The sequence below is a fragment of the Pyrgilauda ruficollis genome, unplaced genomic scaffold (genome assembly GCF_017590135.1).
Source record: "Pyrgilauda ruficollis isolate IOZ18807 unplaced genomic scaffold, ASM1759013v1 scaffold12, whole genome shotgun sequence".
Classification (NCBI taxonomy): Eukaryota; Metazoa; Chordata; class Aves; order Passeriformes; family Passeridae; genus Pyrgilauda; species Pyrgilauda ruficollis.
Genome location: NW_024510321.1, coordinates 168,498 through 223,765, shown reverse-complemented (window position 1 = coordinate 223,765; position 55,268 = coordinate 168,498). Strand labels below are relative to the sequence as shown.

The 55,268-nt window shown below is 50.3% G+C and overlaps 4 protein-coding genes across 10 annotated transcripts; 2 read left to right on the top strand and 2 right to left on the bottom strand.

Annotated features, from left to right (window-relative positions):
* Positions 1 to 9,819: 9,819 nt before the first annotated feature.
* On the bottom strand, positions 9,820 to 22,232 carry GUK1 (guanylate kinase 1). 5 transcript variants are annotated; one of them, XM_041489408.1, is made up of 8 exons: positions 22,104 to 22,232; positions 14,392 to 14,505; positions 13,614 to 13,655; positions 12,794 to 12,890; positions 11,798 to 11,936; positions 10,920 to 11,004; positions 10,528 to 10,613; positions 9,820 to 9,986 (listed from the first exon to the last, which is right to left on the bottom strand). In XM_041489408.1, exons 2-8 carry the CDS (start codon positions 14,501 to 14,503, stop codon positions 9,951 to 9,953), a joined length of 597 nt encoding a protein of 198 aa, XP_041345342.1. In that variant the 5' UTR covers positions 14,504 to 14,505; positions 22,104 to 22,232; the 3' UTR covers positions 9,820 to 9,950. The 5 variants fall into 5 exon arrangements, 4 of the variants coding, with proteins under 4 accessions (XP_041345342.1, XP_041345315.1, XP_041345334.1 ...); XM_041489381.1 differs by lacking the exon at positions 22,104 to 22,232 and adding an exon at positions 18,876 to 18,990; XM_041489400.1 differs by lacking the exon at positions 22,104 to 22,232 and adding an exon at positions 16,631 to 17,420.
* MRPL55 (mitochondrial ribosomal protein L55) lies at positions 18,910 to 21,245 on the top strand. Of its 2 annotated transcripts, none has more exons than XM_041489434.1 (4): positions 18,910 to 19,027; positions 19,524 to 19,599; positions 19,717 to 19,900; positions 21,054 to 21,245. In XM_041489434.1, exons 1-4 carry the CDS (start codon positions 18,925 to 18,927, stop codon positions 21,195 to 21,197), a joined length of 507 nt encoding a protein of 168 aa, XP_041345368.1. In that variant the 5' UTR covers positions 18,910 to 18,924; the 3' UTR covers positions 21,198 to 21,245. The 2 variants fall into 2 exon arrangements, with proteins under 2 accessions (XP_041345368.1, XP_041345374.1); XM_041489440.1 differs by having other exon boundaries at positions 18,983 to 19,027; positions 19,496 to 19,599.
* CUNH1orf35 (chromosome unknown C1orf35 homolog) lies at positions 21,248 to 24,382 on the top strand. Of its 2 annotated transcripts, none has more exons than XM_041489355.1 (9): positions 21,248 to 21,382; positions 22,202 to 22,335; positions 22,432 to 22,585; positions 22,665 to 22,710; positions 22,797 to 22,879; positions 22,968 to 23,040; positions 23,368 to 23,447; positions 23,711 to 23,869; positions 24,025 to 24,382. In XM_041489355.1, the coding sequence occupies exons 2-9, from the start codon at positions 22,242 to 22,244 to the stop codon at positions 24,269 to 24,271; spliced, it is 936 nt and encodes a 311-aa protein (XP_041345289.1). In that variant the 5' UTR covers positions 21,248 to 21,382; positions 22,202 to 22,241; the 3' UTR covers positions 24,272 to 24,382. The 2 variants fall into 2 exon arrangements, with proteins under 2 accessions (XP_041345289.1, XP_041345301.1); XM_041489367.1 differs by lacking the exon at positions 21,248 to 21,382 and adding an exon at positions 21,396 to 21,602.
* A 2,440-nt stretch (positions 24,383 to 26,822) lies between these two features.
* ARF1 (ADP ribosylation factor 1) lies at positions 26,823 to 41,074 on the bottom strand. Its single transcript, XM_041489424.1, has 5 exons — positions 40,918 to 41,074; positions 31,294 to 31,473; positions 30,066 to 30,176; positions 29,383 to 29,507; positions 26,823 to 28,417 (listed from the first exon to the last, which is right to left on the bottom strand). Exons 2-5 carry the CDS (start codon positions 31,439 to 31,441, stop codon positions 28,256 to 28,258), a joined length of 546 nt encoding a protein of 181 aa, XP_041345358.1. The 5' UTR covers positions 31,442 to 31,473; positions 40,918 to 41,074; the 3' UTR covers positions 26,823 to 28,255.
* Between the last annotated feature and the right edge of the window lie 14,194 nt (positions 41,075 to 55,268).

Here is a 55,268-nt window from a genome sequence, read left to right as displayed (position 1 = left end):
ATATTATGTCAAAATAACAAATTATGTTATGCTATATTATAATAAATTATGTTATGTTATAGTAACAAATTATGTTGTGCTATGCCATAATAACAAATTATTGTGTTATGCTATCTCATAATAACAAATTGTTACATCATAATAACGAATTATTATGTTATGCCATAACAAATTATTATGTTATGTTATAATAACATAACATAATAATAATAACATAGATTTCTATGTTATATCACAACACCAAATTATTATGTTATGTTATAATAGCAGATTATGTTATATCACAACACCAAATGATTATGTTATAATAACAGATTGCTATATCACAATACCATATTATTATGTTATGTTATAATAGCAGATTGCTATGTTATATCACAATACCATATTATTATGTTAGGTTATAATAGCAGATTGCTATGTTCTATCACAATACCAAGTTATTATGTTATGTTATATCACAATACCACATTACTATGCTATATCACAACACCAAATTATTACATTATGTTATATCACAATACCACATTATGTTATGTTATAATAGCAGATTGCTACATTATATCACAATACCATATTATTATGTTATGTTATGTTATAATAGCAGATTGCTATGTTATATCACAATACCAAACGATGATGTTCTATCACAGTACCACATTACTAAGCTATATCCCAACACCAAATTATGTTATATCACAATACCACATTACTATGCTGTATCCCAGCACCAAATGATGATGTTATATTAAAATACCACATTACTATGCTATATCACAGCACCAAATGATGATGTTGTATCACAGTACCACATTACTATGCTATATCCCAATACCACATTACTATGCTGTATCCCAACACCAAATTATTATGTTATATCACAATACCACATTACTATCCTGTATCCCAACACCAAATTATTATGTTATATCACAATACCACATTACTGTGCTGTATCCCAGCACCAAATGATGATGCTGTATCACAGTACCACATTACTAAGCTATATCCCAATACCACATTACTGTGCTATATCCCAACACCAAATGATGACGTTATATCACAATACCATATTATTATGCTATGTCACAGCACCAAACGCCGTTCTGTCACAAGCAGCAGCGCTCATGCCCCCCGAGCCGTACCTGTCCCAGGCAGGAATCGGAGCCGGCGGAGCCGCGGGCGCTCAGCGCATTCCCGGAGCGCGGGCTGGGCACGGAGAGCCCCGGGCAGCCCCAGCTCAGCCCTGCAACAAAGCCAAGGAGGAGCCATCAGCTCTCGCCGGGCATCTCTGCCAGGCACAATACGGCAGCAGTGTCACTGTGCCCTCAATGGCACCATTGTCCCCTCCCGGCCACGCTCCTGCGGCTGGTGGCACTGGGAGAAGCTGCTGCTCCTCGGACAGTGCTGGATTAAGGGGGGGTTTTTGACTTAGAGTAATTGAGAAGTGTTTTTAAAACTTTTATTTTAGTCTTAGAGCAATTGAGAAGTGCTTTAAAAAATATTATTTTTAGTTTTAGGTGAAGAGTAAGATAATGCAGATGTTATAATTTATTATAATCAGAAACTGTTTTTAATTACAAGTGTTTCTCTGCTTTTAACACACTATACTATAAATCATTTAAAACTAATCATCTAAAATTACTTCCTATGAGTTCTCCTATATGTAGATTTTATAGCTCTATTTCTCTAAAATATCTAGTCTCATTTACAAAACCATCCTTTAAAACTTGTTTCTAATTCCAGTTCTCTCTCAACAATATCTATCCTATTCTATAATGTTTCTAAATTGACATTTCTTGTCTCAAAATTTACATACAAATATATACTATGTAAACCTTCTATCAAACTTTAAAAATTTCCTACAAATTCCTACAAAAGAGCTCCTGAAAGGCTTCATGCCACCGCTGGAGAAGAGCAGGAGGCTTGGTTTTGAATCCCAGTTTTGCCTTGACAGCAGCACTGGGGTGAGGTTCCTCCAGGAGAGGAAGGAAATGGGATCTTGGGGGAAATAAATCGGAATTGGGAGGATTGGGGTGAGAACAGGAGGTCACAGCTCACTGATCAAACAGTGGGATGCTCCCAGGGGGATCCTGTTGGGATCCTTGCAGGAGTTTGCATCTGGATGCTGCCTCCAGGGGAAGAGGAGCTGGAGGAATCTTAGAATCCCAGATGGTTTGGGTTGGAAATTACCTAAAAGCTCACCCAGAGCCACCCCTGCCATGGCAGGGACACCTCCCACTGCCCCAGGGTGCTCCCAGCCCTGTCCAGCCTGGCCTGGGACACTGCCAGGGATGGAGCAGCCACAGCTGCTCTGGGAAGTGCAGGGAGCATGGTCAGGGCTGGAGGATGGGGGCACAAGGGGAGGCTCAGCAGGGAGACTTCACTGATAAACACAAGTTTTAAATGGGAAAGTGGTGGGAAAACAGAGCCAAAACATCCTCAGAGGCACCCAGGGCCCAGAGGGGCAGCACATCTGTGGCAGCCACGGTGGTGAGGATGCACAAGGGAAGGTCCTGCCTGCCTCTGGAAACACCAGGAGCTGCTGCAAGACCAGTGAAATGCCTTCCCTGCAGGATAAAAGGGATCAGGCTGGGTTTCAGACAAAAAAAAAACCCTGTAAAGATCCCAGAGATGCCACCACAGCAACGCTGTGGGGTGAGACTGCAGCGGGATGACCCCAAGGAGCAGCAGCATCCGTGCTTGGGAAGACAAAGGGTGAATAAAATATTATATATTTAAAAATATATATGGAAAGGCAAATGAAAGCGAGAAATGGTGCTGTGCTGGAGGCAGGCTGCTCCTGGGGATGCTGGCAGGGCCAGGGAGTGCAGGCAGCCCCTGCAGGAGGGAGCAGAGGGATGTTCCCAGCTGGGACGGGGCATGGCCGGGCTGCAGCAGGACGGAGCAGCCGGACCCCAAAGGATGGAGGGTGTGGGATCACCCTCCCTGCTCAGGGCACAGCCTGACAGGCACCCACCCTGCCAGGGAGGGAGGTGATCCCTCTGCTCCGGGCTGTGGCACCAGTTTCTCCTCCCCAGCCAAACTGGGGTGCTTTTTTTCTCCCTCCAGTCCATGCCCCCACATCCAGGAGGCATCCCAGGATTTCAAGCATGTTCAAAGCAAGGGATGCATCTCACATATCCTGCACTTCCAGCTAGGAAAAATAATAAATCTCCTCTATTTTCTCATCCTATACCCAGGTCAGCACATTGGGGGTGACTGGAGCATTGCTTTTGGCTTTTTGAGGTTTTTTTTCCATCTCCTCCATGCTGACCCCACGTCAGGGAGCCAGGCCATCCCAAAAGTTCAATGCCCACCACACAGACCCTTTGTTTTCCATCAAGAACTGATACAAACAGGAGCAGCAGCCCCTGTTTCTTCAGAGAATATCTGCAAATTAATGCTGGGCTGATGACTTGGGCACCTTCCCTGTGCCCACTGGACCCAGCTCCCAGGGGTCTTATTTCCCACATGGCTTCAATAAAATAAACCCCAATAAAAATAAACCAAATAAAATTTTATAAATATAAATTTTTATATTTATAAAAATAATATAATCATGTTATTTATTTTATAATAAATATATTTATTATAAAATAAATAATATGTGGAAATTGAGGAATATAAATCTATATATGCCCAGCTCTGCCCGGAACTATGTAAACCTTCTATCAAACTTTAAAAATTCTCTACAAATTCCTACAAAAGAGCTCCTGAAAGGCTTCATGCCACCGCTGGAGAAGAGCAGGAGGCTTGGTTTTGAATCCCAGTTTTGCCTTGACAGCAGCACTGGGGTGAGGTTCCTCCAGGAGAGGAAGGAAATGGGATCTTGGGGGAAATAAATCGGAATTGGGAGGATTGGGGTGAGAACAGGAGGTCACAGCTCACTGATCAAACAGAGGGATGCTCCCAGGGGGATCCTGTTGGGATCCTTGCAGGAGTTTGCATCTGGATGCTGCTTCCAGGGGAAGAGCACGCTGAGGAGCTGGAGGAATCTTAGAATCCCAGATGGTTTGGGTTGGAAATTACCTAAAAGCTCACCCAGAGCCACCCCTGCCATGGCAGGGACACCTCCCACTGCCCCAGGGTGCTCCCAGCCCTGTCCAGCCTGGCCTGGGACACTGCCAGGGATGGAGCAGCCACAGCTGCTCTGGGAAGTGCAGGGAGCATGGTCAGGGCTGGAGGATGGGGGCACAAGGGGAGGCTCAGCAGGGAGACTTCACTGATAAACACAAGTTTTAAATGGGAAAGTGGTGGGAAAACAGAGCCAAAACATCCTCAGAGGCACCCAGGGCCCAGAGGGGCAGCACATCTGTGGCAGCCACGGTGGTGAGGATGCACAAGGGAAGGTCCTGCCTGCCTCTGGAAACACCAGGAGCTGCTGCAAGACCAGTGAAATGCCTTCCCTGCAGGATAAAAGGGATCAGGCTGGGTTTCAGACAAAAAAAAAACCCTGTAAAGATCCCAGAGATGCCACCACAGCAACGCTGTGGGGTGAGACTGCAGCGGGATGACCCCAAGGAGCAGCAGCATCCGTGCTTGGGAAGACAAAGGGTGAATAAAATATTATATATTTAAAAATAAATATATGGAAAGGCAAATGAAAGCGAGAAATGGTGCTGTGCTGGAGGCAGGCTGCTCCTGGGGATGCTGGCAGGGCCAGGGAGTGCAGGCAGCCCCTGCAGGAGGGAGCAGAGGGATGTTCCCAGCTGGGACGGGGCATGGCCGGGCTGCAGCAGGACGGAGCAGCCGGACCCCAAAGGATGGAGGGTGTGGGATCACCCTCCCTGCTCAGGGCACAGCCTGACAGGCACCCACCCTGCCAGGGAGGGAGGTGATCCCTCTGCTCCGGGCTGTGGCACCAGTTTCTCCTCCCCAGCCAAACTGGGGTGCTTTTTTTCTCCCTCCAGTCCATGCCCCCACATCCAGGAGGCATCCCAGGATTTCAAGCATGTTCAAAGCAAGGGATGCATCTCACATATCCTGCACTTCCAGCTAGGAAAAATAATAAATCTCCTCTATTTTCTCATCCTATACCCAGCACATCCAGGTCAGCACATTGGTGGTGACTGGAGCATTGCTTTTGGCTTTTTGAGGTTTTTTTTCCATCTCCTCCATGCTGACCCCACGTCAGGGAGCCAGGCCATCCCAAAAGTTCAATGCCCACCACACAGACCCTTTGTTTTCCATCAAGAACTGATACAAACAGGAGCAGCAGCCCCTGTTTCTTCAGGGAATATCTGCAAATTAATGCTGGGCTGATGACTTGGGCACCTTCCCTGTGCCCACTGGACCCAGCTCCCAGGGGTCTTATTTCCCACATGGCTTCAATAAAATAAACCCCAATAAAAATAAACCAAATAAAATTTTATAAATATAAATTTTTATATTTATAAAAATAATATAATCATGTTATTTATTTTATAATAAATATATTTATTATAAAATAAATAATATGTGGAAATTGAGGAATATAAATCTATATATGCCCAGCTCTGCCCGGATACTGAAATTTTGCCTTTTCTGCCTCCCTTCTTTTTATCCCCTCTTTGCATCTGCGGAGATAGGGAAAGTAAAATCCAGAAAAACATTCTGTTTTCCTTCCTTTTTGTGGCTGGACAGAGAGGAATCAGGCATCAGGAGGGGGATGCATCCCCGACTCCACAAGCATCCGGTCGCTGGGGTGGCTGTACCAGTTGCCACGGCACAATGGGAATTGCAGATGGCTTCTGCTTATTTACAGGGCTGGAGTCATGTCCGGGACAAGCAGACTCACAGCTGCTGCTGCTGGAAAAAGCCGAGCCTGTACTGGATTCCTGAGTTTTGGAGGCTGGGAGCAGGGCTGGGCAGGCTGGGCAGGGGGAGGATGCCAGGCTGTGCGTGCCATCCCGGCCGGAGCCGGCCGCGGGTATGGATCGGCGTCCCGCGCTCTCCAGGGATGACACAGTTGCACGTCCAGTCGATGTGGCTGACCCAAATACAGCACCCAGCAAGGCAGGCACAGCCTCCTGAGCCGGCTGCCAGAGCCACTCTCAGCCTCGTGGAGCTGATGGGCACGGCAGGACTCCTACGAGCAGCCTGGAGCATCCTGAGCCACAGGATGCTCGGAAGAAAATTCCGTCCTCCCACTCAACTTCCTTCCCAGAGGCAGCACAGGCAGAGAAAAGCCCTGCAGGAGCAAATTTGGCTTTGGCCAAAAGCCCTGGAGGAGCAATGCCATGGCCAAGGAACACTGGCATGGATCCATTTGAGTCCCACCCAGATCAGTTATCCCAGGGAGGGATTTTGGCTGCTGTGGGATAACAGGACCTACCTGTGGTCGGTGTTGGTGGTGCTGCAGTCTCAGTGTGAGGTGGCAGCAGCTGGAGCGTGGCGGGCACCTCCCTGTCCTGTGGGAGAGCACAAGGGACATCAGGACACCCTGGCATGGATCACACCACCCAGCCCAGCTGTAGCCTCCTGAAAAAAGCCCTGGACCCACATGGCTGGGGAAATCCATCCCAAGCCCACCTCCCCCTGCTCTCAGCAATTCCACTGCTCTTTATCCATTTCGGAGCAGCTGGGAGCTGCCAGAGGTTTTTGCACCCTGGGGGATTGGGGAACACGGGCAGGTGGCTCCACTGAGGATGAGGATGAGACCCCCAATTCCCTGCTCTCCTGTTTGAAGCCATGCAGGCAGCTGGAGGATTTCCTAGAAGATATTTCCCTCATGGATAGAGCAGGAAACCAGTCTTTGCCAAAAAAGGTGGCAATTCACAGCCTCCCCCACTGAACAGCCTCTCCAGAAGATCCCAGGAGTTTTTCCTCACAGGATAACTTCTGGCAGCACTCAGACACCCACAGCACACCCTCCCCCTGCCCCACATCCCCTCACACTTCCATACCTGGCTGCTCAATCCCGGCGCTGCCGTGGGAGACGCACACGGAGCCAGCCGGATGCTGATGGACAGGCAGGAAAATCAGGATTATTCCTGCTCCTTCTTCCCCTCCTTGCTCATTTTCTACGCCGGCTGCCCAATTATCTGCCAGGCCAGCTCTGCCCCGCGGTGCCTTTCTGCAGTGGAATGGAAGGAAGCCTGAAAAATCAGAGCTGCCTCCAACGGCACTGAGATGCCAAGGAAAACCACGGCAAGGACGAGTCTCTGGGCTCATCAGGACTGGGGAAAATGGGCTTTGGGCTAGTGTTGGCTGCTTCAAGGTGTCCTGGAGTGTGGCTCCAGCTTTTCTTGGGTGGTTTATGCTTTGGGGAATGCCTGCCCTCCTGAATCCCTGCACAACATCCTTCCCAGGCAGGGGCTGGTGCTGCTGGGTCAGGGCAGAGGTGACCTCGGAGTTCAAATGCCACGTTCGCTCCTTGAAGAGCTTGGGTAGGCATGAAAATTGAAAAATAGGGGAAAGTAATCAGCTCCTGCCCCAAAAGCAGCATGTCAGCCTGGATTCAGCAAAAAAACAATGCAATGACTGCAAAGCAACAGCTTTGAAGCAAAAGTGCTACAGGGCGTTGTTATTTTCTTGGCATCGGCTCCAAAATATCCTCAGCCACAGACAAGAGAGCTCTCAGGGCAGGTTTTATCCCAGCTTTTATCATCCCCTGCCCTCCTCTTCCTCCCCCAGCATCCCTCTCCTGCAGGGATGTAGGTGCTGCCACGTTTCCTAAAGCATCTCAGCTGAAAAAAGCTGAAGTCTGTCCAAATTTATCTCAGTCTGACAGAACAGTGAATATTTAGTTATATAAAAACCCTATTTCTGACATTTCTGGAAGCAGCCCAGGAGCAGGCCTGCTCCTTTACTCGGGTGTACCCCGAGAGGGGAACAGCACCTTCCTGCCTGGGACATCTAGGTGGGAAAATGTTCCTCCAGGAGGAGCATCTTTAATCACAGACAGACTCTGGGCTGGGAGGCTCCTGTATCCTCACTTTTCCAGTCTGATCCCTCAATCCCAGCCCCACATGGAGCACTGGGAGCAGATGTTTGCAGCTGTGGAGAACCTCAGCATGGTCCTTGCCTGACCCAGGGATGTGGGAATGGAATACCCCAATGAGCACCAAACCCACAGAGCCAGAGAGGCATTTATGGCTGCAAACTCAATTAACAAAACAGACATCCCCTTTTTGAGGGTGCAGGAATTAAACTCACTTCAACAAGTGCCTTCATACCCACCCAGCTTCGGGATTCCATGCACGGCACGGCCCCTCCAAAGCACCAAACCTGGAGAGGGGCACCCAAAATGACTCTCTGGAGCTTCTCCACAGCTGTGCCACCTGCCTGGGGACCAGCGTGGCTCCACCACTCCGTTTCCCACTGCCATCCCATCATCCCGATGGCCATCCTGTCACCTCGTGTTAGCTCTGGCGTTCCAGGCGTTCTCCATCTGCTCCGTCACACACAGCAGCTACAGCAGGGCTCCCCACCAGGCTGGGACATTTCAGGCTTCCCCCTCCCTCCCCTTCACCAGGGAAGGGGGACACAAACCATCCGAAGGGTTGGTTGTTCCCGTTTCCCCAGAGCTGCCGCGGCTCCCGTTCCGCGCTGCGCTCACCTGTCCCGCAGGGATGAGCCGAGGCCGGGCTGGGGGCGCGGGCAGGAGGGATGGGCAGGAGCAGCTGGGCACTTCCATCTGGTGACAGCCCCGCAGGTGCCACGCGGTGGCCGCAGAGCCCCGGAGCGAGGCGGGCGCCGTGTCCTGCGCCTGCTGCTCCGCTGCTCCAGCGCGTTCCCGCTGCCGTCCCTGCCATCTAGAGGGGACCTTTTCCCACTGCAAGCGCGTCCCTCAAATTGTAAATCCCACGATTCAGAAGGAAAAATCATCAGAGGCCAATAATCAGAGCCCATCGCCTGATGGCACAGGAAAAGCCTGCGTGGTTCACATCACGAATCCACACAGGATTCTCCTCCTTGTTTAGCCAGTTCCAGAACCAAGCAGTGGGAAACCCACGACAGGAAGCAATATTTTCTAGGAAATCTAGGAAAAATGTATCAAACCAGTCCAAGAAAGGTAAACGAGCAAAATAATAATCAAAACATGGCTGTGAATGCAAGGCACTACAAGGGTGGCCCAAGGGGGGTTTCTGCTTGTTGTCCATAAGGTGGATGGAGGTTTGGAGATGATCTGGACCAAGAGGTACTGCAGAGCAGCTGGATAAACTGGAGGGATGGGATGTGAAGAGGATGAAACCCAAAGATGGAGTGTTTAGGTGCAAACCTGCTCTGGTAAGATGGGGTTTGGGTGAGAAAATATCCCAGCCTGGCACTGCAGGGCCCATGGGCTGTGTGGTCTGGGGGGAAAGCAGCTGAAGTCACCCCCTGTGGGACAGGAGCTCTGACAGACAGGTCATCCCATGGAATGGAATCACACAAGGGTTTGGGTTGGAAGGCACATCAAAGCTCTGAGCTCTCCCTGGAGCCTTCTCCTCTCCAGGTGAACATTCCCAGCTCTCCCAGCTTGTCCCCACGGTTTTCACAGCGTGAGAAACCAAACCAAGGACATTCAGGATATGTCCTGCTGGAGGGATCAAAGGGCTTGGAAGTTTCACGAAAACATCAATGTTAAAGCTGAAGAAAACTTGGGAAATGAAGTGCAAAGCTCTCTAGGTGTCAGAACAGAGACCTGTACAAGCAACAGTTACTGGATGCAGAGGATTCCCCCCAGGAAAAGGGATTTATTGGCTTGCCTTAAAGCCCAACAGCTTCTGTACAACCTTCCAGAAGGGCTCAGCCCTTTGGCAGCTCCCAAAGAACCCAGAGGTACAAACCTGGGGGAGCACGTGCTGAGCATGCAGTGAACAGAAGCACAAGCATGACCAGGTTTCCTTTTCTTTCCTTTTAATATAAACATCCTAGGGTGAGTTGGGGGTAGGAGCAGCCTAAAGGGAATGTCTTGTGGAATAAAACGCTGCAACGTGCTTCGGGAATGATGTGCAAAATTGAAACGCCCAAGCAGGGCCAGCTCAGGACTTCCTGGATTCTTCGGTCTTCTTGATTTCCTGCAAGGAGATCAGGGAAGAGACTGAGAATCTGCCACTCTTTGGGAAACAGCTCTTGGTTTCACAGTGTGGGACACCAGGAGTGACCAACAACTCAGATCAGGACCAAGCCCTGAGCTCACCTTTAGAGACAAGACAAGAGACTGAGAATCTGCCACTCTTTGGGAAACAGCTCTTGGTTTCACAGTGTGGGACACCAGGAGTGACCAACAACTCAGACCAGTTCCACAGCATCACAGGATCAAGCCCTGAGTTCACCTTTAGGAACAAAGCAAGGTTTGACTCAAAAGCTCCAGAAAAAGGAATCCCCTTCTCTGCTACACAGAGATGAAAGTCTATTTTATCCCAACCCAGGATTGTGTTGGATTCATTTCCCACCCTCAGGCCACTGATCCATCATCACTTGTACTCAATCTGACCCTCAGCAGCTCAAAGCAGACCGAGTGTGGGATGAGGTGACATTTCTGTGTCTGCCTGAGAACAGACCCTCACCTACCTGGCCCAGGAAGGAGGTGGGGCTCAAAAATCCCCAAGGACTCACCTCCAGCAGCAGCTCCTTCAATTCAGAATAGGCCTTTTCTAAATCATCATTGATGATGACCAGGTCGAACAGCCCAGGCTCTTTACCTGGGGAAGGAGATGAGGACAGAGTTAGAGGACAATTTTTCTTCCCTGTGCCAGCTCTCATGCATGAAGTCCCATGGCATTTTAATAAGATTTTTTAGTATTATTATTAGAACAGCTGCTGCTAATGAACTGCTCTGCCAGCCTCCCCCAAGGAACTGCAGTGGGAAATGCAGCAGTGATCCAACTCGGCTCATGGCAAGCCCTGCCAGCACTGCTGGAGAGCACAAATCAGATGTTGCCCCCAAAACCAGCTCCCAAATCAGCCAGGCATCCCCCCTCCCTGCACACACCACTCCAAGGACTCACTGAGCTCCAGGTCCACGCGGGCTGCAGTCAAACGCTTCTGTAAACTCTCCTCTGTCTCAGTCTTTCGGTCCCGTAGTCGTTTCTCCTAAACCCAGGGACAGAGACATGAAGGAAATGAGGGTTCTGAAAGCTGCAGGCACAATCCACCCCCACCCTCAGGCCGGTGCTGTCTGTGACCACGGGCACGTGAGAACACCCTGCAAAGGGTGAGGGGCCTCACTTACAGCCCAGTGCAAACCAGTGGCCAAACTGGGCTTGAGATCTCCTACCCACAGTTCAGGGTCCCAGGTTTCTTTTACCTCCCTCTCATTTATTTATTTTTCCAGGTACTGCTGGAAATGAGATCTCTCTGCTGGGCTCTGGCATCTGGTGCTGCTGGCTTCCTCCTCCACAAACTCAACGAGAAACAGAGCCTGCCTGATGTACTGAGAGCAAGAGGGGAGAGTCAGGAGTTGTCCTCGTGTGTCCTCATCCCTCTCTGAACCACGACAGTGATTCCACTGCTTGCAAGAGTCCCACTGCAATCACTTACATAGGGTAAGACCAGAGGGGCACAGAATTTAAGGTGCTGCACAGAACCAGCCTCCCTGGGTTTAATTTTAACTGTGGAGGCAAATCTCAGCACAGCATGAAGCACAATTAATGCATTTAAAGACTGGTGGAGTCCATAACCAAGGCGTGAAAAACATTGAGGAAGGACTCAAAAAACAAAACACAGGAAGATTTATCCCTGAGAGCCAGCAGCTGGGGAGCTGGGCTGGGTGGAGCTATGCCTGGGAATGTCCTCCCCACCTAGAGCAGGGCCCTGCTGAGGGAAGGGGGAGCCGTGGCTGCTGATTACCTCTAACTGCTAACGGCAAAGCAAGGCGGGCGCTCACCAGGATCTCAATGGACGGCGGCTGCACCGAGATGTAGATGGGGTTCAGCTCCGTCTTCTTGATGTTCTTCACGCCCTGGATGTCGATGTCGAGGACACAGATCTGGTTCTGGGCCTGCACGGCCTGCACAGCTCCTTTACTGGGGACACAGCACACAGGGAAGGGGTCAGAGCCCAGGGGGTTGGGGTGTCCCCCTCCAGCAGCGGGGGAACCTCACAGGGCTCCCCAGACTGTGGCAGGAGAGGACAGAGCCTGCCCTGCTCTTGATAAAGAGTTTCTCCAAGTGTCACTGCTCTGGGTGCAGCAGGGAGCTGCTGTCCCCTGCTAGAGAGGCTGGCAAAGCCATGCTGGAAGGTGTGGGGATGGATCATGTGTGACTATCCCACAGGACAGGTGGGATGTCCATGAACTCCTGCCTTGGCAGAGCTTCACCACCTGGAGGGAAGTTACCTGCTCATGGCAGGAGGTTGGAACTCGATGATCTTAAAGGTCCCTTCCAACCCAAACCATCCTGGGATTTTAAGGCAAACATGGAAACCACCTTCACCAAAGTGCAAAACCACTGAGAACTCCCCTTCTCCAGAGACCCACTGAGTCCACATGCTCTCCTGAAGGATGCTGGATGGACATGGATGCTCCATCTGGGTCACAAGATGCACTTAATTCTCCACTTAATTTTTCAAGTGGTGGCTTTTGTATGCTGTAGAGACAATTTCTCTTCCTCAATGTGGGGAATTGCCTCAAGATTACTATAATAATAATAATTTATTATAATCCACTGATGACTTAGGGAGCAGAAAGGATTGGTGAGAACTCCAACTCTTCTGCTAAGCATGAGGGACTCTGCATTTTCCCACATCTGGGCAGGAACATCCTCAGGGGCTTGAAGAGATTCTGTATTTATTTTCTGGCATCCCAGAATAGTCTGGATTGGGAAAGATCTTCAAGACCATCTAATTCCAGCTCCTGTGGCACAGGCAGGGACACCTGACCTACCTTGTCCCGTACATGTTCCCGGAGAACTCCGCGTGCTCGATAAATTCACCAGCATCAATTTCTTTCTGCATTTCCTCTCTGGACACAAAGTGATAATCTGGAGAAGGGAAAATGGGAAAAATGGACAGAAATTAGCATTCTGAAGGTAAAGTTCACGGTCAAAATGACACCCATGGGTTTTTGGGGGAGAAGACACTAAAAATCTGTTTTAGACAAGGATTCACTTCCTACTTCCACACCAGTTGTCCAAACACCTGCTCAAAACTTTCTGGAGTTTTCTGTGTGGCCAGAAATGCTGCTCTACCCCATTTTTCATACCCTTTCCCATTCCTGGTGCAGTGGGAACATCTCCCCACTTGCCTAAGGTGTGGGACACATTACATCAGGAATGGTAAGGCCTTTCATTTGAAAGGATTTTTAATTAAAGACCAGAATGGGACGAGAGAGAGGGAGATAAAAGGGAACATCAAAATCAAACTAACTAAAAAGGAATATTTCTCTATCTTCTGTGGAAATTCTGTTACTTCACAGGGAAAACTGCCATTGGAAATTAAGAACAAACCTCACTTGGTTGTTTCTTAAATATGCAAATACATGAGAAAACAGCTGGGCACAAGCAATTAATACAGCTAAAACCATCTCATTAAGCAGCTGCACTTCCCAAAGCTGTGGCCATTGGAGATCTCCTCAGAACTACCTGGAATTTTGGAAAATCAAAGCACCCAAGTTCAGAGCACAGTACCTAAAATAAGAGCCCAACTTTGAAAACCTGAGTTATTTGGAGAGTCCAGTGAGACAGACCTGACTGCAACAGGCTCACCTTTGCCATTCACTTCCCCAGGTCTCGGCTGCCTTGTGGTATCTGCAGGGAAAAAAAGGAAAAAAAAAAAGAACAAACAGCCTTGTAAATTCTGTACATCACTCACGGGTGTTGCAGGATCAAAGAAATTCCAAGGTCTAAGTGGCACATGGATCTCTAGGAAAAAAATCTCTACCAAGAGCCAATTTGGGAGGAAATGAGGTTTAGTTTGGAGTGAGATGAGAGATGCAGTTGAATAAGGAACAATAGGATGACACACACACACAAAATGGATAATTTTTTTTTCTCCTCCCATAGCATTAGATTTTTAAACATCCAGTATTTTGTTCTTTCATGGTGGAATGAATCCAGATCTCAAAGCACAGATTTCACTTGCAATACACAAAGTGTTGGGACATTAAAACACATTTTGGAAATGGACCTAAAAACACCTTACAAAGCTCCATGGAAAAAATCAAATGGCTTCTGAAGCAGAATTGTGGGGGGATTTTGTTACTTTCACAGTCAAGAACCACTCAGAAGAATCTTGTTTCCTCTCTGAGTTGTGTTTAGAGATGAGGGGAGTTACTAAACCTGGAAAGGTGCTACTTCAGACAAAGCTTAGACTCACCACTCAACACCAGGAGTAAAAGGTGCCCTGAATTATTTAAACATCCCCAAGAGCCCACAGGCAGACTGGGACACAGGCAAACCATGAAAAGCCATTATTTGGGGTATAAATAGAGGGAGGCTCTGAGCTGGCACTGCTGAGCTCCTCAGCCCAGCCCTGGATACTCACGGGAGACGCTGAAGCCGAAGATGTTCTCATAATCTTTGAGCAATTTCTTTAACAAAGTGCTTTTCCCTGCACCTGATGGGCCACTCAGAACCACTGGCCTTGGTCCCTGCATGACTGAGGAGAGACAGAAAAATGTGTCTGGTGAGAAACACCCATGGAAGCTCAGCTGTGGAATCCCAGGAGTGCTCAGCCCCTCAAAACAGCACCAATCCTTTACCCTTGGGTACAAATGTCTGCAGGAAAATCTGAAATGATGTCAAATCACAAGCCTAGAGCTGATAAAAAGTACTGGGAGTGCAGAAACATTTCTCAAGAGACTGAGGTTAAACTCATAGGATGTAACCCAAAGAAGGAGGAAACTGGGATGGCTGAAGCCAGCTGTTTTCCATCACAGCTGGGTCTCACTGGGACCAAAATCCCAAGGAAAACTCTCTAAAAGGAACAAAATCCTATTTGTGCCTGGTGGCATTTGGAATCATGGGACAGAGGAACAGTCCCAGCCCATTCCCTCTCACAGGGGGAAAGGAGCTTCAAGGAGAGTTTGCAGATAAAACTTTGCATCACCAACCCCCAAACCCTTGCAACAGCATCTGAACTCGGGTGCAATCACTGCCAGGAACATGCCCAGGTGTTCATTCCCACATTTCCTGAAGCACCAACTCCATCTGCAGGTGTTTCATGGCAAGAAAGAGAGATCCAGAGATCAGTTCCTGGTACAGGTGAAAAAAAGGCAGCCTGGGGCCACACAACTTGCTGCAGTTGTAGCTCCATGGAGAAAGGGAAAAAAATTAAAAAAAAAAAAAAAAGAAAAAGAAAAAAAAAAAGAAAAAAAAAAAAGTGGTGTCATGTTCCTGTGCCTCTGGAGAGAAGAAAGGTTAAATATCCACATGGGAAAAAGAAGAAATGCTGTGTAAAGGTGTGGGGCTACCACGGGGACCCTCATCCATCAGCAACTCCCAAACCAGAAGTGATGGTGAGAGTGAAACAAATTAAACAAGTTCTTCCTATTTAGAAAGTTACTTTCAGCAAGCAATAAAATCATTTCCTCAGTCTCCCGGGCTGGGTGTGGCCTGGGAGCCACCAGCCAAGAGGCAGCTAATGCCTTTCCATTTTAAATTAGCTCATAGCAATGTCACCCTGACCTTACACATCACTTTTCAAACAGCCCTAAGCCAAACGCTGTCTCACCGAGCGGCCGCGGGCTAATCCCGCCGGGCTGCCTCTCCCTGACCCCGCCTGCGGGAGCGGGACCCGTCCTCAGCCCTCAATCCCTCCTCCCTCGGGCACACGACAGCCCGACAATTACACAACTTTTCCCTCCGCTCCCCGAGGATCCTCGTCTGACCGCAGCTCGTCCCAGGCTGCGCCAAGGGACGGGCTTTAATGCACAGGCTGAGGAGGTGCCAACAGCGTGGGCGGTGAAAACACCCACGGTCCATAATCATCCGTAAGGAAATTCCTTTATTCCCTTTTTTTTTGTTCTTTTTTGCTTAGTGCCCTCCGAAGTGCTGCAGCCTTAGAGATCCAAGAGATGAAATCTTGGAAGGACCAATCTCATCACCACAGTGCCAGATTAGACTCCATCATCCCAAAACCAGAAGGCTGAACAAACTAGGAAGTCCTCTGGGGGCTTTCCTACCATTCCCTTGGTCCTCAAACTTTTGTGATTTCCAAAAGCACAGGTTTTGCCCAAATGTTCAATACCAGAAGAAAGCACCAGGGAAATGCTACTCAGTGGGAGCAGAGAAGTTACTCAAAGCATTTCCTTCTCTCTGTCCCTCACAGTTCTTCTCTCCCACATAATTCCATCAGGTGAGCTCTAAGCATTCCTTGGAAAACACTCCACACAAATTCCCCACCCTTCAGACATCCCAATGTGTTTCACAACACATCTGCCCCCAAACAATGCTGCTCCATCACACACCAGCTTCCACAAGCACCCCAAAAACCCCACAAGTGACACTGGGGTGCCAGCATGGATTTCCAGGTGTTCCAGGCTCCCTTCCAGGACCCAGCTGTGCCAACAAGAACCGTGCTGGATGCACAAATCCCAGTCCCAGATCCCAGCCAGAAGGAAAAGAGCTTTCCCCTCATCTCCCTCAACATTTCATCTGCCCCTAGCAAAGACCAGCAGAAATTTAAAGCTGCCCAAATCACTTCCAATCATTCCATTCAATCCCAGACAAACTGGGAAGGGGGCAGAGGAACGGGCTGGGAGCAGGCTCCAACACATCCTTACCTTCTCCTTGTGCTCCCTTCCAGCCAAGGAAAGCAGTGGCAGCAGCACAGGCTCCTGGGGACAGAGCTGGGCTATTTGTGAGCTCCTAAAGCCTTAATTAACAAGCTGCAATTTGAAGGTGGCCAATGAGAACAACCCTGCTGAGCTTTAATCTCCCCCTGGTTCCTCCTCCACTCCCTGCTCTCCTGGCTGGCAAAGCTGCAGCCAGCAACCCCAAAAGGCTGAGGGGTGCCAGCCCTTGCTGGGCTGGGATTATGGAAAACAGCAAAGCTGCTTCTGTCCCTGCAGTCACGAGGATTTTGTCTGTGTAGAATCCTGGAATGGTTTGGAAGGGACCTTCCAGAACATCTAATTGCACACCCCTGCCATGGGCAAGGACAATTTCCACTGGGCCAGGCTGCTCCAAGCTCCATCCAACCCGGAACACTTCCAGGCACTTTCCTTCTGCAGGAGCACTGCTCTTCCTTTGGACCAAATCCACACAGCTTCACGAGCACAAAGACAGGAAAACTCCTTCTCCTGCTCACAGATCAAACCACGCCCACAGTAGGACCCCCTCCTTCACTTCACTCCCTTTTCCTTCCCCAAAATACTCACAACTAAGAGAAAAGACACCTGGGCTGTGATCACACCTCACTTCTTTCAAAACAGCTAAAAATAAACCTAAAGACTTGCAGGTGTTTCCTGCTGCCTCCCTGGTGAATCCCTTCTCTTGCTGCAGATCTGCAGGGGAAAACTGAGAGGGAACAAAAGGCATTTCCACTCCCATGGAATCCCATCCTGGGGCTGGGGCCTCACAGGAGCAAAGATGGCAAACTGGGAATTTCACGGATTATAATCCCACCCCTATTTTTAGCAGGGTTGTTATAAAGGTGCCACCCCCACCTCTGTAAGATTTGGGACAGGTTCCAAAAAGGGAGAGACAGATAATTCCCTGCTGTGACAGACAAGGAATTATCTGCAGGGAGGTGCCAACCTTCCCGTGATTCCATGAGGAGCAGAGTGTCCCACAGCAGCACAGAGCTGGAGCTCAGCCACCTTTTTCCTGGAAATAATTACCTACAAAGCACTAATTAGCCTCTCCACTGGCTGCAGCCCTGGCTTGCAGGGAGTGGCGATGCTGCAGACAGAACACAAACCACTTGCTCCAGGTCACTGCAGAAATCAGGGAGGTCCAAGCCCATTATTCCCAGACCATGTCCTCCTGTAAACCAGGGCAGCTGAACCCACCAGGAGGATAAAACCAGTTAACCCACCTGGGAAAACCTCTAGAGAGGTGAAGCTCACACAGCTGTGGTTTTACCATCCACTTCCCCACACGTGTTTGTTTCAGGATTCCTGAGGGATGCTTATCCTCACCCAGCCCCACAGACTCCACAAGCACATCCCTGTCTGGATGATCCAACCAGGGACACCTCAGAGCCACCCTGGAGCAGCCATGGGGACCCGGTGTGGATGTTGGGAAGGGCACACAGCCAGCCCGGGGACAGCCCCGTGGGGCTGTGACCTGTCCCACCCCCTCAGCCATGCCACATGGATAACACAGATCAGGGGGAGCTCAGCCTCCCCGGGGTGTGGGGGATCAGCACCCCCAGGTCAGTACCTCAGTACCCTGGCATCCCCAGCTGAGAGACTGAGGACCCCCATGGGGCACTCAGCAGCTTGGGACCCCTCAGAGGGGCTGAGGGCCATCAGTCCAGGACCCTGTGAGCAGCTGAGCATCCTGGGGCCGGCTGGACACCCTCAGCCCAAGCCTTCGTGAGGGGCTGAGCACCCCAAGGCCAGCCAGGACTCCTCCATGCAGAGCCCCCAGGAGGGGCTGAGCACCCAAGGGCAGCCACGACTCCTCCATGCAGAGCCCCCAGGAGGGGCTGAGCACCCAAGGGCAGCCACGACTCCTCCATGCAGAGCCCCCAGGAGGGGCTGAGCACCCCAGGACCCCTCAGGAGAGGAGCCCCGCGAGGAGCTCGGCACCCCAGGGCAGGTTGGGCCCCCTCAGCCAAGGGCCCTTGTGAGGGGCTGAGAACCCCAGAGCCGGCCAGGACTCCTCGTTCCAAGCCCCCGTGAGGGGCTGAACGCCCCGAGGCCACTCAGCCGAGGACCCCTGGCAGTGACGGAGCTCCTCGGGCTGGTTAGACCCCCTCTGTCCACGGCCCCTGTGAAGGTCTCGGCGCCCCGTGGCCGGCCGTGCCCCTCAGCCTCCGGTCCCCGTGAGGATGCGAGCCCCGGCCCCATCCCCGCTCACCCGCCCGGGCGATCCCCGCCCCGCGCATCCGCCCGAGGATCATGAGGGGATGGGGGGGGCGGTCCCGGCAGCCCCCGCGCGCGCCCGCCGCCACCGCCGCGCGCCTGACGTCACCGCGGGGGCGGGGCCCGGGGGAGGTTGCGCGCCGTCACGTGAGTGCGGGACGGGCAGGGGGGGGAGGCGTGATGGGATTGAACCATGACGGGGAGAGGGGGGAGTTATCATGGAAGTGACCCATGGCTGCGCAGGGGGAGACGTGGTTGGGCTAAACCATGGCGGGAGTGGGGGGAACCATAGTGGGGCTGAACCAAGGTGGGTGTGGGGGGAGGCATGATGGGATTGAACCGTGGTGGGCTGAACCATGACGGGGAGAGGGGGAAGCTAGCATAGAGCTGACCCATGGCTGGAAGGGGGGAGACGTAATCGGGCTAAACCATTGCGGGAATGGGGGGAACCATAGTGAGGCTAAACCATGATGAGGGCGGGGGAGACGTGGAGCTGAACCATTGCGGGGGTGGGGGGAGCCATACCATGGCGGGAGCTGTCATGGGGCTGCTCCGTGCTGAGAAGCGGACGAGGGAGCTTCACAATGATGGCGGCACGGCGGTGTCACCCCACAGCCACCCCAGGCCCTTTCCTTGTCGCCAGGGTGTCCCCAGGCTGTGTCACCTACTCCGTGCGTCCCCCCCCGGCGGGCTGCGATGGCGGCGAGCCGGGCTCTGAGGTGAGCGCGGGCTCTCAGGTGACCCGCGGGGCAGCGGCGGCGGCTCTCCCGCTGAGGGAGCGGCCTGCCGGAGCTCCCTCACGGTGACACCGCCTCTCTCCCACCTTCCCCCGCCAGTGCCCTGCTCCTCCGGGCCGCCGCCCGGCCGCCGCTCGCTGCCAGCGCCCGCAGCAACTCCAACCGCGCCGCCATCGGGCACCTGCAGCGGCAGCGCTACGGGCGGCTCTACCCGCTGCTGCTCGTCGGCACCGACGGCTCCACCGTCCGCCTGCGCTACGGCGAGCCCAAGAGGATCCTCATGGTACGGGGACAGCGACAGGCTGGCAGCGTGGCTGTCACAAGGGGGCTCACACCCTGTCCCGGGGTCTGGGAGCTCGCAGCGTGTCCCTGGGATCGCAGCCTGTGGGCTGGGGGTGTCACAGCATGTCCCTGGGATCTCACCCCATGTCCCTGGGAGCTCACACCATGTCCCAGAGCTTCACAGCATGTCCCAGGGAGCTCACACCGTGTCCCTGGGATCTCACCCCATGTCCCAGGCAGCTCACACCGTGTGCCTAGGAGCTTATACCATGTCCCTGGGATCTCATCCTGTGTCCTGGGGGTGCCACAACCTGTCTCTGGGAGCTCACCCCATGTCCCTGGGAGCTCACACCGTGTCCCTGGGATCTCATCCTATGTCCTGGGGGTGCCACAACCTGTCCCTGGGATCTCACAACCTGTCCCTGGGATCTCACACCATGTCCCAGAGGTTTCGTGCCTGGTCCCAGAGCTCCACACCATGTCCCTGGGAGCTCACACCGTGTCCCTAGGAGCTTATACCATGTCCCTGGGATCTCATCCTGTGTCCTGGGGATCTCACAACCTGTCCCTGGGAGCTCACACCGTGTCCCAGAGGTTTCATGCCTGGTCCCAGAGCCCAACACCGTGTTCTGGGAGCTCACACTGTGTCCCTAGGAGCTTATACCATGTCCCTGGGATCTCATCCTGTGTCCTGGGGATCTCACAACCTGTCCCTGGGAGCTCACACCGTGTCCCAGAGGTTTCATGCCTGGTCCCAGAGCCCAACACCGTGTTCTGGGAGCTCACACTGTGTCCCTAGGAGCTTATACCATGTCCCTGGGATCTCATCCTGTGTCCTGGGTGTGCCACAACCTGTCCCTGGGATCTCACACCATGTCCCTGGGATCTCACACCGTGTCCCTGGGATCTCACACCATGTCCCAGAGGTTTCATGCCTGGTCCCAGAGCTCCACACCGTGTTCTGGGAGCTCACACCGTGTCCCCAGGAGCTCATACCGTGTCCCTGGGATCTCGCCCTGTGTCCTGGAGGTGTCACACCACATCCTGGGAGCTCATGCTTGTCTCTCGGGAATGTCACACTATGTCCCAGGGGTTTCATGCCGTGTCCTACGAGTGTCACACTGTGTCCCCGCGGTCTCATCCCGTGTCCCCAGATGCCCCTGGACAGCAACACGCTGCCCGAAGCCGAGCGCAAGGCTCGTCTGCGCCGCCACTTCCCCAGCAAACCTAAGGCCAAGGAGGAGGAAACCTTCGAGGGCATCGACCTGGACACCTACAAGAAGTTCTGGAAGAAGTGAAGCGCTGAAACCACAAGTGTTTCAACGTATAAATAAAAACATACATAAGTACAGCCGTGTGTGGGCGGTGCGGCTCTGCGGGGCTCCCCCCGCGCTGGGCGGCGCGGTGGTACCGCCCGTCTCTCCCCCCTCCGGCGGTGCCCGCGGTGGTAGCGGCGGGGCGGGCGCGCGCTCGGCGGCCGGAGGTGCGTGAGGGGAGCGGGGGCGGTTTAGGGATTTGGGGATTTTGGGATTTGGGGGCTCCGGGTGTGACCCCGCGGGTCCGGCCCGCCCGGTTCTCGCATTTCCCAACTCGGAGGGGTCCGGGCTACTTTCACACGCCTCGGGGACGGGCAAACTGCAACCTCAGGCCCTGCAGCTTCCCCCGGCCCTGAACCCCTTCCCAGACCTGAAAGTCTCCCCCAGGTAATGCCCCACCCCGGGCCGTGCAGCCTCTTCTGGGCTGTACAATCCCTGCCCAGCCCTTCTTGCAGCTCATCCCATCCAGGCTGTGAACCCCCTCCTGGACCCTCCATGAACCCTCCCCCTTGAAGCCCAGAACCCCCATGCGGGCTTTAAACCCTTCCATCAACGCTGCAATCTCCTCGCAGACCCAGAGCCTTCCCACTTCTAGTCCTGAACTCTCCCCCCACAGGCTGTGAGTCCCCCTCGCTCTGCAGCCCCTTCCCAGACCCTGAAAGCCCCAAGCTGTGACTGCCCCTCTGCTGACCCCAAACCCTGCTTGAGGCTCTGGACATCCCCCAAACTCTGAACCCCCCAAGGCTGTGAACACCCTTGGGACTGTCCTAACCCCCCCTCCTCACCCAGCAGCCTCCCCCCAGGCTGGGACCCCCTCCCACCTCCGGGTTACAAACCCCCCTTCCAGCCTGTACCACCCCCACAAAGGCCTTTGCTTACTCCACTCACCCCTGGGGAGCCAAACTTGCTTCCCTGCGCCTTCAGGAGCCCCCCCAGAGCTGGGGGAGGATCCGAAGTGGGTAAAGCCAGGGCCGATCTCTTTGCAGGTCACCAGAAGCCCCCGAATCCGCTGTGGGGTGCGGCGCCATGTTCGGCTCCTCCCGGGGCGGGGTCCGGGGGGGCCAGGACCAGTTCAGCTGGGAGGATGTCAAGACAGACAAACAGCGTGAGAATTACCTGGGTAAGGGCTGATCCTCCTCCAATCCCACCCTCCCTGTCCTCTCTTCCACGGTTTTGGGGTGTGATGATGTTGAGGGGGGGTCACTGTTCCCCACAGGGAACTCCCTGATGGCGCCGGTGGGGCGGTGGCAGAAGGGCAAGGACCTGACCTGGTATGCCAAGGGCAAGAAGGACACGGGCCCCCCGTTATCCCGGGAGGAAGAGCTGGCTGCAGTCCGCCTGGCCGAGCAGGAGGCCATGATGGCAGCACTGTGAGTCCCCACCCCACAAAAACCCCAAAAACCAGCAGCTGCATGTCCACACACGGATCACCTGCTCTTGTTTTTACAGGGGCTACAAGAGCTTGAAGAGGCAGCCCACGGGTCTCAGCAAAGAGGTAACAGGGGCACCACACGTCCCCGCAGTGTCCCCTGGGCTCTGATTTTGGGGACACACACAGGACACTGTCCCCCCTCCCCACAGGACCTGGCTGAGGTGTGCAAGAGGGACGGCGGTGAGCGGGACGAGAAGGACGTGGATCGGGTGGTGGGTTTGGGCAGCTCCAGGTAAGGAGAGGGAAGGATCCCACACCAATTTCAGAACAGTTTGTTTGATTTTAGTGGTTTTATGATTTTTTCTGTGGTCTCTCTGCAGTGGCAGCGCTGGCAGGTTGATGCTCTCCAAGGAGGACAGAGAGGCGGCCAAGATGGGGCTCTCAGTCTTCACGGTACGGTGCCAGTCACGCTGTCCTTGGAAGGTTCAAAAATAGATGGAAAAAGGCAAAAAGCAGTGCCCCTCACTTGGAATACTTTATCTAAAAAACCATTTGGGTATTGTAGCACAGAGACTGCAGGAGTTTCCTGTGTCCTGTTGGCACAGAGGTTGTTTGTGAGGCTTTAATTTGGAAGCAGCTGTTAAGGGTATTCTAATTTTCCCCCAAAAGTTAATTTAACTTTTTTTTTCTAAGTTTAATTTTTAAAGGGAGAAAAACCCTTTGTTTTGTAATTACAAGCTCATGGATTCACTCTGTATTTTTCCCCCTCTCCAACCCTAGCACCAGAAAGTCTCCAGCAGCCCAGAGACATCTGTCTCCAAGAAGAAGCAGGAAAAGGAGGAGAAGGTGGAAGAGAAACGGTGAGGATTTTTCCCACTTTGGTGGGAGACCACCAGAAACACCCTGGCTTTTATGGGAGATATTTTACAAAATGTTTCCACGGCTCTGTTTGGCACTGGGCTTGTTTTGCATCTCTGAATCATCCCCAAAAGCCTCCGTGGGCTTCTCTTTGGCAAAGGAGGGATGTGGTGGGATGTGCCTGGAAAAAGGGATGGGGATGAGTTTTTGGAGCCAGAGGGATGCACAGTGCAGGGATTCTCATTGCTTGATCTCTTCCCTGCAGACCTGAGAGCAGCAAAAAATCCAAAAAGGAGAAGAAGAAGGAGAAAAAGAACAAGAAAAAGAAGAAACATAAGAAGGAGAAGAAGAAGGACAAGGAGAAGCATTCCAAGAAGGATGCTGCCCCATCATCCTCTGATTCTTCCCCAGATCGGGATAAGAGGTAGCTGGGTTGGGATGGGGCATCAGCAGTGCAAAACGGGAGGAAGGATGCCCATTGGCATCTCCTGCCTTTCCAAAAGGGATGCTGGAAACCCCCAGAATCACCTTGTTGGCTTCCCCTCTATCACTGCTGTCACTTCCCCGCTGTCCCCGCAGGCACCACCGCAGGAAAGCGCAGCAGCGCTCGGAGGCGCCGCGGCACGGCAGCCGGCGGCGGCACGACACGGAATCCTCGGCGAGCAGCGGCAGCTGCGGCCGGAGCCCCGCTCGCCGGCGCAGCCGGAGCAGGGACGGCCGGGGCCGCCACCCGTCCCCGCGGAGGAAGGGCAGGAAGAGGAGCAGGTCCCGCTCCCCGCCGGCCCGCGGGGTCCGGCAGCGCCACGACACCGACTCGGAGGACTGAGAGGGAGCCTGGGGTTGTTTCAGGGACATCTTGCATAGATTTCTATTTTTTAAGTGATTAAATTAAAAAGGCCGCAGCCCCGCGGGTGCCGGGGCAGTGTGGCAAAGGGCATTAAGGCTGTGGTGCCAGCAGCCCCCTCCCTGCCCGCCCAGGGGCAGCAGGGCCTGGGCACCCTTCTCCTCACTCCCTGAAATCCATCCAGGCAGGATTGAGCATGGAGGATGCTGTGGGTGAGGGCTGGTGCTGGGGTGGTTCTGGCTGTGGTGCTGAAAATGCTGTGGATACCTCGTGTTTATGGGTAGAGACTTTGGAAGAGATTATTATTATTGTTATTATGATGGGGTTTTGTCTTCTTTCCCTGCCCACGAGTGCTTGCCAGTGCAGTGGCTGAAGAGTTTCTTTCTTTAAAGATTCCCTAAGTTCATCAGCTGCACGGATGGGAGTTTAAAGCTCATCTAGTCCAATCCCCCTGCCATGGGCAGTGACACCTTCCCCTGGGCCAGGCTGCTCCAAGCCCTGTCCAACCTGGCCTTGGACACCCAAATAATTCCTCAGCTTATGGGGAGAAAGTGGATGGGACCCGGTGTCTTCCACGGGCTTTTGCTCTGGCCACATCCCCCCACCCCAGGGAGCAGCAAACTCCATTCCCATCCAGGACTGAAACCCTCAGCACGTGATTATTTGTGTTCTTGGCATACTGAAAGAGGGGAATTTGACACCAATAAATAGAAATATTGATCCAAATGGAAAGGGGGTGTCCCCAGCAGCTCCGGAGCATCGCTGCCAAGCACAAGGGCCTCATTTGTGTAATTAATGATGCAATGGAAGACAGGGGGGGTTTGTGTGTCTTGGTGGACAAAAGCCCAGTGGCACCGTGCTCAGGAGCTCACAAAGCCCTTCTGTCCCAGCAGTGGGAGATGCTGCAGAGCTGTCACAGCCTTCGGTGATCCCCACCCCAGCACGATTTTTGGGGCTGACAGCCCCTTGGCACCAGGGCTGCTCCTCGTGGCCTGAGCAGCTGCAGCTCCTGATCCATCCCAGGGATCCCCAGGACACAGCTGGGGCACCCCAAGCCCGTGCACTCCCGGGCCAGGAGCTCTGCCCCTGCTGGTGCTCACCAGGCTGAGCTCGGGGTCACCTCCATGGGATTCTGGGATCCAAACTGTGGCTGGAGCCTGCTGGGAACACCCCAGAGGACTGTGCCTAATGGGAACTGGGCAACAGGCTGGAAAGGGAGCCATGGGAGAGTGGAAACAGCACAGCAAGCAAAGAAACCACAAAGCCCAGAGTCCTGCTCCCTCCGTGGGCTCCCACATCCCCCCTTCACCTCCCAAGCTTTGGGATGGGCTGGGCAGGGCCAGGGGCACCCGCAGCTCCCCGGCAAAGGGACAGGGTGTGCAGCGTGGCAGAGGGGCTGGGCACGGCGGGCCCAGCTCAGTTCAGCTCTCCTGGGCCTTCTCCTTTCCTGTTTCACACTCAAACCAAGATCACTGAAAAACACGGGAAGCCAAAACTGAGTGGGCAGAGCCCCATCCCTGCTCACCCCAAAGCCTCCCTGTCCAGCAGAGTTCCTGGGGCAGTGGGCAGGATCCTTTGCCCTGGGCTTGAGCCACCTCCTGCCCAGCTGCTGGGTGGCCAAAACTCCAGGCTGAGAGCCTGGGACAGAGCAAAGCCTGTGCTGCCCGGAGCAGAGGGCAGAGCACAGCTCCCACAGCATCACCACATTCCCTGTTTTCCACAGCAAATTCTGGATGCAGAGGAGCAGCATCCTAACCCAGCTGGCCCTTCAAGTTCAGTTCCCTCCCAGAACAGGAGTAAAGAGCTGTCCTGCTCTATTAGGGATGCAAATATCCTGATTCACAGCTTGAAATTCCAAGGTGGATTCCTGGCTTGCAGAGGGTTTGTGATCCCAGTTTGCCCAGTGCTATTTACCCTGTACTCCAGCCCCAGTCCCTGTTACCCACCCAGAGTCCCGGGTTTCCCCGCAGGGAATTTGCTCTCTCAGTTGCAGGACAGACCTTTCATCCTTCCCAGCCTGTGTACAGGGGGATCTGCTGCAGCTCCAGCCAGGAAAGCAGCCTGAGCTGGCAGGCAGCCCGAGCCGAGCACTGGGGAGGAGCAGCTGCAGCTGACACGGAAGGCAGGAGGATCACCCGGAGGAGGAGCTCTGTCCCAGATCCAGAGGGAACTGCAGAAAGGGAAAATGCAAAACAAAGCACTTAGGAAGGTGGAATTCCTATTTTTCCCCCACAAAACTGCTAATTCACAGATGCTGTAATTAACTGGGATCAGCAGGAGGAACAACCTGTTGGGAGAACTGATGGGGCTGCTCAAGCTCTGCTGCCCCAGAGGCAATAAAGTGACTCCAGCAGAACCCAACAAACCTAACCCACCATTTCACCTGCAGGGTTCCAACCAGGAATGATTCATTCCTTGGAAAATACAGGAGATATCCTCAAATTTTCATGCCAATCATGATGTGGCAAAAAAGCTGTCTGGATTTGGATCCCCTGCACAAAGATGACACAAACCAACACGATACCAGTGGAAGTTTCATGAAACTTTTTATTCAACAAGTATTTAATTATGATTCTGCCAAGATGATCGAATGAACAGCAAGGCATAAAAAACATGAAATAGTTAAGAGATTTTTATTCTAATAGCTTTAATTACAGTGCTTGTTTGTCGAAATGAAAACTGAAAACAAGTATACAAAACAGTTGATTACTAGTTGTGTATTGAAAGCAATAAAGGTTTCCACAACACTAAATAAACCAGTTCTGATAGTTCCTCGAGTTAAAGTTTAACAGCTCCAGCTTCTTCAGTGTTTATCAAAATACAAAAGAAAAGTAAAGAGGTCTTTTTTTTATTTTTCTGATGGCAAATCTGAACCTTGCAGTATGAGGGATGCCAAGGGTTTTCACACATATACAGATATGGGATTGTTCCAAAATGGGATTGAATACTTGTAGAGTGGAATGACTCTCCAAACTCTCATGCTTTTTGTTTTTTCCCTAGACACTATACATAGATGTTTGGTGTTTTTCATGGCAATTCTTACGTTGAGTACAGTACTTGCTGCCTATAGAGCTTAGGACTAGGACAGGCTGTGCTTCCTGTGGAAAGGTTTTGCCTCCTGGAGTGGTTTACGCACAAGAAAAGTACAAAACACTTTTTGACAAATATGACAGGCTAAAAATGTCGACTTCTGGAAATGATTCAAGTTCAATGGAAACGAGAAATCTCACCTGAACCAAAAGTCAGATGTTCAGCATGAGTCTGCAAAGCTCATCTAAACCAGGCCCAGCAAATCTTTGAACGGTTGTGAACGAAGATGAGCACAGACTACGAGCTACAGAAAGAGCCAGAGATCTACTACTTATGATCTGTTCGTTAAGCAGATGAAGCTAATTGGGTGTCAGTCATTGCTTCACCCTTTCAAAAGAATCAAGAGTCACCACGTTAGAGCTGGAGCAGCAGAAGCGATGTCAAACGTTTGTGTGTTTTAAGTGTTTTTACTTTTCCTTGTCTATTTAAAAAAATACAGAATTCAGGTTAAAAACCAACCACCAAAATGGATCTCACAGATCTCACAACCCAACCAGGATCGAATCCAGCTCTACTGCACAAGGACCACTGGCAACCCTTACGTTATTAACCCACTGAATTCCCTTCCAGGTACTAAACAGTGACTCGATTCTTTACAATAAAAAAGCTGAGTAATATTGCATAGGAGTACCAGAAACTGCCTCATTGGAAACAAAAACTATTTACATTAAATAAGAAACCTAACTGTTTTCAGGCTTGTATTTGCCACATTTACAGCATGATGCAATATATACTGTGACAAAAAGAAATGAAAACAGCTTCCGGCACTCAATACCACAAAGTAGCACAGTTTGCCACATTAGAGTAAAGCGAAGGGCGAGTAGGAGGAGATAAGAGGGAGGGGTGGAAAAAGAGGGAAGAGGAAGGTTTATGGTTTCATTTCTGGTTTCGGAGCTGATTGGACAACCAGTCCAGTCCTTCATAGAGACCGTCTCCACTAGTGGCACAGGTGGCCTGGATGTACCAGTTCCTGTGACGAAGAGAATGCAGTCCAAGTTTGTCTGTGATTTCTGCTGCATTCATGGCGTTCGGCAGGTCCTGAGGGAAGCAACAACAGTCATTCCCCACTCCATCACCAGCTTTAAAGGCATTACAACAAAGTTTAGAGCTCTCTGAACTTCTCTTTCAGAAAAGCCCAGTGCATTACTGTGACATTCAAGCTATTTCCCCAACACTGACAAAAGCCTCAAAGGTTTAACAACCCAACCTAAATCAGTATTATGGAATATTTCAGAGGGAAGCCTGACAGCTGATGCCTGGATCCAGCCATTCCCCAGTGCTGACACTGCTCACAGTCTGTTTCCACTCAGGAGCATCCTTTCTGTGACTGCAGGTATGATTTAAGATCAACTTTTATCACTCAGTACTGCTCTGCTGAGCACAGCTTCTTTAGAGCCCACCTTTCCTGCTCCTGGACATGACTTGTGGCACCTTCACCCTTCCCAGCTGAGGCTGTGCCATCAGTGGAGCAGGATGTTATTCCCTCTTTACATTTCCTGGTCACTTTTCAGGCCCTTGACATTTGGGGTTAAGCTGCCAAGTCCTCCACAAGCAATGAAAGGCAGAACTCTCAGCCAACTCTGAGGCCTGGCAGAGCCCAGCTCACAGACCAACACAAGCACATTAAAACTCCAGTGCCTCCACCAACTCCAGCAGTGCCCTCAAACAGCCTAAATGAGGAATTCAGGGAAGTTCTGGCATTCCAGCATTCCTCTCTGGAGGAAGTTTGGGCAGGTGCTGTAACTGGGCTATGTTAACCTTAAAAATCAAACTGGTTTTCACTAAAACTGAAAATCTCTTAGTCAAAACTGTTTAGAAGGATGCTCCTTTCAGATGAGACTTTAATCTATGGTTTTCTCCCTTCAACATACCTGAATGGCCATTTCCTCTGAGTTCTTTATCACTACACTGAAAATATGAATACCAAGGCCAAGATCTGGCACTCACAAGGATGTTGGAAGTTTTCAAGGGTTCAGACAGACAGACACCTTTCTTGGGCATACCTGTTTGTTAGCAAACACTAATAAAACAGCATCTCTGAGCTCATCTTCTGCCAACATTCTCATAAGCTCTTCTCTGGCCTCATTCACACGTTCTCTGTCATTGCTGTCAACCACAAAAATCAGACCTAGAAATAAGCAAACAAGAATAAACATAAACTTGAAGTCTCATGTCTGAGAGAAAGTCTGTTCTTGCTGAAAGTTGGTGAAAACTGCTGTTGGTTTGCATTTGTTTTTGCAACTTGGGTACTCTTTTTACAAAACCACTTGGCATTTTCCAGGGAGCAGCAGCTCCTGAGATGCTGTGACAGGGCTCAAAGACATGCACATGAAAAAGGCCCAGCAGTGACAGAAGTGACAAACTCCCAGTTCATGGGGCTGCAGAGCTTTAGGTAAAGACTCTGCTTTGAAGTGAGGGCAGAGCTGTGATGCTGACAGAACAAAAAACAAACTCCTGAACTCGCTCTGAGTCAGAAGGACAAGGAAGACTGGTTTCTGGAGTTCTTCCCATCCCTCTTTGAACCCGCAGTGGCTTAAGAGAAAAGCCAGAGCAGCACACAAACACACCTTTCATAATAACAAATATTTCCACTCCCCTCCAAGAAACTTGCAAAATTAACTTAGTGAAGACAGCCAAAAAGCTCCCTTAGACTCTGGGAAGTTGGGAACCAGGAGTGTGGACTCACCTTGTGTGTTCTGGAAGTAGTGGCGCCACAGGGGTCTGATCTTGTCCTGACCACCCACGTCCCACACTGTGAAGCTGATGTTCTTGTATTCTACTGTTTCCACATTGAAACCTGAACAAGAGATGGTGGCACAAATCTCACTTAAACACAACTGCTGTATTTAACAGGTCACACTCTCAGATTGTGATCATTTTAAAAAGTTTGGTTAAAATTGGAATTACTTTAAGCCAGCAGAACCCTGTGCTGAAGCTCTCAAAGCAAAAGCAGCCTGTCCTGCTCCCACCATCACCCCAATGAACAAATCTAATTGCTACCTGAGCACTTACAAAAAACAATGTTGCCTTAGAAAAAAACCCCTAACAAACAAAAAACCCCCAAACAAAACCCCAAACAACTTCCCAGCGAACAAACAACCTCCCAAACAAAAAAACCCAAATTAAAAAAATAAAAAACCAAAAGAAAATAACCCCAAAGAAGTGAAAAAATACCCCAAACAAAACCCCAAACAACTTCCCAGCGAACAAACAACCTCCCAAACAAAAAACCCAAATTAAAAAAAAAAAAGAAATAACCCCAAAGAAATTAAAAAATACCCCAAAGAAGTGAAAAAACCCCCAAAGAAACAAACAAAAAAACCCCCAAAGAAACAAAAAAAAAAACCCCCAAAGAAACAAACAAAAAAACCCCCAAAGAAACAAACAAAAAAACCCCAAAGAAACAAACAAAAAAACCCCAAAGAAACAAACAAAAAAACCCCCAAATAAACAAACAAACAAAAAAACCCCCAAACAAACAAAATACCCCCAAACAAACAAAAACCCCAAAGAAACAAACAAAAAAACTCCCAAAGAAACAAAAATACCCCCCAAAGAAACAAAAAACAAACCCCACCCTGCCCTGGGTTTTAAGAACTGCAAATCTCAATACCTTCCAATACAAAGAGAGAAAAAGAAAAAAAAAAAGGGTGAACCTTGGGCTAACTCAGTCTGACATGATGCCAGAACAGCTGGGAGAGAAACTGCCTTTCTGTGGCTCACAAAGGCTCATTGCACAAGCCACTGACAGAGGGAGAGTGAGAAAAGGCACAATCTCCTCCCGAGGCAGAGTATTTGGATGTGCCACCTTCACACCACAGCTTTAGCAAGCGTTTGTTCTGACAGACAAGTCACTTAAATCAGCTGAGACCCAAACCTCCAAGCCATCAGTTAGAGAAACACAAAACTCTTACCTATAGTAGGAATAGTAGTTACTATTTCACCAAGTTTAAGTTTGTACAAAATAGTTGTCTTTCCTGCAGCATCCAGGCCAACCATTAGAATACGCATTTCTTTTTTGCCAAAAAGGCCTTTGAAGAGGTTAGCAAAAATATTTCCCATGGTTCAGATATGTTCTCACTGGCCAGTGAAGTCTGGAGGAAAAAAAAAAAAAAATCAGAGTATCACTCATGAGTTACCAACAGTTGTGTTCTGACCACGACATAAAAAACCACAAAAAAAAGCAAAATAAGAGATAATGTGAATCATTTATAGACACCCCAGCCACCACTGAACATTTTCCCCATATTGAAGCAACACAAAGATGAACAGATGTGCCAGAACTCGGTGCTCGTGAAATGACTCAGTTTTAAGTGCTTGAAATGCTTCAAATATTCTTTCAGAGATTTTAGCATTAATTGCTGTTCTCAAACTTTTGCTTGCAAAATTCATGCAGTTGACCACTTTAGGTGCTTTGCTCCCCATTGTTATGGGATAGTTTATCTGCAGAAAGGTGTCACCATTAAACAAACTTTTCCTAATTGACCTGCAGATAACAAGTTTTTGCTTAGCACAGCAATAGCTGGTCCTTCTTTTGGGAAGGAAACTCTGAATACAGCTCGGATTTTCTCCTACTCAGAACAGTTTCCTTCCTCTCCATCCCCGAGGAAATGGTCTGTGAACAGCACATAAACACAGAGCAGTTACTTTCATTAACAGCGGAGGGAGACCTTCTGGAGGAAACAAATCCACATTTAATCAAAGTTAACTATGGAGAATTAACAGCCACATTAAAAGAGCACGTTCAGAGATGAGCACTTCCTTCCCAGCCAACACTCCTGCCTGGTGATTGAAGTGATTCACGTCAGCAGCAGCTTCCTGTTTGGGAGCTGCAGGAGCTGCCTCTCACTCCAGCCTCAGACACTTCCCTGTGCCCTTGGGACCTGCCCCATCCCATCACAAATTCCTCCCCTTTCCAAACTTACTCCTGCACAGTTTACAGCAGGATTGAAATCCCCAGGAGAATTATTGCTGTGCTCATACAAGGCATGAGAAAGCAGCCTGGAAGCTTTTACAAGTTATAGGGTGACAGGGACAATTCACACCCTCCCTGACGCTCTCAGGCGAAGCTCTCAGGTGTCAGTTTAAGAAAAGACAGAACCCAACTGAAAATTCAAGTTTCAGACAAGATGCACCAACAGCCAATACCTTCAAAGCATGAGCTTCCTGTAAACCAAACCAAATTTAAAACATAACATGAAGTCTGAATCATCTCTGGAAATACTCTGTATTTCATGATGAAGCTGCACTTGAAGCAAAATTCTCCCTAGAAAGAGAACAGACTATCTACACAGAATATCTACTTATCTCTCTTTACATATATCTATTTAAGAACACTAAAGCAAGACTTGGATTGACAAGCACAGCACACCACAAAAGCCTTTTCCCACTCTGTTCAGTCATGTCCTGGTCGTGCCTGAAGCCTGGCTTCCCCACTCTACACTGGGAAAGGGCTCAGCAGCTCTGACCTCTTCAGGAAGCTCTGCTGGGTACAATTTTTAACCCAAAAGTTAAACTCTGTAACATTAACTGAGTCAGGTGTCTAAGCACTCCCAGCTCCACAGAGAAGTTCAGAGTCCACTCCAGAGCTCAGACAGGACGTCAATCCCCACACACCAACTCGCTGAAGCAACTGAGTCAAAGATGTATTTATTTTATATGATTGAAGCTTTAAAACTGAACTCCTCTACAAACCAGACTGGGGATTAAAACCAAAGGGGAGGTTTCAAAGTTCTATTATTCCACCATTTCCTTTTGTATTTCTGCAACATGACCATGGATATTCCACTCCCACTGGAATATATGAAGGCTATATAAACAGGAAGGTTAATTAGGAAGCAGAGAAAACAGTTTTGCTGCAGTCCCCATTTCTCCACAGCAGGAAATCTCCCATCCCAGCCCACAGCACAGCTCTCACCGGCCTGGAGGGCAGGGAGGCTGTAAAGCTCCCCTTTGTCTGCCTGCTCATGCCACCTCTATCTCCTGCTTCATCTGGAAAGCAGCAGCCAGGGCTGCACTGTGACCTTTTACCAGAGCTCACAGAAACTGACTGCAAGAACTTTCCCAGCAAGAGAACCTTAGAAGCCTGCACAAAGAATGCCTTTCTTCGGTTTGCGCACGTTTAAAAGAATAATGGGTTATCAAAAGCTTGGACTGATCACAGTAATTAGTAAAAAGAGCTAAATCCTATCATTTACATCCAGGACAGCTTTCCACACACTGGAGAAGTCCCGGCTGCTGAACAAGTTGCTGGCACTTGGCACTAACAGCAGTGAATCCCGTTAGATCCTTGTTTTCCTGGCAGCTATTTCCAGGTCAAGCCTGCCCTTTGCCATTGAAGCTGCTTTTATACCACCATCCTATTTTTACTTTTTGTGAAGATTAAGAAGTCAAGATCCATTTAAGCACTTGGTTTCCATTTTCCTCTTGTTCTCTTCCACATCCCTCCTATCCAAACCGAGTCTGTAACTTTATTTGGTACTTCAGGGTAGGTGGCATTACAAAAAGTCACATTTATTTTTACAGGCAGCACAGTATAGTTTACAGCCCACTCCTGCAAGAAAAACATGTTTACAAGTTGACTAAAAAGTAGCTGAATCCTTGCTGTCTAAAAGAAAAAACCAGGAGCAATCCATCTGCAGAACTCCCACAAACTGCTGCGGTTCCCATGGGGGTTTTGTTGGATGGGGCTGGGGCAGGGTCCCTGTCCTCCCCACAGCTGGGACCATCCCTGAGCAGAAGTTCCTCACGTTCATCTCTTCCCACAGGAAGGAACTCACACTCCATGGTCGGTACTGCACACTCCTCTCCCTGCACTGCCACAGCAATGCCTGGGTTAATTCAGCTCAGCTGAGGGATCACGGGGCTGCTCCCTCTGCACTCCAGGACTCAGCTTTAATTCCCATCCCAGCCCATTACTTGCACCACCAGAACGTGCACAGCTTGAAAAGCCTTCCATTTCCTCGTGTATTAAGAAAAAAAAGTTATCTTTCAGGCATTATCACCCCTTGCAATGTATATCCTGACTCAACAATACCTGACCTGTACTCCTTACTGAAGTTTAACTTCCTCCCTCCCTCCACCCGAATGTTGTCAGTAATTGCTACACCGATCTTTTAGAAGCACAAGCTGGATAAAATTCCTGAAAACATGAAAGACTACGGCTTGTGAGCTGCTTGTAGTGCTCGAGCACATCTTCAAAAGAGGGATCCATCAGGCTAAGTGGGAAGATTTGAGTATGAAAGGGAACGGTTTGAATAAACAGCACAGACTTTTTGCAGAGCTCTGTGTGTATTTTCCCTCAGCGCAACTGCAGCTTCTGGAAACGGCAGCTCGGCACCCCTGAGCAGAGCCAGACCACCCCAGCACTGAAGTGTCTGTCTGTCTGTCCCTGCCCATGAAGTCCTAGAGCACTTGAAGTCACTGCACTCCACCTGAGCAGCGCTAAAAACCCGTCAGGCAGGTTCGGCCAAGGCACAATGTGCCACGGTAAACAGCAGCGCTGACGTTCAATGGGGAAGTCGCAGTTTCGTTTCATGAAACAAAAGTATTTTCAGCTGCTTGTTTTCTAGTAAGTGATACATTCAGAGGAGCCATCAGGAGAACAGGCAGCCTTTACAGACAGCCTTCTGCAGAGAGGCTCGGAGTGAGGAGTTAAAAATGAATGAGTGTCTGCAATAGCAGCAGCCCGTGGCTGTTAAAGTGATATGGCCCATGAGGAAGAAGCACAATCTGCTTTTATTAATTGTAGTTGGTTAGAATAAGAGCTCTGAGGAGTACCTCAAGGCCAAAGAGCACTAAACACTTAATCATGCTGCAGGATTTTATATTTAAATGTACATAAATGCATTTGAAGGTCATTTCATTCAGGCTGTTATCATGAGAAGTCCAGTCTGCTGCTTGACCTCCACACTCCTCGGGTGAGCCTGGCTAACAACCCCAGGGGTGCAGCACCAGAAGGGTGTGCAGGCCATCAAAGAGAGCAAAACACACCTTGAAATTCCCACAGAACCTCAGCTGTACAACTCTGGAAAAGTTCTTTTCGGCCACACAGAGATTAAACTTCCCTGAGACAGGAGCTGTGTTTCATTTAAGTTTACACCATTTCTTTAAACACACCAGAGACAAAATGAGAGGCCAAGGCAGAGGATGCCATATGCATTATTGAGTCAAACTATACTGCAGCATGAAATTCATTTATTTCACTTCTATAGACCAGCACTTACCACACGAGGCTCCCACAGTGTATAAATAAGGCTCCAAACTCTGCAAGTGCTAAAATCAAGCTTGCTGAGCCCATCACTTCGGCAATCTGAAAATCCCAGCAGCCATGAAGATGTGAAGGCAGGGGGTTGGAACCAGAGGAGCTCCAAGGTCCCTTCCAACCCAAACCATTCCAGGATTTTATGGTTCTGATAAGATCAGTCAAGGAAAGTTCAAGCCTGTGTCCCTCCCCTGCCCAGCAGGCTGGGACAGAGGTACAGAGGGTATTTGCTGTCTCTGGGAGCTGCTCCTCTCCCTGGGATATTCCTATCCTGTTTAAATGCTCATTTCAAGGAGAGATAAACACCAAGGGCACACTGAGATACACAGCTACGATCAGACAAAATATTAAACACAGGTAAAATCCCCAACAGCTGCAGGTTTACCTAAAGCTCCTTCCTGTACCTTGTTCCATTTGCTTGGGCACCTTGGCAAGTAAAACTGGCCTGTTTACAAGGGCAATGGATTTACTACCAAAATTCCATCTCCATTTAAAGGAAAATCTACTTGGCACTGGCCTAAGCTTTAGCTCCATGTCTAAAACAATTAGAAAACCCCCAATTCCTAATTCCTAACCTGGTACTAACATACTGGTTCTATCAGTCACAGGGGAATAAAAATGGATCAATTCGTTATTTACCAGAAATATTGATTTGAAATTCAACCAGTTGTCACTAGTTAGTCTGGACCATTCTTTCTCATTTATAGCATTCTAGAATGTTTTAAATTAAATTATCAATAGAAGCAAAATATTCACACAAGAGTTCACCAAACCAATGTGCAAATAAGAAGTGAGAATGCATTTTTTAAAAAAACCCATGCAACTCCAACAGCTGCTACTGGTGTAACATGCAAGAACAACTGGCAAATAATTTAAAGTGCAAATCTAACCCGACAGCTTGTTATTAACAATATAAAGTGTGATTTAAAGGAGAATGTGAGAAGAGATCCAACAAGAATAGAACACTGCTGAAATTCAGGATTAATCTACAGCCCCAGTGTTTCACACCCCCACTCAGCAAGGAACACTACTGATGTATTCTCTTGAACTTGAAATTATTTCTTTACAGATTAAAGTGTTCTGTTACAGCAAATTTTGGAAACACCTCTTTATATATAGCCAGGGTGGCCCAATACTATTCCAGTACAGTTACATTCAACTATTTTTAGAAATTGTTTACTGCCCTTCCACATCTGCTAACCTGAGAGATGAAATCTATCAACTCAAATCCTTTAACTTTGGGGCCTTAACACTGAAATTTAGCTGAGATAATTTTGATCTGAGCTCCTTTGGACCGTATCAGTATCAGCAGGCACGGATTACGTGTAACATGTGAGAGCAGCCAACAGGCAGGCCGGGCCCTTTGTTCACCAGGTGATTCATTATCCTGCACAAACAGCACTGTAATAAAGGCCATGGCAACAACATCTTCCCAGAGCTCTTCATTCATGTTAGTCCTAACTCCTTGATAATTTTAATAATTAGAACCAAAGGAGATCAACACTGATCACTGGCACCGTTTCCTCCAGTTCACGCTGGGGGTGCTTCTGCCAAGCTTGGCATGGAAAAGGTGTCCTGAGGGAACATAACCTGGTTATTTGAGGGGAAAAAAGCAGTGAAATCAAAGTTAAAGATGCATAACTGTTGGATTTGGCCACCAAAGGCTTGCAGGGCTCAACTAAAAGGGCTCCAAAAGCACTGTGCATGTCCAAGGCAGGTGGAGGACAAGGCAAGCACAGGTGAGACTCAAGGTGAGAGGAAATCTCCTTGTCCAGCAGCCTGTTTAACCCAAGGAGGTTGAACACCCCCCTGCCTACACACCTTACCCAGACAGGACATTTCCCACATGCTGGAACATTCTCTTGGGTGCACTGGGCTTGGAGTGGCAGAAAACAGAAAATAATTTCACTTGCAAGATCAAAACAAGAACAAAAGAGGGAAAGTTTCCTTTGGGGTCATGCCTATTTCTCAGACATGAGAAGAAATCACTCCTAAAATAACAGCCAGAATAAAAAGAGTCAGTATCAAATAGAGTGGGTTGCTTGACACTCGAATCCCAAATCAGAATTATTCCCTAATTCTCACCTTCAAGCAGGGAAAGCAAACTGCTGCTGTTTCACAACAGAACTTCCAACTGTTTTAAAGATTTATACACTTGACAGCAAACAAAGCAACCCAGAGGAGACACAGGTGAGTGAGTTTCCTCACCCTTTCACCCAGTGCAATTATCCCAACAGGGAAAGCAGCCCAACAGGGCCCTCCAGCACTGCAGACAAGTTTGTAGCAGAGAAAAATCAATGGCATCAAACCAACCCCAGAAAGCTTCCTTTCAGAGAACCTCTTTATCCATAAAAATGTGTTCCTATTTTATTCCATTATAAACCCCACGAATAAAAGCAAAATAAAAATATCTGGGCTGAGATACCTACTTCAAAGGGTAGGCTGACAGGTGAAAAGCACAGAGGGAGCTGCATCCATGCTCTCCCCATTCAGGAAATTTTGTGGTGCCAAAAATGAACTTGTGAACCCTAAGAATGGCCTGTGGCTTTCTGCTCACCAGTTCAGCACGGGGTACACTGGTGTGAGAACTGGTGGGTACAAAGCATTTCTTCTCAGATAAGCAGTGCACAGTTGGGATGTTTTTTTGTTTTTGAGGCTGAATTGTTCCCGAGTTCAAAATCTTCAATTTTAAGCCAAATATCCTGTTATTCATTCCCAGGAACTGGGCACTAAGTCAACATTTACACTGCTAGTAGAAATGGCAAGAACTCACAGGAGAGCGCCATCCAGCAATGAAACTGGCTTTTGGTTTGGGGAAAATGTCAAGGCAGAGCCCCTGAGCTGTGAGGTAGAGCAGTGAGTGAACAAGAGCTGTGTTAGACACAAGGGTTTTATCAGAACTGAAACATCAGCAGAAGCTCCACCACAGCCCCTCCGACGTTTGCGTGCGTTAAAAATAAGGAATAAAATCGGATACTCGCAAGCAGAAAGAAAAAAAATGCTGAATTACACAGAAAAAACAGCTGCTGTAGTAGGAAGCTGATTCTGAACTTCTTTACTCATCAGTTAAAGAAAGGGAATGGCTGAGGATGGCACCAGCTCTCACACAAGCTCTGTAGCATTCCAGGAGCAGAACTTCCAAGAGATTTCTAAAAAAAGAATCAGAACTATTCCTTTTCAGATAAAGTTAGCTCACGTTCACCAAATTTATCCACTGAAAAGCAAGCTGGATGCTTGGGAAGGCTGCTGAAATCCATAAGAATTCTTGCTTGAAAGCCCATCTTTAAAAAGAAGAGGTTGTTTTAGAAAGAAAAGCCTCTGGGATGTGTGAAGGTGGTTCTTTAAATTCCACCACTGCCATTTCAGCTGGAATCTTGGGTTTTGAGCTTTTCCTCCTTCCACCAATCCATGTAATCAATGGCTCAGCTGATAATGCTCGAAGCAGCTGGAGCACGGCACAGTTTGGTGAATTCCCAGGAGCAGAATCCAGCCCCGACTCCCACACACGCCTGGTCCTCCCCCCACTCGGTCAGCATGACTAACACTCACAGGGAACTCGGTGCACAGCTCCTGCCAGGCCCTTCCACATTCCAACTATTTCACAACCGAGGAAATGCTCAGAGAAACCCATGTGAGCTCCTCAGACCATTCACACCGAGGGGTTTGACTTTTAACAGCATTTACATCACAAACACAAAGCCCTTCTGAGGGGAGGGCGCCTCTGCTTGGGCCATTTTAATTCCCGATGCTCCATCACAGGAAGCACCGACAAACTTGGCAAAGCCGTGGAGCTGGAGCTGCAGAGGTTCAATCGAGGTGAGTTTCCTCACCCTTTCACCCAACGCAATTATTCCAACAGGGAAAGCAGCCCAACAGGGCCCTCCAGCACTGCAGACTTGTTTGTAGCAGAGAAAAATCAGTGGCATCAAACCAACCCCAAAAACTTGTCTTTCAGAGAACCCCTTTATCCATAAGGCTGTGTTCCTATTTTATTCCATTAAAACCCCATGAATAAAAGCAAAATAGCAATCCTGCAATCCTCCACTGCAGCCACACTTCCTTTTTTTTTTTTCCCCCCCCCAGAAGCGCTCCAAATCAGCAGCAAAAATAGCAATAAAGATTGCTGAATGACCTTGGAAAAATCCACTTTGCCTCGGTTTCTCCTCCTGGAAAATAAGGTTAATGGAATATCCTGCAAAGGGGTGCGAGCCTCGCAAGACAAAGCTCTAAGTATTAAATAAATACTCGGAATTTTGGTTATTGACAAAGGTACAATTTCAACACCAAACCTCTGGCCACGACTCTAATCAACCCGCGGAATTTGCTTTGGCAGGAGCAGAGAGGCAAAGCCACAAGGTCAATGTCAACCACCACAACATTTTGGGGCAGTTTTATGGCCCGAGAGAGTTTTGGTCTCGCTGTGCCGGGGCAGAGCCGGGCTATCACTTCATCACAGCGAGCTTTATCAGCCCCAAAGTATCACGTTCGCCTCGCACAGAGACACGATGGAGTATTTTCAGACAGAATATAATATCCTCCCACCGGGAGCCGCTCCGCCAAGGAAAGCTGATCTCCCACACCGCCAAACCCAAGGCGATGGATGGCAAACAAGAGTTGTTTGCTCCACGATAAAGCTCAACTCCTCTGCCCAGCAAAAAAAAAAAAACACCAACTCAGCAGGCAAGGGCTTACGGAGAAACAACCTCTGCCCCACGAGCTTCATCCGAGGCTCCTTTCCCCCACCACACGAGGGTTTTCGGGGGGAGAGGACAAGGAGGAAATGCCTCTCCTTCCTCGGAGCCGGCCGCGGGCGGGGCAGGGGCCGGAATGAGCGACTTTGGGGAAGGGAGGACAAACCCATCCCGTCTAAAGCCATCGCTAGAGGGAGCGGAGCGGGGCCCTGTGCAGCTGCTGGCGAGCTGGAGCGATCCCCCTTTCCCAGCGCTGCCTATCCCAGCCCTTCCCACCCCATCCCACCCACAAGCAGGGAAGCCAAAGGCCCGACCCCCCCCCAAAGACGGGCACGGGGGGACGGATGGGGCAGCGCCGCTCCCGGAGGCCTCTGGTTCTGTGGGGGAAAAGGAACGAGTAGGGATAAGATGGAGTGAGAAGGAATTAAAAGGAATGAGGAGGAAAGAACAGCCCGGCCCCGCTGCCTCAGCGCCCGCCGCGCCTCAGCGCCAAGGCCGCGGGATGCGGGCGGGGGCGCGGCGCGGCGGGCCGGAGGGGAAAAAAGGCTCGAAAAGAGGGAAGAAGAAGGTGTCGGCAAACCCACCGGCGTCGTCGGGAGCCGCGGGCCGTGGGTCTGGCTGCGCTCGGAGGGTCCCGCTCGGAGCCCGCTCGCCCCGGCCGCGATCCGCCCTGGAGCACAAGATGGCGGCGCGATGCGGCCACGTCAGTGCCCGCCCCGCGCGAGGCACCACGGGGAAGCGAGGAGGGAGCGGGGGGCGTGGTCTGCACGGAGGGGGCGTGGCCAAGGCGGGTTGCCGCAGGGCCGGGATGTGCGGGGGGCGTGGCGTAGAGACGCAGTGGGCGTGGCTATGGTGGGAGTGACAGCTCAGTGAGAAACGGGGCGTGGCCTGTAGAGAGTGGGCGTGGGCACAGCGGGAGCAGCAGCTCCTGGACGGCGCGGGGGCGTGGCTTGCGAGTAGGCCACGCCCACTGTGCAGCGCGTGACCGGACCGGGAGCGCGCGCGGGGCCGGGATCAGTGGGATGGATAGGATGGGATCCATAGGATGGGACAGGATGGATGGGATGGGATCCATGGGATGGGATCCATGGAATGGGACAGGATGGGATGGGATCCATAGGATGGGACAGGATGGATGGGATGGGATCCATGGGATGGGATCCATGGAATGGGACAGGATGGGATGGAATCAGTGGCATGGGATCAGTGGCATGGGATGGTATGGGGTGGGGTTAGTGCGGACCACGCCTGCCCTTCCTGCACAGCTCCCCTTTCTCTGCACCGTTTCTTCTGCTTTCCATGCACTGTTCTCCTTTTCCTGCTCTGTTCCCACTTCCCTTCTCTGCTCTTTCCCCATTCCCATTTCCCTGCAGCGTTCCTTCACCTTCTCTGTACCATTCCTTCCCTTTCCCTGCACCGTTCTCCTTTTCCCGCTCTGTTCTCACTTCCCTGCACCCTTCCTTTCCCTGCACCCTTCCCCTTCCCTGCCCCATTCCCCTTTCCCTGCACCATTCCTCCACCTTCTCTGCACCATTCCTTTCCTCTTCCTGCACTGTTCCCCCTTCCCTTCATTGTTACCCCATTCCCTATCATTCCCCTTTCCCATCATTCCCCTTTCCCTGCATTGTTCCTTCATCCTCTCTGCACCAATCCTTCCCCTTTCCCTGCCCCATTCCCCCATTTCCTTACACCATTCCCCTTTCCTTACACCATTCCCCCTTTCCTTACACCATTCTCCCTTTCCCTGCACCATTCCCCCATTTCCTGCACCATTCCCCCCTTACACCATTCCCCCATTCCCTACACCATTCCCCATTTCCCTGCACCATTCCCCATTCCCAAAGCAGCCAACGATCCTCTCTGAGTCTCCCACCCTGGCTGCTGCTCCAGCCTCTCTGTGCCTCAGTTTCCCCACACAGGGAAAATTCCTTTTAATTTTTCTTTTTTTACCTAAGCAATAAATTTTCGTTCTTTGAATTGATATTAATTCGTTTTACCGTACACAGCATGGAGGGAACAGGTCAGCACAGCAGTATCATAACTCCACATGCAAAGAAAATAATTCACATGGTTCCAAAGCTCAAGAGGTCGGTGTAGAAGCAACTGTGCACTGGAATAAGCCTAAAATAAATTTAGGCTTATCTCCTTTCTGTTTTGGGTTAACTTTGAGATAAATCGAGGTTGTGTGCTGTCCCAGCTAAATACTGAATACTTCCTTTGTTAACGAGAAGTTTGGAAACACAGCAGGAAGCCACCAAAACTGCTTATTTCCAGATTTCCCCCTGATGCTCAAACATCTCCATCCCCTGTCCAACGGGGCTGAAATCACCCAGCATTACAGAGAAGGCAGACAGGCAGATGGGCGTGAGCCCAAAAGCTTCTTTTCCTAAAAAAAATTGGGTCACACGCAAGAGAGATGGCAGCAACAGGGCTGAGAAGTGCCAGGAGGGAGCCTGGGCAGGAGGCAGGATCATCCCTGGGCTTCTTCCAGGGAGGCACCACCCCCATGCAGAGCAGCTTTAAATTAGTATTATTATTTTGCTTAAGAAAGCCCCTAAATTGCATTAAATCTCCCCAGAGGGTCACTCAGCAGCAGCAGCACCGATGGGCTGAGAAAGTGACGGCAAGGACACGCTGAGAAATCGAATTAATCCCGTTTTCCTGCACTGGGGGAGCTCACCTGGCTGAAATGGGGGGTTCAGGAAGAGCAGAACTGTTCCAGGGGACAGATTGCTGCCCACCTCCGTGCCCAGACACGGACAGCTCCCGCTGGGATCACAGATGTCCCCGTCCCCTCGCTTTGTGACCCGTTTGGGACACAGCAGCCTCCAGGACCTGCTGGAAGAGAGACTGAGTTGAACCAAAAAGATGTAATTCAAGGAGAATAAGGAGACTTTGCACTCGCTCAGGGCTCCTGGGGAGGATCTGCCTGTGTCCTTGCTGGATATTTTGGGTGAGCCCTGGGGCAGGAGCTGAGCTGGGTGGCTCTGTGTGTCCGTGATAGGAGGAAACTGCTTCCAAATCAACAGCAAAAAACCCAAATTTCTCCCCATCCCTAAATCCCCTCCTGGCCACAGCAGAGCTGAGCAGCCCTTGTTTCACAGCCCTGTTTCCATGCCCGGGCAGTGAACCAGATCAGGGCTGCTCTGAGTTAAAAATAACCCTTCTCTCCTTTTCTTTTCTTTTTTTTTTTTTTCCCTTTTCTTTATTTTTAACCCAGAGCAACTCCTCCTTTTATCTCACTCAGGGGAGAAGATGCTCAACCCCACCACGCCACCGGGGTGAAAATCCAGCTGCAGAGCAAGTCAGGGGAGGTTATTTCATTATTCTCACCCACGACACATCACCAGGGAGATCTGATTTCGTTAGCATCATCCTCTGGAGACCCGAGTGGACGCTGAGCTCGAGGTTTTGTCCCTCTGATTCATTCCTGTGCTGCAGCTGGAACCCTTTGCCCTGTGACTCACAGCATTCGTGGAAAGGAGAAAGAGGCCTCAGTTTCTTTTTCAGTACAAGTGCCCTTTGCTTCCTCCATCCTAAGAAAAAAACCCATGTGGGAGAAGGACAAAACAGGGCAGCTCAGCTCATTTTCTGGGTGCTCCCAGGGCTCCAGAAAACCCCTTGGCTTTTTCTGGATGGCCCCTTTGGAGCTGGAGAGTTTTCCTCCCTGCTGGGAGCCTCTGATGACAAATCTGCAGCTGAGCTACACCCAGTTCTCGCTGCCCTTTTGGATTAAAAAAAAAAAAAGAAAAAAGTGTTTGTGCAAGGCGATTTCTGAGGTTATAAAAATATCACCCGGAGTCGCAGAGCGCTTCCCAAGCCCTCCTTTTCCTTCTGCATCTTCCTCCAGGGAAAAACACCACAGCCTGGATTTGCTCTTGCTTCAGGGTCCCCCAAAATAATCTTTTCTCCCGAGTGTGGGCAAGTTGTCTTTACTGAGAAGGTTCTTGGTGAGAAAGTTTGGTGTAATGGGGTGGTGGACACCCCTGAGCAGGTGGCAGTGATGTCCAACCATTAAATCCCTCCTGGTGGTGATGGAAAGGTAATTTTGGGGTGGAGACCGACCTCAAAAGAGTGGAAGAGGCTGAAGGACACCAGGGCCTATCACTGCTCCTGTTTTCTGCTGCCCTGGAGCTCCTGGTTGCTGTCGGGTTGAGGATTTCTCACCTCTGAGTCTCTCACCTCGAGGTGAGAATTGCAATTACGCACAGGAGCTGAGAAATTACACCACCTTCCACCCCTCCAGCAATTTGCTAAGCTGCCTACCAAAAATAGCCATGATTCCTGGGATCTGTGGTCCTGGGGTCACCTCTAGATGGGCTTGGGCTGTTGAAAAGATGACAGATCTAATGCTGCTGCTCATGTTTCACCATCCTGGAAGAGAAAGGAAGGTGGAAAGAGGAGAAAAGCGAGAAAAACTCTACACAGCTGCATGGAGAGGCAGAAAAATCAAGAATATTCACAGCCAGAGCTTTTATTTTGCTGTGGTTTCTCCTCTCAGAGCTGATTTGGGTGGCAGAAGGACCCATTTAGCTGGAGCACCTTTGAGAGCCCCTCAGCTGTGGCACTGAGGGCTGGAGAGCAGAGGGAGCAGATCAGCTCTGTGCTCCTGACACCATCCCCAGGGATGTTGGGAAAATGGCCTCAGCTCTCTCTGCCTCGTTTTTTTCCCTCCTTCACTTAGAAGCAGCTGCAGTTCATGGCTGGGTGGCGTGCAGGGTAACCTGGCAGTGAGGAGATGTTCAACCTCAGCCCTGCTGATGCTGGCACCTCGGGAGGGAACTGCAGCAGCAGTGGGGTCATGCCTCAGGTTTTGGCTTTTCTATTTTCAGATTCTGTGCTGCTTTGGTATGTGGGTCTGGCTTAGCAGACACCTGGCTTTTCACACCAAGGCAGCAGCTGTAGAAACACAGCCCTGAGCTCCCATCTCCTTTTTGGGCAGCCAGACCTCCCCTCAGAGGGGATGATGAGCTGCATTCACCCCTGTGGGGAGATGCTGAGGCAAACTGCAGCAGGTCCTGGACGTTCCAAGCTTGTGTTTTAGGAGTGAGGAATAAAGTCAGTGTTTGACCCGGGGTGAGGGGGTTGTGCAGCTCAAGGCTGATAGTTGGGGCCATGAATTGTTGGTGCCTCCCTCCACCTTCTCCAGTTTTGGGTTTTTAGTGTTTTAGTGGTGGAGGTAAGGTGGCGGTGCAGCTCCATCAGGTGTCCTGATCCATGGGGTCCACATGGGGTGGGGACAATCACCACTGTCCCCTGTCTTTGGGCAAACACAAAGCACTCCAGCCACTCCTCAAGGTCTTCATGGCAGGGCCATGGGATTGCCCATTGATATTTAAATTATTTTTATTTTTAGCTTAATAATTAAGTATTTAAAGTTTTTTGTGTGGATTTTTTTTTGTTTAATTATAAAATGTCATTTAAACTTATGAAGAAGAAGGAAGAAGAAGGTGAAGAAGAATGATTAGTTATTAATTTAAAAATTTTATTTTAAAACAATATATTTTTTATTTTATATTTTTATTTTATTTTTATTTGTTTTTAAAACCAAAGGTGGGAGCATTAAAACCAAAGGTGGGAGCGTTAAAACCAAAGGTGGGAGCATTAAAAATCCCACTTGGAGAGCTCAGTGCAGTTTCACAGAGCTCCATCAGGGAAAGCTGTCTGACCCTCACCAGGGCACCACGCTGCTGTACAGGATTTCTTGTGGCATGAATCCTCCTGCTTTTAATGACCCCTGACAGAAAATCTGCTTTTTTAAAGCTCAGCTGAAATATTTGCCCTCCATCAGCAGAGTGCTCTGAAACCCCAGCAAAGCTGCCACCACAGAAACTCTTCATGGTGCATCCTGTCACTTAGGGCACTTTTCCAGCCAGGATTCCTTGGAAAAAAAATAGAAAGGCTTCTCTTTTCCCTGTGAAGTCATTGCTGTGGAAGAAAACATCACACCAGAGGGAGCAAAGTTATTGCCACGGTGCTGGCCTGGGTGGGAATGAAATCTCACCCGCCCTCCATCATCAAAACCTCATTAAGCCGTGCAGCCACTAATTGATAAGCCCAAACCTGACAAGGAGGAGATGGTGGCTGCCCTGGGACCTGCCAATCAATGTCACAGCCAGCCCTGGCCCTGGGTGAACTCTGACCGCCGGCAAGAATGCCGGAATTGTTCCTTTTGGAGGGGAGAGATGGAAAGCAGCCTAATTATAACATCAATGTCAGGTCACAGCCCCCCAGTGGACACCTGCCTGATGGAGAGGGGAAAAAAAAAACCCCAGACAGCGGTGATTGGGGTCCAGCTTCTGTTTCCAGGCTGGAAAAATGTCACCTTGAAGGGCTTTGTTCAGCAGCGTGGTTTTTGTGGAAGGCTGGGGATGAACGTTGCAAAGGAGGGAGGAATTCCAGCATGGAAGGGTTGGTTTGCAAGGCAGGAGGAGCTGGACTGGGGAAGAGCCATGGAGAGGCTGATTAATCTCTAGATGTTGCTGTTTGTACCTTCAGTTTTACAACATTCGTGTGTCCACCTTTCTTCTTAATTCGAAAGTTGCAGAAATCCATTCCTCCGTGTAAATCACAAAGTTTTCCTTGCAGAATTAATGGATCACTGATTATGTGCTAATGATTCAACTTATGCAAACCATCAGATGGAGGAAGGTTTGGGGGTAGGAGAAAGGTGTGGAGGTCAAAAAGTGGTGAATGTCTAACTCACAGCAGGACAGGGTCATTTAATCTCATTTTGTGCCTCTGTGAGCAATCCCCTGACAAGCTCATTCCCTGTGAATTGTAGAAAAATGGAATAGTTTGGGTCAGAAGGGTCTTTAAAGAACATTTAGTGCAGCCCTGCAGTGAGCAGGGGCACCTTCAAGCAGATCAGGCTGCTCAGAGCTCTGTCCAACATGGTCCTGAATGTTTCCAGGGCTGGGCCATCTCCATCCTCCTGTGACAGATCTCTGTGCCAGGAGAAGAAGCAGAATGACCAGAGGCATGAGAGAGACCCTGGGCTGACTCTCTCCTTGCCATTATGCAGAGCTCAGGTGACATCTGAGGGGTCTCAGGAGCAGAGATTCCTCTGGAAAAAAAAAAGAGAAATCTGCCCCAGGAGCAGAGATCCCTCTCCCTGTTATAAATTTCCTGCACCTTCCCACAAACCCGAAGCTGAGGGCGTTTTTCCCTTCTTTCCCTGGGCACGGGGCAAAGGAGCTGCCTGGGTGGCAGGGTGGGGTTGGCTCACTCAGCAGCCACCAGCACCTCTGCTCAGCAGGTTCTGCTCCTGGGCTCCCATGGGCTGGATCAGGAGGATTTTCTCTGACCAAAGGCAAATCTGCTGAAGTCTTAAAAGGCAAATTCAGGTTGTGAAATAAGCAGAACTCACAGCTTGTATGGTGCAGGAGAGCCTGAGCAGCCTCCCATTTACTGCAGGTGAGGGTGGGATCTGCCAGTGCTGGAAGTTCCCAGAGATCCATCAGAATTCCCAGGAGGAAAAAGCCCTCAAAGGACACCACATTTATCAATAGCTCCATGTGACACCTACAAACATCACAAATGAGGACCTTGAGAGGTCTCTGTAGTTCAGGAATCACCTCCAGGACATCTCCTTGCCCAAAACCACAGGGCAGAGGGGAAGGACTTGACCTATCAGCAAGGACTGGCCAAGGGACAACCTCATGGTCGAGATCCTGGGGTGTCTTTTTCTTCCCACCTCAGGGATTTAGGGTAAAACCTAAAATCTGTCCCCTGGGTTTCTGCATCCCTTGGAAAAACACGCATTTTCTTTACATTTTCAGGGCTTGTGTCACACTCATCTCTAGGGAAACAGCTGGGATTCATCCTCGAGAAATAGATTGCAATTAACATTTAAGGCTGTGCCCGTGATGCAGCTACGAAGGCAATATCATGAGTCAGGTTTTTAATCATGAACTCACCCTGGTGGGAGCTGGGCACACAGCAGAAAATGCTATCACTGATTCCAGAGCTGCCAAAGCAGCTCCACCTTTCCCTGATCCACTGGCCAGGCTCTGAGGAGCATGTGCTGCTCGCTAATTAAAATGGGTGTGGCAATAAACTCGTTAAAATAGAGTTTGGCTCCCTGTTTTATTCTTATGTGAGCTCACCACAGGGGTTAGGTGCTGGGATGGAGGGGCTGGAGGGGACCAAGCACCTCTTCCCATTAGTGTGTGAGAGGCAGGCATGGAAAAATGGGGGGGAAAAATGGAGATTTGGGGCCTTGAATTGGAGAGCAGCTCTCCTAATCCACTGGCAGCCAGCATCCAGGACCTAGGTGTGACCCCAGCAGAGCAGGGACAGGGGCAGAGTGACCTCCCTGGGGTGTAGGGGTGTTCTCGTCCTGCTTTGGTGGCTTCAGCCACCAAGACATGGGTTTGGGATGTGCCACCTGGAATTTCTTCAGCTGTAAAATGCTCAATCCCAACCTCTGGTTCCCTGAAAAGCCTTTCTCCTTAAGTGCAGACTTCTGGTGATGGAAAGTCTCCTCTGGCCACCACAAAAGCAGAAGTTGATCTGTGAACTCCAGAGTCTGAGTCACCCTGGAAGCTTCTCCACCCCTCTGGCTCCTGCTGCAGCTCACACTGACTCCAGTTCAACACCTCCCGGGAGGAGTCTGGGCCCAAATCCTCATTTTCCAAGGAACAAACTACAGCAGCGACTTTCCTTGGCTGGCAATCCCTCCAGCAGCTGCTCCAAGAAGTCCTGCATTAAAGAGCTTTCCAGAACATCTCCTAAACCAGGAACCATCATCCTGATTTTTCTGCTGGTACCCCAAAAAGAACCCAAATCCAGCTTTGAGGTACCCAATTCTGTTTGCAGGGAACTGAAAGCTCTGCTGGGATGATTTGGGCTGCTCCCCTCATTTTAAGGAGATCATAAATGTTTTTTAAGTCCTTGGTCCAGCCCCTGCTGCTCTTTGCATTAAAGCAGGACTTGCTCTTCACTGAGAAGCTTTTTGTAGTTTCATTTCTTCTTCTTTTTTTCTTTCTTTTATTCCCTTTTCAACTGAAATGAAAGTAAAACCAAAACTCTCTGGATAAAATTTAAATTTGGGGGCCAAATAATAACGACTGGCAGCTCTTTGCAATGCCAGGGGGCACATTCTGGTCCCAGCTGGCTTGAGATCAAGTAGGAAACCATAGAAAATTGGGGGGAAAAAGAGGGGAAAAGTAAAACAAATGGGCAGTAAAGGAAAAAAAAAAAAAAAAAAAAGCCAAGTTGGAATGTTTTGACCACTCTTCTCCAGAGAGAAACAGCATCAAACTGACCTTTTTCCTGCTCTTTTTGCTTTCCATGAGTTACAACCTCACAGGGAGGATTTGTCCCATTGGAAAGTCTCTGTATTTCCTCCTGGAGGGGGAAACGATGATATTTGAATGCACCAAGAAGAACAAACACGCAGTATTTTGGCTGTGACAGCCCATTCACAACGGGGCTGGTGCTGCAATCAGCTGTGGATAGACCCTCCCTGCAGGTAAACTGAGGCACTGGCGCCTGCCCAGCTGTGACAGCAGCGAGATTGGCTCGGGAAAGGTTTTCCAGCCCAAATTTTTGGCTCCCAGGGAGGTCTCTTGCAGCAGATGGCAGCAGCGGGTTGGAGAAGCCACCGGAGCCAGGTCCTGGCAGCTCCCAGGGATTCCAGCAGGGATTTTGGGAGGGAAATATCCCACCCATGATCCCACAACCTCTGCATCCCACAGCAAAACATCAATGCCCAGCTGCTGGGGTGTGTGGGGGTTCTCCAGTGTCACATAGCAGCTCCTCCTCTCCTGGAATTCCCAGTGCTGGGGGTCCAGCGGGGGCTGCTGAGCAGATATTCCCCCAGACACTGAATTTTCATTCCAGTGATCCCAGAAACCTCCGTGGGTTCCATATTGAGGCCAAATCCACTCCTGCAATGGTTTGGAGCTGGAGTGGACAGGAACACATACAGCCTGACCACTTTATCCTTATTTCTCTGCAGTGGAGATTCCTCTGGGAATCTCAGTCTTTTAATCATCTCTTCTTCCTAATGAACATGTTTTTCCCCCTTTTTCTGATCCTTTTTTTAGCTAACTTTCTGAAACCAAGGAGGGATCTGGTGTCATTGCTGTGTCCTCTCCACAGGATTCCTGTTCTCTAGGCTGATTTCAGCCCAGTTAAGGAAAATGCTCTTCCCAAATACTGAATGGAATCCCTTTGGGAGCAGCCATCCAGCCTGGATCCACCAGACCACGCCTGCTGCAAATGTGGGAGGGTGACAGGGACGAGTGATGTGGCAAGGCCACACAACACAGCAATGGCAGAGGTGCCTCTGGTCCCAAATAGGGAGAAAATTAAGATTTTTCTCTCCATTAAGAGGTGGGAATGCTGGTGTGTTCCTGGTGAGCATTCCTTGGGGACTGGGAGCAGCACAGCCAGGGATCCAGCAGGGATGGGGCTCAGGGATGTCACTCAGGGATGGGGCTCAAGGGGAAAAACTGAAACAAATGGGCTGTTAAGAAAAAAAAAAAAAGTCAAATGGGAATGTTTTGACCCCTCTTCTCCAGGGAGAAACAGCATCAAATGGGGCCTTTTTCTGCTCTTTTTGCTTTCCATGAGTTACAACCTCACAGGGAGGATTTGTCCCATTGGAAAGTCTCTGTATTTCCTCCTGGAGGGGGGATGGATGATATTTGGTTTGATATTTGGCTCAGGGGACATGGCTCAGGGATGGGGCTCAGGGATGTGGCTCAGGTATGGGGCTCAGGGATGTCACTCGGGGATGGGGATCAGGGATGGGGCTCAGGATGACACTCAGGGATGTCACTCAGGGGTGTTGCTCAGGGGATGTCACTCAGGGATGTGGCTCAGGGAAGGGGCTCAGGGATGTCACCCAGGGATGGGGCTCAGGGATGTCCCTCAGGGATGTGGCTCGGGGATGTGGCTCAGGGATGTCACTCAAGTATGACACTCAGGGACGTGGCTCAGGGATGGGGCTCAGCCCTTCCCCAGGTTCGTTTCTGCCAGAATTAATTGAGCTTTCTGGACAGCTGCTCTTTGTGGCGTCAGGGAGCTGATGTCTGAGCACGACCCACTCCGGACAAGAGGATGAGAGAAGGGGAGACTGTCCAGCCCCATTCCATGTGAGTAGAAACCAGATAATGGCTGTAAAAAAAGGACTGATTTTCCCCCCCTTTAACATATATTTCCATGGATTTATATGCATAGATTTGCATGCCTGAGCTGGCAACCACCTCTGCACCTGATGCACGAGCACAGCAGCGGGGAATAGATGGCAAAGAGGGGGTGGCTACCTCTGTGCACCCCTTAAACCAAATCCCTCTACCCCTCAACCTTTACTCACACCTCCCAGCGAGCACCACATCCCTTTTCACCCGTGTGGGATGCTCTGGGGCTCCGAGCTGCATCCCTGCATCCCAGCCCGGGGGGAGCAGAGCAGCGCGGTCCCGCAGCACGGCTGTGCCCTCGCAGCGGGCTCCAGGGTGGCTTTGTCCCGCCTGGGTGGTCCCCCCCCGGCATCGGCCGCTGAAAAGGGCTCTCTGAATCGCTGCCTTGCTTTATGGCAATAACTGCGGGGAGTTTATTCTCCCCAGAATTAAGTCCATGACTGGTGGAAGGGCGTTAAGGTAGCGCTTCGCGGCTCCAATTATCTCGGCCCCCTTGGAACAAAAAAGCAGATTGTGCTGGCGGACAAAAGGAGTTCTCTGTGTAACTTCTTGTCTCGGAGCATTCAGAGTGTGTAATGCCGAGAGAAATACCCGAGGGCTGGGCGATCTCATGTCCTGGGCAAACCTCCCATTCAAAATAACCATTTGCCGGGAAATTGTATTCAGGGGGGAAGCCAAAAGCGCATTCAGCTCCTCCTGATACGTCCCTGCTTTAAGGTATGATCTGATTAAAGTCCCTGGTGGCGCTGGGCAGCTGTGACAGGAGGGCTGGGCAGGGACATGGCATGGGCAGAGGGGCTTGTGCTCCCTGCCAGCTCCTCTTCCTGCAGCTTTCCTCCCTTTCCCGAGCTGTGCCAAGGGAAGTATAGGTTGGATATTGGGAAAAAGTTTTTTACAGAAAGAGTGATGAAGTTCTGACATGGACAGTTGAGCTGTTGGGGCTGGGTTGGACTCCATGGTCTTGAAGGTCTCTTCCAAACTGGTCACTCTGGGAATTCTGTGATTTCTGGAATGATTTCTAGAGTGAAACGTGATGATCAAACACCTGGACCCCAAAATCCCTACCCCACCATGGCTGGTCACCACCTGCCATGTGACAGCAATTCCTCCATCCACATCCCTTCACTGGCATCAGGAAAAGCAAAGGGCAGAGTGAGCCTGCAAAGCCCATCTGGGTGATGTCCTGTCCCTCTTGGTCCAACCCAATCCCTTGTGTTTTGGGTGAGAGGCTGCACTGGAGACCCCCTGAGGTTCCCTTCCCACCTGAGTTCCCTGCAGCCCTCAGACACGAGGGATCTCTGCTCCTGTCCTGCCTGCCCGTGGGTCTGGGGGCTCTTCTTGTTCCTGTGATGGCTGCAGGGGCTCGCCAAAGCCAAGAGCTGTCACTCCTGGGTCTGCCCTGGCAGCTGGAACCCCACTGGGGGTTCTGAGGGAGAATCCCAGAATGGTTTGTATTGGAAGGGACATCAAAGATCACCCAGTGCCATGGCAGGGACACCTTCCACTGTCCCAGGCTGCTCTAAGCCCTGTCCAACCTGGCCTTGGGCACTGCCAGGGATCCAGGGGCAGCCACAGCTTCTCGGGGCACCTTCTCTGCCCACCCTCACAGGGAAGGATTTATTCCAAATACCTCATCTAATTTATTTCTAGAGTGAAACGTGATGATCAAACACTTGGACCCCAAAATCCCTACCCCACCATGTGACAGCAATTCCTCCATCCACATCCCTTCACTGGCATCAGGAAAAGCAAAGGGCAGAGTGAGCCTGCAAAGCCCATCTGGGTGATGTCCTGTCCCTCTTGGTCCAACCCAATCCCTTGTGTTTTGGGTGAGAGGCTGCACTGGAGACCCCCTGAGGTTCCCTTCCCACCTGAGTTCCCTGCAGCCCTCAGACACGAGGGATCTCTGCTCCTGTCCTGCCTGCCCGTGGGTCTGGGGGCTCTTCTTGTTCCTGTGATGGCTGCAGGGGCTCGCCAAAGCCAAGAGCTGTCACTCCTGGGTCTGCCCTGGCAGCTGGGACCCCACTGGGGGTTCTGAGGGAGAATCCCAGAATGGTTTGTATTGGATGCCCACCCAAAGATCACCCAGTGCCACCCCTGCCATGGCAGGGACACATTCCACTGTCCCAGGCTGCTCCAAGCCCTGTCCAACCTGGCCTTGGGCACTTCCAGGGATCCAGGGGCAGCCACAGCTTCTCTGGGCACCCTGTGCCAGGGCCTGCCCACCCTCACAGGGAAGGATTTATTCCAAATCCCTCATCTAATTTGCACCTCTTTTAGTTTAAAACTATTCCCCTTGTGCTGTCGCTGCCTGCCTATGTAAAAATTCCCTGTCCCTCTTTTTTTTAAGCCTCCTTTCAGTACTGGAAGACTCTGTTAAGGTCCTGAATGTTCTATTCTGGCATCAACCCAGATCCAGCATTTTTAACATTTCACTTTTCTGTCACAGACATTTTATCCCAACAATTCGGAAGCAACCAGTGCTATTTGCAAGCTAGGAAAAAAAAAAAATCCATTTTATTTTGGGAGCATGACTGTTTCAGATAATTGTTTGGGGGGAGGAGGTTGGGTTTTAATTGTTTTTTAATTTTTTTAGAAATGCTTCAATAGTATCACTTTTCTCCAGGGATTTCAAGCCAGAGCTGTGCCCAGAGTTGCCCCAACAGAGCCCATCTCACTCTGCTGAGTGGGGAAGGCACTTTTGGTTCCCCACATCAGCTCTGCAATTTGGGTGCCCCCACGGTGTGACCTTCTCCTGCTTCCCCAGGAGCAGGATCAAAACCCTCCACAAAAAGCTGAAAATGAAACACCCTGAAAATTCTGGATAAGGGTCTCCTTTCCTCCCTTCCCACAGCCTGTGGGTTTTTGCAGGGATGGTGACCCAGGGATGGCAGATGGGTCACAAATGGACATTTTGGGCTGTTTTTGAAAAAGGAGCCAATTTCTTCTGTATCACCCCCAAAACTTGGTAACATCTCGATCCCAGCTGCTCTGAGATAACTGCAAGGTTTACAGAGAGGTTGCAAATCATCTTTGCTGCTCAAAGCCCTCGGAGAGAGGCACGGCTGCCTCCCCAAAATGAGAAACTCTTTACTCTGAGCCGTGCTGATGGCGTTTTTTGGTGTCACCATGACTTCTGGCAGCCTTTGCCAGAGGGTTTTCCTGATTTCCCCTGAACCTAAAGCTTCATTTGGGGCTCGAGGTGTCACATTTGAGGTCTGGGAACAAAGTGACCACCCACACTTGAGCGCTCGGATTTGATCCCACTCCCCAGCTCCTTCCATGGCATTTTTGGAGATCACCTGGCAAAGTTTTTGGGATGTGTAAGAGAAAAGAGACAGATCCTTCCCCCCCCCAAAACCCCATAAAAACAAACAAAAACCAATAAAACCCCCCCCAAACCGGGAAACCAAACAGAATAAAGTCACCAGGACTTTGTGGTCCTCCAAAAAAATTTTATTTTCCAGGCTGCTGGAGGGACACTTCCAACACTAGATGGAGCAGTGACCCTAGACATGAAGGAACAAAAATACCCTGCTCATCCGCTCCATCCTCGCCTTCCACCTCGGCCCCGGAGGATTTGGGACAGATCGGGAAGGATTTGGGGCAGAAGAGCTCTTTTCCAGCACTCAGGTCGCCACTCCTTGGATGCTCAGCGTCCTGCGATGGGGACTGTCTCTCCATGACCTGCCCGATGGGAATAAATCACATGGTGGAAAAAATCACGGTGGAAAAAGCCCATTCTTTATTCACATAACTCATTTTTATTCAGTTTTACAGACCTC

Bases quoted from the DNA above. Each gene is read 5' to 3' on its own strand.
- GUK1 (XM_041489381.1), bottom strand. From the start codon at position 18,918: ATGATCCTCGGGCGGATGCGCGGGGCGGGGATCGCCCGGGCGG. The intron at 11,937-12,793 runs GTAGGTCAGGTG...CTGTGTCCCCAG, and splicing joins GGGAACATGTACGGGACAAG to TAAAGGAGCTGTGCAGGCCG. The intron at 9,987-10,527 runs GTGAGTCCTTGG...ATCTCCTTGCAG, and splicing joins TGAAGGAGCTGCTGCTGGAG to GAAATCAAGAAGACCGAAGA.
- MRPL55 (XM_041489434.1), top strand. From the start codon at position 18,925: ATGGGGGGGGCGGTCCCGGCAGCCCCCGCGCGCGCCCGCCGCCACCGC. The intron at 19,600-19,716 runs GTGAGCGCGGGC...TTCCCCCGCCAG, and splicing joins GCGGCGAGCCGGGCTCTGAG to TGCCCTGCTCCTCCGGGCCG. The intron at 19,901-21,053 runs GTACGGGGACAG...CCGTGTCCCCAG, and splicing joins AGCCCAAGAGGATCCTCATG to ATGCCCCTGGACAGCAACAC.
- CUNH1orf35 (XM_041489355.1), top strand. From the start codon at position 22,242: ATGTTCGGCTCCTCCCGGGGCGGGGTCCGGGGGGGCCAGGACCAGTTC. The intron at 22,336-22,431 runs GTAAGGGCTGAT...TGTTCCCCACAG, and splicing joins ACAGCGTGAGAATTACCTGG to GGAACTCCCTGATGGCGCCG. The intron at 23,041-23,367 runs GTACGGTGCCAG...CTCCAACCCTAG, and splicing joins TGGGGCTCTCAGTCTTCACG to CACCAGAAAGTCTCCAGCAG.
- ARF1 (XM_041489424.1), bottom strand. From the start codon at position 31,441: ATGGGAAATATTTTTGCTAACCTCTTCAAAGGCCTTTTTGGCAAAAAA. The intron at 30,177-31,293 runs GTAAGAGTTTTG...TCTCTTGTTCAG, and splicing joins AACTACTATTCCTACTATAG to GTTTCAATGTGGAAACAGTA. The intron at 29,508-30,065 runs GTGAGTCCACAC...GCTTATTTCTAG, and splicing joins CTACTTCCAGAACACACAAG to GTCTGATTTTTGTGGTTGAC.